The following is a 72,089-nucleotide window of genomic DNA, read 5'->3' as shown; positions in this document are numbered from 1 at the left end:
TATTCTGTACCTGATAATTCCAGGATTGTATCTTCATTTGGGAAAGATTTTGATTCTTTTGTTTGGGGGGTTGGAGAAGCTGTCACGGTCTGTTTCTTTATGTGGTTTGATATGGACTGCTCTCTCCGAGCCATCACTGGGAAACTAGTTTTTCCAGGTAATCAGCTAAAAAAAAATGCAGTGAGATCCCTATCTGAATTCTCCCTCTGGCTCAGGGTATTCGGATGTTAATGTAGCCGCCTGGGGAGGGTAGGGGAGGGATCAGAGAGCTAGGAGTGTAGCACCTCAGAATATAGAGCTGATTCCCACATTCACGCTCCGCCCGCGCCTGCCAAAATCCCGGCGGGATGGCTCTCCGGCTGGGACGCTGCTCTCCCCGCTCCAAGACCAGTCACTTCCTCTCGGGGACTTCTCCCTCCGGCGGCCGCTCAGCTCGCGTGAGCTGGGTGGGCGTCCCCGCACTAACGGCTGGGCCCGCCCCCGGGGTCAATTCAGGGAAATATAACTGGTCCCCGCGCTCACACCCCGCCCGCGCCCACCACAATCCCAGCTGGACGGCTCCCCGGCTGGGACGCTGCTCTCCCCACTCCGAGACCTGTCACTTCCTCCCGGGGACTTCTCCCTCCCGTGCGCCGCACCGCTCACGCGAACTGGGTGGGCGTTGCCCTCACGAACAGCTGGGCCCGCCCCCGCGGTCTATTCAGGGGAACGCGCTCACGCCCCGCCCGCTCCTGCCAAAATCCCAGCCGGACGGCTCCCCGGCTGGGACGCTGCTCTCCCTGCTCTGAGACCAGTCACTTCCTCCCAGGGACTTCTCCCTCCGGTGCACCGCACTGCTTGCGCGGACTGGGTGGGCGTCGCCCGCAGGAACGGCTGGGCCCGCCCCAGGGTCGCTTTAGGGAAATATAGCTGATCCCCACGCTTGCGCCACGCCCGCTTCCCGCCAAACTCCCAGCGGGACTGCTCCCCAGCTGGAACGCTGCTCTCCCGGCTCCAAGATCAGTCACTGCCTCCCGGGTGCTTCTCCCACCAGCTGCGCCGCTACGCCACCCGCGCCAACCAGCTAGGCTCCCTCCCGGGATGAGTTCGGGGGGTAGGGCTGGGCCCCTTGTCTGTGCCATCTGCCCCCCTGGGCTCTGCCCCAGATGGGGCTCCGAAGGTCACCTGCCTGGTACGCTGGCTCCTGGTTCTGAAAATGATCGCTGTCTGCCCGTATTTGTTCGTTCTCCGTCTCTAAGTCTGTGTTTGTTGTTCAGAGTTTGTAGATTGTTATGTATGTGATCAATTCACTTGTTTTTCCGAGTCTTTGTTGCAAGAGGGATCTGCGGTAGCGTCCACCTAGTCCGCCATCTTGGCCCCGCCTCGGCCTAAATGCATATTTTTTAATGTCACACATGAAGCAACAAGGGGACCAATGACTTGCAAAAAAGGTGGTACTTTTTCCAGTTAGTATTTGTGGCAGGTGGAATCCATTCTGTTTTCATAAAAACAAGCAAACAACTAGATTATCATTAAAATGGGCTGCACAATTTAGAAACAGGACTAAGATACCTACGGTGAATATGAGAAGGCACTCAAAACTGAGAGACAAAGTTGCAACAGCTATTGCATAGAATGTGTGGGGTGGGGGCAAAATACCAACTAAAGAACCCATAGTTAAGATCCTGGGTGGCACTTGGCTACTAACCAAAAGATTAGCAGTTTGAACCCACTGAGAGACACCTCAAAAGAAAGGCCTGGCGATCTGCTTCTGTAAGGTCATAGCCATGAAAACCCTATGAAATGCAGTTCTACTCTGCAACACATGGGGTCGCTATAAGGCTGAATTGGCTTTATGACAACAGCTTTTTTTGGGGGGGCTAGTTAAGATCAGATGGGGGCATTGGTGGTTATGTGGCAGAATTCTTACCTTTCATGTGGGAGACCCAAATTCATTTCCCAACCCATTCATCTCCTGTGCAGCTACTGTTCATCTGAGTGACGGCTCACATGTTGCTATGTCGCTAAACAGGTTTCAGGGGTGCTTCCAGACCAAGACAGACTAGGAAGAAAAACTTGGCAATCTACTTCCAAAAATCAGCTGGTGAAAACTCTGTGGATCTCAATGGTCCCATCTGCAAGGGATCATGGAGATGGTACGGGACTGGGCAGCATTTTATTCCAGTGTGCATGGGGTTGCCATGAGTCAGGGGCCGACTCGAGAGCAGCTAACAACAAGAAGTTAAGATCAGAGGTAAATAACCAAAACCAAACCAAACTCAATGCTGTCAAGTTGATTCCAGCTCATAGCGACCCTATGGGACAGGGAAGAACTGCTCCATAGGGTTTCAGAGGAACAGCTGGTGGATTTGAACTGCCGACATTTTGGTTAGCAGCCAATCTCTTAACCACTGTGCCACGAGGGCTCCTCAGAGGTAAATAAAACCCAGAAACCCAGAGGTAAATAGAGCCAGAGAATTAATTGGTGAAGACTCACTGTTTGAAGCCTGATGCTTAAACAATTATAGAGACCAAAACCATCTCTTTAATTGGTAGTAAAAATCATGATATAAAGAAATATTTATTTCATCTCAGAGCCTATGAATAACAATAGAAGTCAGCAGAGTCTACACAGCAGTGGAAGGTGACAGAGATATTTTCCTTAGCTTTTTATTATTATTATTTTTTTATTATGGGCTAATGTTTCATCATTTTTCCTTGAGGAAATTTGGAAATCAGTGACAAAACTATATTAGCATTGTAATTTTTTAAACACACACACGCACAATATTACATATTTATGCTGAGGTTAAATGATTAGAAATTTATATATCTTATGATTTTTTAAACCTTTTTTTTTTTTTTTTTCCCTGACAGAGTTCTGAGTGAAAAGACAACTTTGGCATTGTTAAACTAATGGATCTGCATAAGAATAGAACTCAAATGAAAACTTCAGACAAAAGTAATGTATTTTTCCTGGCAGATTTTTTTAAGCAGCGTATCTGATGTTTAAATAGTTCTCTCTTAAAGTCTAAATCTATACATCCAGTGCCACTTGGATGCTAATAGAAATGTCAGATCTCCTTTCCCATCAAACCTACTTTATCCACATTCTCACCTCTTTCAGTGTATTGTAACTTCATCTTTTCTGTGGCTCAGACCAAAACCTTGCTGTCTTACTAAAACTTTTCTTTCTTTTACACCTCATACCTAAACTGTCACACAATCCTATTGATGGTATACCCAAAACATTGCCGTTATCTGTTGACTTATCGTGTTCAGTGCTACCACCCCTGTCAAAGCCATCACTGTCTTTGACCTGGATTATTAAAATAACCTTTCAACTGCCCTCCTTCATTTCCAAACCAAACCTGTTGCCATTAAGTCGATTCTGATTCACAGATGCCCTGTAGGACAGAGTAGAACTGCCTTCTGGGGTTCCCAAGGAACAGCTGGTGGATTCAGACTGCTGACATTTTGGTTATCAGACGAGCTCTTAACCACTGCCACCAGATCTCCTTCATTACATCCTGTTTTATTAAGTTTCACAAACACAACAATGGCACATGGCAGGTGCTCATTAATATTTGTAGATTGAATGAATGAATAAATAAAACATTCTTATTTGCAGTTTTTTTTATGGTAACATACTCATAGCGACCTTATAGGACAGAGTAGAACTGCCTCATAGAGTTTCCAAGGAGCGTCTGGTGGATTCGAACTACCAACCTTTTGGTTAGCTGCCTAGCACTTAACCACTAGGCCACCTCTATAGGGTCGCTACAAGTCGGAATCGACTCGACGGCAGTGGGTTTGGTTTTGGGTATGGTAACATAGATACTCATGGTAAAATCGCCACCGAGGCTTCCCGGGTGGAGCAGTCCCCCCCCCCCCCCAACACACCTTGCAGCCCACAAAGCCAAGGTTTCTAACTGTGGTTTAGCCCTGACCTCATCGCGGGCTCTAACCGCGGTTTGAATTTGGCACCGAAATCCCAGGCATGCGCAAACCAAAATCTTGGCCCATGCGTAGGACCTAAAGAGCCGTGTCCTCGAACTTGACCCAGGACCTGAACTTGACCCGGGACCTGAACTTCACCGAGAGGAAGATGTTCTTTGGCACATAGCTGCATCGAGCCCATTTGAGAAGCAAAGGGTCCCTTCCTTTGCTACATGACTCAGCACCTGGATCTCCAAATATGGACGTGGGAGGGATCCGGGTGTCGGATTTTGGGCACCAATCCCGCCCTTTGGGGAGTGGAAGACATAAAAGCTCCACACTCCCCTGGGGCTGGGAGTGAGTGGTCTTTCAGCTACTAGGACCCACCTTGCTCCTTGTTTTCACAAACAATAAATTTCTACTTTCTGTTTCCCTTGCAGCTGGTATTGTGGAGTCCATCTTATTTCTACTGGCTAATAGGACAGGACAAGAACCCTCATTTGGTTACAATGGTGTTACTAGGTGTGCCAGTTAACTTAAAAAAATTATTTATTAATTTTTTTTTACACATTATTTCATATACACAAGTGTAAAGAACTAGTTTACAGAAAATAGTAAAATAAATCCTTAGGGAACAAAACATTGATCAATATCTTTGAATCTTCCTATTTAGGCTTTCATAACTGGATTCCTGTTGTTGTTAGGTGCCGTCGAGTCAATTCCAACTCATAGCGACCCTAGGTACAACAGAACAAAACACTTCCTGGTCCTGGACCAGCCTCACAATGGTTGCTATGTTTGAGCCCCTTGTTACAGCCACTGTGTCAAACCATCTCTTTGAGGGTCTTCCTCTTTTGCTGACTTTCTGCTTTACCAAGCATGATGTCCTTCTTCAGGGACTGGTTCCTCCCGATAATGTGTCCAAAAGTATGTGAAACAAAGTCACTGTGGTGACTTTCATATAAAACTGCAAAGAATAGGAATGTAATTGAATGCTGAACCATGTCCCGTCCTAGCATGATACATAAAATTATTAAAAACAGTCTACTTAAGAAATTAATTTCTAAAACATTGATGCATTTAATAATTATTAGCAAAATGTGTTTTATATTTATGTTGTTTGATCTGCTCTGTATTAGTAATTGTACTGCTAACCCAATAAGAAAGGTAAAAAAAAAAAAAAACTTTTTTTTTTTTTTTTTTTACCTTTCTTGGATGAGAAAATTTTTTACTGTTGTCTCAGCTCATTTGTGACTTCTCAGAAGACTTCCCGAAATAAATCTTCTCTCGCCTTTACTCACACAACCCCACCTCCCCTACACACAGGAAACATACATTCTATCATTGTAATTGTGATGGTTAATTTTATGTGTCAACTTTGGCTAGGCTCTGATTCTCAGTGGTTTGACCAGGTAGTGAACAGTTTGCTGCCTGTGATGCTGTGCATAGCAACGCACTCACTATCCATATGATCTGATGTGATCAACCAGCCAGTAGAAAGGGCTGCTTCCCTGGCGGTGTGGTCTGATTTCAGAATATAAGTGGACATTCTAGCAGAACTCTCTCTCTCTTTCTCTCCACTCTGCACTCTTCTCATCACCTGACCTTCAGTTTTTAGGACATTAGTCTACAGAAGTCTACAGCTTGTTGCCTGACCTGCAGATTTTGGATTCTCCAGCCAGCAGAGGTCTCCAGCTTGCCTCCTGACCTATAGACTTGGGACTTACCAGTCCCCAAAATTGTGTAAGCCATTTCCTTGAAGTAGATTTCTCTCTCTCTCTCTCTATGTCTCATTGGTTTTGCTCCTCTAGAGAACCCAACTAATAAAGTAGTTGTTCCACTACATGTTCTTTATTAACTTTTCTACTCTTCTACTTTCTTTGAGCTCAGGAATTAGGTCTTTTATTTTGGCATCTTCAGGATCTAGCACAGTGCCTAGAAGAGAGTATACATACCATAAATATTTTGTTAAACAGATATGTGCAGAAAGAAGGAAAATCACAGTGGGCTGAAGGATTCTGGAAGTTATGCAGGAGTCATGGAAGAAGTGAAACATACTGGACTTACATCTGAATTTATAATTGGATTAGTAGGATTATAAGATGTGTGAGTGTACATGTCATGTATTGAGTTGTGTCCCCTCAAAAATATGTGTCAGCTTGGTTAGGGCATGATTCCCAGTATTGTGTAGTTGTCTTCCATTTTGTTATTGTGATTTTATGTTGAGAGGATAAGGGTGGGATTGTAACACCACTTTACTCAGGTCACCTCCCTGATCCAAGGTAAAGGAAGTTTCCCTGGGGTGTGGTCTGCACCACCTTTTATCTCTCAAGAGATAAAAGGAAAGGGAAGAAAGCAGAGAGTTGGGGACCTCATACCATCAGGAAAGCAGCACCGGGAGCAGCGTGAGTCCTTTGGAGCCAGGGTCCCTGTGCCTGGGAAGCTCCTTGACCATGGGAAGACTGAGGACAAGGACCTTCTTCCAGAGCCGACAGACAGAGAAAGCCTTCCCTTGGAGCTGATACCTTGAATTTGGACTTTTAGCCTACATTACTGTGAGGAAATAGATTTCTCTTTGTTAAAGCCATTCACTTGTGGTAAATACCACAAGTTTTGGCAACACTAAATGTCTAAGACAGTACATTTTAGAGAGGGGCAAAAGTAATTCAAGCTTTTTTCATGAAAAATAGCTGTAGATGTGTAAGGGAGAAAAATTATACATTTGTATTACACCCCCATTTTCCATTCAACACATTTGTGCTTGACTACTAATCTAATGATTGGCAGTTCGAAGCACCCAGTGGTACTGTGGAAGAAACACCCGGTGATGTGCTTCCATAAAGGTTACAGGCAAGAGTATCCGATAGAGTAATTCCACCCTGCAACACATGAAATCTCCATGAGTCAGAATTGACTTGGCAGCAAACTTTTTTTTTTTTTTGGTATTGTAGGGGAGAAGGAACTGTGGTAGTGTCAGATAAGCCACAATATACTCTATTTGTCACCCATCTCCGAAGTCAGCATTCGGTCAAATTTTGTTCTTTCATTCCTCTAGTCTTCAACAAAATGCATTATGGGTCATCTATATCAGAATGATCCTTAGAAGCAAGGATGGCGAGACGGCGTCTTACATACTTTGAACAGGTTGTCAGGAGGAATCAGCCTCTGGAAAAGGACATCATGCTTGGTAAAGGACAGGGTCACAGCGGCTACAACAATGGGTTCAGGCATAACAACAATTGTGAGCATGGCTCAGGACTGGGCAGTGTTTTGTTCTGTTGTACATAGGGTCACTATGAGTTGGAACTGACTTGATGGCACCTAACAACTACCACAACATATTAGCCTTTAGGAGAAGCGCACTTGGAGGTGGATTGTCCTTTAAGTATAAATTGAACTTTATTCAAATCATGAGTTCAGTCATAGGTATTTAATAATGAACCAAAGAGCTCAAAAGGCTTAATAATGGCCTGAAAACCACTAGCAGAACCAGCAAGTTATTATAATAGCATCATGATCGTGTCTCCAAGTAGTAGTTTATCTACATGTGTGATCAATTAAGCTAGATTTTCAAATTAAATCCCTATCCTGTTTGTTTATTTCTCTTTAAGGGGTGGTCTGTAAAGTCCAACTTGCAAGACATGTAATTTTTTTCCCAAGGAACTTCAACAATCATTTAAATTAGAACAAAGTTTAGTTATTTTAATAATAATGATTAAAAAGGCCTCATAAATTTCTGTGTTTTTACGATTCTTTAAGCTCTATTCAGTGGAGATGGATTGACACTTGGCTGCAACAATGGGCTCAAGCATGACAATGATTGTGAAGATGGTGCAGAACTGGGCGGTATTTTGTTCTGTTGTACATAGAGTCGGTTTGAGTCAGAACTGACTCAACAGCACCTAACAGGAAATAGCCCACATGAGCAGAGTGGCTTTTGTATATACGGCTTTTGATATCAGGACCATATTATTTTATTTCCCTGAGAAATGGTCCCATAGGATGATCTGCTGTGACATTATCACTGTAGAAGAGAAATGGACATACTAGCAATAATGTCAAGAGATGTTGTTGTTGTTGTTAGGTGCCAACTAGTTGGTTCCGAATCATTGTGACCCTATGAACATCAGAACAAAACACTGCCTGGTTCTGTGTCATCTTCACAATTGTCGCTATGTTTGAGCCCATTGTTACAGCTACTGTGTCATTTCATCTCGTTGAGGGTCTTCCTCTTTTTCACTGACCCTCTACTTTATCACGAATGATGTCCTTCTGCAAGGACTAGTCTGCCTTGTTAACATGTCCAAAGTTTGGGAGACGAAGTCTCACCACATTCACTTCTAAGGAATATTCTGTCTGTACTCTTCCAAGACAGATTTGTTTGTCCTTCTGGCAGTCCATGGTATATTCAGTATTCTTCAACAACACCAAAATTCAAAGACATCAATTCTTCTTTGGTCTTCCTTATCATTGTCCAGTTTTTGCATGCGTGTGAGGCGATTGAAATTACCATGGCTGATGTCAGGTGCAACTTAATCCTTAAAGTGACATCTTTACCTTGGAACTCTTTAAAAGTGACCTTTTGCAGCAGATTTGCCCAATGCAATGTGTTGTTTGAATTCTTGACTGCTGCTTCCACGGGCATTGATTGAGGATCCAAGTGAAATGAAACCTGACAGTTTCATTTATCATGATGTTGTTTATTGGCTTAGTTGTGAGGATTTATGTTTTATACTGGGGTGTAACCCATACTGAAGGCTGTAGTCCTTGATCTTCATCAGTTAGTGCTTCAAGTCCTCTTTGTTTCCAGCAAGCAAGGTTGTGTCTTCTGCATATTACATGTTGTTAATGAGTCTTCCTCCAATACTGATGTCATGTTGTTCCTCATACAATCCAGCTTCTTGGATGATTTGCTAAGCATACAGGTTGAATAAGTATGGTGAAAAGATGCAACCCTGACACACCCTTTCCTGATTTTAAACCATGGAGTATCCTCCAGTTCTGTTGGAATGACTGCCTTGGTTTACATACAAGTTCCGCATGAGCACAATTGAGTGTTCTGGAATTCCCATTATTAGCAATGTTATCTATAATTTGTTATGATTCACACAGTCGAATGCCTTCATATAGTCAACAAAACACAGGTAAACATATTTCTGGTATTCTCTGCTTTCAGCCAAGATCCATCTGACGTCAATAATGATGATTCCTTGTTCCACATCCTTTTCTGAATTCAGCTTGAATACAAACTGATGGAAAGAAAACGTCTGTACCAGTATTAAAGAGTCTTTACCAACCAGCTGAATTATTTTTTTTTCTTTTTTGTGAGATTACTACTTATGTTAGCATGAATTTAAGGAAAACAGTAATGATTATTAACATTGTTAGAATATTCTAACACTATTTAAAATGTTAAATAATCATATTGTTGTCATTGTTGTTAGTTGTCCTCAAGTATGCTCTGACTCATAGCAACCCCATGTACGACAGAAGGAAACATTACCAGGTCCGGCACCATCCTCACATCGTTAGTATGCTTGAGTCCATCTTTACAACCACCATGTCAATTTATCTCATGGACAGTTTCCCCCCTATTTACTGACCATCCACTTTACCAAATATGATGTCCTTTTCTAGTGATTTCTGAAATCCTTTGGAATAATCCTGCAGAAGAGTAAATATTTTCAAAAGCAAATGTTCTAAGTAGGAAAACTTTTGCAACTCATGCATTTATTATTTATAATTAGCATCTACTTAATATATATTCTATTCAGTTCCATTCATTCAATAAACATGGAACACTCATTATGTGCCTGGCCATTTTACATCTTCTATGTGTAGGACACTTGTTGGGCCCTTTGAGGTAAGTGTGCAAGTATGACACAAAGTTCCATCAAGGGAACTTCTGATACAAGGCATATATAAGAAAAGCATGCAAGAACTAAATTATAAAGCAGAGTTAATTTGTGTCATAACACATATACTGATGAAGTGTTTGTTATAGGGAATCCATATGGAGAATATTCATCTGGTTAGGGTAACCAGAGAAGATTTGCGGTAGCCATACCACTGAGCTATAGCCTCATTTGACTTGAAAATTTACACGAATGTGCCAGAGGCACTTCAAACTCGAAAAATCCAGTCTTTGGCCTACAACCACTCACTTTAAATTAGCTCCTCCTGCAATGTTCTTTGGTGGCATTATAATTCACCCAGTTAGTTCTTTGAGTCAAAAATGCCAGGATTATCCTTAACACTTACCTCCTGCATTCAGCCAATTGATTTATCTTCTAAATATTTCTTGAATACCTTCCCTTCTCACAAATCCTTCAACCAATGCCTTGTTGGATTATAATATAATAGGCTTCCTGTTTTGAAGACAGCTGGGTTGAAACAACCTAACTGACATCAATGGTTAGAGATTCTAGTTGATAACCAGAATCAAAATGATGGACTTAATTCTCCTTTGAATCAAGGGATTCTAGCTCTTAATTTCTATACCACATTGATGATTAGAGATGCTACTTTCTGCTCCATGACTCAACATCTCTCACACCATTGTGTGAGCCAAAGCTATATTCCTTGTCTCCATTTTCTATAAGTACGTAAAGTAACTAAAAATGTGCTACTGTCCTATGGAATTCTTGAAGTTATGTCAGCTGGTTTAATCACTGCACAGTCCACTTCCACTAAACTGATACAAGAAATATCTGAAACTTAAAAGAAATCTGCATCTGAACATATTCACTGGTACCAATGAACACTAAGTATTTTAAAATAAATTTTATTTTTTAGAACAGTTTTAGAGTTACAGAAAATTTGAGGAGATGGTACAAGAGTTCCCACATATCCCATACCACATTTCCATGATTATTAACATCTTGCATTAGTATGGTAAAAAAAAAAAGTATGGTACATTTGTTAAAATTAATGAACCAATATTGGCATATTATTATTAACTGAAGTCCATATTTTTTTCAAACTTCCTTAGTTTCCACCTAATGTCCTTTTTTCCTGTTCCAGAACCCCATCCAGTATACCTTGTTACATTTAGTTGTCAGGTCTCCTAAGGTACATCTTAGCTGTGACAGTTTCTCAGACATATCTTGTTTTTGATGATTTTTACTTTTTTTTTTAGGAGTTCTGGTCAGGTATTTTGTAGGATGCCTTTCTATTAGAATTTTTCTGGTGTCTTTTCTCACCGTGAGACTGGGCTTGTGGGTTTTGGAGAGTAAAACTACGGATGAAAAGTTCCAGTCTTATCACATCACATCAAGAGTGCATACTATCACCATGATTTATCATTGCTGATGTCCTTGATTACCTGAATGAGTTAGTGTGGATCAGTTTTCTCCACTGTAAAGTTACACACACCCCCTTTCCATACTGTACATTTTGGAAGGAAGTCACTATGCACAGCCCTTATTTAGGGAGGGGGAAGTCATGTTCCTCTCCTTGTGGGTGGGGTATCTACATAAATTCTTTGGAACTCTTCTGCGCAGGATTGTCTCTTGTTCCTTACTTATTTATTCAATCATTTATATCAGATGGACTCATGGGTATTTATTTAATATTTTGGATAATAATCCAATACTAGATTATTTATTTATTTTTGCTCAATTTTGTTTCAGCTTTGGCCATTGGGAGCTTTTTCATTTGACTCTTGTGACCCTTTAACATACCCCCATCAATATGAGGTTTTATTCTTTTATTTTTCTTTCTTTCTTTATCAATATGAGGTTTTCTTCTTTTCTCTTTTCTTTCTTTTGCTCTCTCTCCCTTCCTCCATCCCATCTTTCCTTCATTTCTATCATTTCTCTTTCTTTTTTTTAGCACTTCCTTACTTTCTGGTGTTATATGATGCTCCAGGCTAATGTGTATTTCCTGTCCTGGTCCTTATATAAGCCACTTCTCTAAGGAATGTCTTCTTAGAATAAAATTGGAACCCAAGGTCAGAATTCTAGGTGTGCTTTTTGTTTCTAGGGTGGCATTTCTTTTAGGTTCTCTCAGCTGACAGAGAAAATAAATACATGTGTGTATATTAATCCATGCATATACGCATGCCTATAAATATTTCTATATGTAACCATCTGTATCTAAAGCATGCTAGACATGAAATCTTACTAATGCTACTAACTCCAATACATCATCGCATGGATTATTCTAACCTCTATCCCTTATTTATCTCTATAAACTCCCACTCCAGTAGTAAAAACCTGGATCTCACCACCCACCATTCGTTTACTTAATTGTTCAACTCCAGTATACATGTATAACAATGTCAGTACAATTATTATATGCAGTTCCTTTTGTCTTGCATCTTTCAGATTCCACTCATTTCCAGCTATTCTCTTCAGTGAGATTTTTTTTGTATGTTTTTTGCACAATTAAATTCTCTTGTCACAGTTAGCATCCCTTCCTGGAATCCATTGACCTTCTAAATGATTTTTTTTTTTTTTTGTATACTTTAAGATTCACTTTTTGTGCTGTGAAGATCTGTTGAATTTGACAAATGCGTAACATTATGTATCTACCATTACAGTTATCATACAGAATGGTCTCACTTCCAACAGTGAGCGCATTTTAATAAAATTCTCTTTTTGTTTTTTGGTCATACAAAATCATCCCATGGATATAATTATGTACTTCATATAATGTTATATAAGTCTGGAAGAAAGAAATCTTGGTAAGGTTAAAAAAATCAAGTAGAAAGAACTCTTAGACACATCCAGAGTAAACTGATTTAGCATTACTCGTCTCAATCTACAAAATAAATACTTTCCGCTTCCAAAACTGTGTTCCCAAGGCTTTATGTAAAACTTCCCTTTTTCCTGGTATATTTGAAACTCCAGGGACTATTTTTTTTGACCACCCCCAATTTCAACATGCCCACAAGGCCAACAAACCGGAATGGAAACAAACGTACATCCTGTACAGGTTCCAGTTGTTTCTCAACCTTGTAAAGCCTCGCCCAGATTGGTGCAATAAAAACGCTCCACAGTCTTTAGCAATCTTTCTAATTTTAGAAGATAATGGTCCAAATATATCTACTGCAACTTTTTTCTTAATAATAGATTTCAAAAAATGAAGAAGGTGGAGATCTTAATCTGAGATTCGGTATAAAATCTATGCTTTACATATATCAACTGATGTTACAGTTATAACGAATTTAATATTTCCAACAACCATATGTTGTGGGTATGATGTCTATCCTCAGTTTAAAGATAAGGAAACTAAGTCAGATAGAGGTTAAGTAACTTGATAAATGTTACACCGATATTTATTTACTCAAGTAAGCAGAGGGTATGATTACTGGAAATTTCAATGAATCTCTTCTTTTTTAACCAAAGAAATAAAAACCAGAAAAACCAAACCCATTCCAAGTCATAGTGACCGTACAGGACAGAGTAGAACTGCCCCATAAGGTTTCCAAGGAGTGGTTGATGGATTTGAACTGCAGACCTTTTGGTTAGCAGCTGAATCCTTAAGCACTGTGCCACCAGGGCTCCAGCCAGAGAAATAATACCTTGGAAACAATTTCTGGACTAAGAAATGTCTGAACTTTGTCTCAAGAAGTACTATAAGAAAGTATTTGGGGCAAACATAATGGTTTCCTTGGAATATTGACAATGACCTTCTTTGTGTGCCAGATGTGGTTATACTCTGGAGAAGTTGCATAACATCTGTCAGACTAAAAGACTATTTGAGAGAATGGAACAAGAGCATGGATATATACTAATAACCAGATATCCGGCTTCCCAAAGAATTATACTTCGTTGCACAGGAAAGACAAGCAGCTCGGTTTGCATTGTGCAATATGCTTATATTGCACTCCAAAAACAACCACAAAGACCACAGTATTAGATTGTGACAGCTCTTGAAAATTAACTGTCTCCAGTAATAAACATCAATTTATCACAACCAATTAGATTCATTTTTTTAAAGTTGCTACAACCAAGCAAATGTGGACATTAACGTATGTACTGTATATCAGTATAAAAACCCACTGCTGTCAAGCTGATTCCGACTCATAGCGACCCTACAAGACAGAGTACAACTGCCCCATAGAGTTTCCAAGGAAAGCCTGGTGGATTTGAACTGCCGACCTCTTGGGTAGCAGCCGTAGCACTTAACCACTATACCACCAGGGTTTCCAGATCAGTATAAGCTTAATAAAACAAAACAAAACAAAACAAAAAACCCCATTGCCATCGAGTTGATTCCTACTCATAGTGAATCTATAGGACAGAGTAGTACTGCCCCACAGAGTTTCCAAAGAGCTCCTGGTGGATTTGAATGCCAACTTTTAGGTTAGCAGTTGTAGCTGTTAACCACTATGCCACCAGGGTTTCCATAAACTTAATAGTGTGTGTATGTATGTATATATATGTATATATATATATATATAACCCAACCACCAAACAAGGGGTGTTTTTGAGATCCAGTCTACACAGCGAGTGAAGATTAAAAGAGTGAGGAGGGTTATTATCAAGAAAGAAAGTTGCAACAGGTGTGGAAATAGACTTAAAAATAAAAGTTCCTTGTATGGTGCATCAGATAATGATGTTTAGAGAAAACTAGAAATGAGAAGATACTTATAGTAATAGTCCTAAAACATTTCTTTCTTGAACTTGGCCCTCAGATTGGCACCATGGATTTTATCAGGTATGAATTACCTCAACATCCTCTCCTAGTTCCTTAATTCTATTTTTCATTTTTATTCATCATTTTCTTCTGCCTTCCCATATCAAAGGGACGGAATATATAGAATAGTACTGTCACCTCAGAAAATTCCCTCATACCCCTTCCCTAGTCAATTTCCAAACAATGTCTATCGAGTGCTTGCACTGCTGGGTCTTCCCCTTCGGGCCTGCCTGAGACATCTCCATCTGCCTTTTTAACTCTTAAACATCTTTGGGGGTCTAGCTGAAATATTATCTCTTCTGTAAAGAATATTTCACCTCTCCTGACTTTACTGAGGAACTCTTTTGTCTTCTCCACGTCCTGTAAATATTTTGTTAAAATCATTAACAACTCACCTGGGGATTTGCTAGAAATGCAAATTTTCAGACCCCACCCAAGAACTACGGAATCAGAAACAATGGGAATGGGACCCAACAATCTGCTTTAACAAGGAGATTGTGATGACACTCAATTTTGGAAATCACCTTAGAGTGGTTTAATTTCTCCAAGCCTCAATTACATTATCTGTAAGGTGGAAATATCACCGTCTTGTAGCTATAGAGATAAGAGATAATGTGCTGGGTAAACAGTGAATGGTAAAACTATTCTTATGTTGTTCGTTACTGATATGTCACTGAGGATTTTAGACAGTTTCCTAAAACACACAGCTCAAGGGTCCATGATAATGGGGAATGTTTTGTAATCTTTTTAGAGCAAAACACAAAATATAACACCAAAGGAAAAGATTGAAAAATCAGTTTCTACATAGCAGAAACTTCATAAATAAATTCAGAAGATCAAAAAAAAAAAAAAAAGAATTATATTAATCACATTACATTAAAGCAAATTGTGTGTTCCTCAGAAAGTTAGTGTGTCTCCTAGAGTAAAGCCTATGGCCCCTAATAGGCAACTGATTAGCATAGTGCCTAGAGTATGGTAAATAATCTATAAATACCTATTCAAGTAACAAATAGATCGAAAAGAAAAAAAAAAAGAACATGAGTTATTCAGTGTCTTTTGGAGATTCATGGAAAATCATCATTGCTTTGGAAGTTGCTACCATCTCCACTTTAAATGCTTACTTACAGAAGTTCAAAAACAAGCACCCACATCCTATCTTTTTTCTTTTCTAAACCTTTTTGACATCTTGGGATTTCCTAAAGGGATTGATAGAGGTTCTTTTATTCTAGGTTGACTTCTTTTAAGGTGGCTTGGACAAAGCAGTATCCAGGATGAAGGCGATAATTGGAGTTGAGATGTAGATATTACTGATATTTTTCTTCTCCCTGTCTTAACCTTATAAATGAGAGATAACCCATAGAGTCCTGGAAATATAATTAATTCACCATTATAAAGTCCTAACTGGTATTGGAGTTAATAAGAGAAGGTACTTATTACTGCTTGTTGTGGCTAAAGTAGCACTCCTAGTTTCCAGTAAAATGGTAATAAACGTTTAAAGCTTTATGTGGAGAGCACATGTTTCCTGATTTCTTGAACAAGAAGGGGTGTCAAGGGGCCTCAGTTTAGGGTGCAAGTCTGCGAATGGGGACCTTTCCCTGAGTTTTAGAGTCCTCTTTGCACAGAAACTTTCTTCATATCATATTTTTTTCTGGCTTTCCCTTGGAGACTGACCACCAGTATAAAGACGTAGATTTTAATACGGGGGGATAGAGAAGGGAGGATTAACCCTGACGAAGGAGATTTGGATAAACTTTCTGGGGAGATAGTGTTTTGGTGGACTCCTAAGTATGGATAGTACTTCAATGGACAGGGATGACAGGAAATTGTGACTGAATGGAAGAAACAGCGTGAGGAAAGTCAGAGACAGGAGAGAGCTAGAGCAACTAGGTTGGTAAGTAGGCTGGGGCCAGATTGAAGAAGGGCTTAAAATTTTACAAACATGAACTCCAGATGCAATGCTATAAATCTTTACAGAAGCCGAGTGCCACACCTTTCTCTCTCAGACCACCTGTTGGTTTTGAACCACCTCTCTTTTGGTTAACAGCCAAGTGCTTTAAACACTGTGCCACCAGGCCTCCTTCCAGATCCGATGAGGAGCCACCAAAGGACAGACCATGTGGTTTTTGAGAACCAAAGAAAGGAGATTTTGTTCCTGTAGTTTCTCAACTTCAGTTCAGGCTAGCCCTCTGTTCTTGTGTGTGTGAGATAGCCTGCTTTAGTTCTAAATGAACTCTTTTTACATGAGATAGCTTGGGTGGGTTTCTGTTCCTTGCTTAAAACACACACACACACATACACATGCTCACATACACAAATAAACAAAAATGCTTTGTTTAGGATACCATGCAGATGAAATTATTCATTTTTCTGGAATGCAAGTTTCTCTGATTGCCTTTAAATATATACCACTGTAAATTGGGTGGAGTCCCTGGGTGGTGCAAACAATGTGCTCGGCTGCTAACCAAAAGATTGGTGGTTGAGTCTCCCTTGCAACATTTTGGAAGAAAAGCCTGGCAATCTACTTCTGAAAAATCAGCCCAGCCATTGAAAAGCCTGTGGAACATAATTCTACTGCAACATCCACGAGGTGGCCATGAGTCTGAATTGACTTAGCTGGCACATTGGGTGGGGATCCTAGTTATCCATACACATGTTGATATTAGGTTTACAGTTCATAGGCATAGAAAGGAAAAGAAAGTGACAGTGACCTCGAAATGGGTGTTGTTGTTAAACACATATTTGCTGACTTTGGAGCATCAGTGTTCATTCCCTGTCTCTACAACTTGGGTAAATTACTTAACCTGGGGTTATTTTAATCATTAAACAAATCACTCTATGTTAAATGCTTAGAAAAATGCCTGGTACAAAGAAGCTTTCATTGAATATTATTTATTATTATTCGAAGCTACGAGGATCCTGGTGGTACAGTGGTTAAGCACTTGGCTACCAACCCAAAGGTTGGCTGTTTGCCCCCACCAGCCACTCCTCGGGAGAAAGACGTGGCAGTCTGCCTCCTTAAAGATTTACAGCCTTGGAAACCCTATCGGGGCAGTCCTATTCTGTTCTACAGAAACGCTGGGAGTTACAATCAACTCGATGCCAAAGAATTTGGTTTAGTAGCAACAATATTTGGAGAAAACTGTTTTCGGAAAAATATTTCTCTTTTCCTTATGAAGTACAATGACCCAGAGGACTACTACTATATTTTGGACTAAAACATTTTGGATGAAGTCATTCCCACTGCAAGGTGTGCCAGGAATAAGAAGCAGAGAAGTGGAGAGGAGGGAGCAGGAAAGGAAGAAAGAGAATTTCAGAGACTTTTTTTTTTCTCAAAGGGGTAAGCAACCCAAATACGTATTGGTTTGAAATGAAGATATTTAGCTTTTATTATTATTATTATTGTGTAATCACACTGTATTGAAACTAGAATAAACTGCTCGCTTGTTTGTAAAAGAATCACAAAATATCACCCCTGAAATGCCTTCAAAAATGCCCCAAAAACATCATTCTGTGAAGGCTCTAAGAATGTGTCTTTGTTATGTCATAAGTGGCAAAAGGGGAGGGACCCTCAGGATCCACCGCTGGCCTCCCCAAAATACCTCTTGACCACCGTGTATTTTAAAACTGAAGACTACTTTCTTGGCATAATTCTATGTCAAAAGTATGAGAATCTTATGCCTTTCGATGATCAATATTTCCCTCTAATTCTAAAAGAAGGACCAATTGATTTAAATGCCTTGCAGACAAAAGATAATTTAATTGCTATGGTTCAGCTCAGTTTTCATACAGAAATATTTATTGCATGGATTCTTTAGTTCTAGCTTTTCAAGTTTTTCATGTATTTGCCAAATCACCTTGGAAACTCACCCTCTCCCCTTACCCCTCCAGTGCAACCACAACTTCAGATATTTATTATTATAGCGGTGATTTTTTTTAAATAATTTATTTTATTTTTGTTGTTGAGAATATCCACAGCAGAACATAACACTAATTTAATAATTTCTACACGTACAATTCAGTGACTTCAATTACATTCTTCCAGTCATGCAACCATTCTCACCTTCCTTTTCCAAGTTGTTCCTCCCTCATTAAGTAAACTCACTGTCCTTTAAGGTTCCTATCTAGTCTTTTGAGTTGGTGTTTATAGCAATGATTATTGACAACCATTGGTCATGGGGTTCTGAGACATCCTGAATCAATTATTAAGGTCTGAATTTGATTTTAGACATCTTTGTATGTGAACGGAGACTAATTTTTCTGCCTTCAGGACAAATGTTTTCCTTGGCTGATAAAGTGGACTGTTGCTTTATTATTGCTACTGTTTTTCTTTATTTTTTATTAAAAGATAGGTCATTCATAGGTGGTTAAGACAAAGCTTTGAGGTATTTATGCCAATAAGGAAGCAAAGATTTCATTCCTATGATGTATTCCCACTCATGGTAGGTAGAAATGGACATATTGTAACATTCCAAAATCTTACTTAGCCAAGTAAGCTAAGTATTGAACAAAACCTTTAAAACAGGATCCCCATACTCATGGATGAGTTGCATCAAAAAGATAATTTGAGAATAAAATAAATCTTTCTGCTTCTCATTTATCTTGATGTAGTACATACCATTTCCATGGATAATAAGTATTAATTAGGAATTAAATCACAGAGGATTGAGTCTATACTTTAGTTACTATAATCTTTTTTAATTTGTTTATTGCCATTATTAAAAAATCTGTACGTAGCCTTTCAAAGAGCAAAGACAGAGTCTACTCCCTTTAAATATTTGTCTCCTTTGAGCTCCTTGAGATTAGGAATCCTACCTTATTCTTTGTACCACTAGCGATATGTATGGTGCCTGCCACGTTGTATACTCTCAGTAAATGTAAAATTAAAATATATATATCAATGAATTTAACTTGAGGATAAAACGTGAATAAGAGTATAGGCAGTTTTTGAAATTTCACACTGAGCTGCTGATTCTCCCTTTAAACTGTAGATCTGGATTTAAGACAGGATATGAATTCATCAGTTGGAAAAATGTGTATCTTTGGTGTGTCTTTGCATTTTATTTGCTAAAGTAAAAGCAACAAAAAATTAAAATATTAAAAATAAATCGATAAGATATCTGAAGTTTACGTAGATGAGATATGATGCAGATTGGAATTTTTTTTTTTTTGGAGACTATTACATGTAACATTTTATAAGTTGAGTGTGTCAGCCAAGTAGCCTCAGAAAAAGCCTATTATTTGATGTGATAATTGGATCTTTAAAACAAAGTATCAGCTCACAATTCATCTTTTTAAACTTATTTAACTATTTGCATATTAATTACATGCTCAATAAACTCCATTCTATCTGGAATATAAATTGCAAGCTCTCATATATACACTTATACAAACAAAATATTTTATTACATAGCTATATTATAGATTTACTTTAATCTACAGTTACTTTCAGAATTAATTCAACCCAATATATTGTTTCATTTCTATAATGCAACATTAATAACCCCTCATCATAAAAATGGCCCTAAGGCACTGCGATACTCCAAAAGGGCTTTTGAAATACTGAAAAACTTCCAGTTAACACAACTACAGTGTGAAGTTTACTGTATTGCATACTAATTCAATGAATATGAAGGAATAAGGATAGTATGAATGACAACCCCAGTTAACTATTTTACCCCTATTCCTCAGATGTTCTGGATAAGTGTTCATTCAGATAAGTAATCTAGTCTCTTAAGATTTAAGGGATATTGCCATATCTGCTAGAGAGCACAGGTGGTATGCATTCAGGAAGGCCTGATGACCACTGTTTCAAAAGAGCTTCACATGACAGCACCATCTAGATGAAGTCACACCAATTCCTGGCAAGGTCACCAGTTTTGTAGATCCAGAAATCTTACTCAACTAACATATCAGACTCAAGTAACCAAATCACACCTACCCAAACTTTTAGGAGCCTGATGTCTCTAGCACAATGCCGTTGTATTACTTTACTATGAGAAATACAAGTGCCAATTTTATCATAATATTTATTTCGTATGATCAATTCTTGTCCTCTGTGTAAGAAAAAACTACCAAGGTGTAGTAAATTATACTGTGATAAATAAGAAAGAAATTAAAGTTGTCAATGATTATATTCTACTTGGATCAACAATCAACAACAATGGAAGCAACAATCAAGATACCAAACGATGTATTGCATTGGACAAATCTGCTACAAAAGACATCTTTAAAGTTGGTGAAGAATATCACATACACCATGGACTGCCAGAAGAACAAATAAACTTTAGAGGAAATACAACCAGAATGTTTCTTAGTGAGAATGATGTGACTTCAGCTCACTTACTTTGGACATATCATAAGGAAAAACCAATTGCTAGAAAAAGATATCATGTTTGATAAAGCACAGGGTCAGCAAAAACAAGGGAAACTCTCAATAAGATGAACTGGCCCAATAGTCAAGGCAGTGGACTCAAACACACTAAAAATCATAAAGGACTCTGCAATATTTTGTTCTGTTATTCATAAGATCACTATGAGCCCACTCTATGACACCTAACAACATACATCCGATTCTTTGTTATGTTGTCATGTGCCATCGTTCTTCTGGCAATATTTTTTGCCAACATCATAATTCAAATGCACCAATTCTTCTTCGGTTTCCCTTTTTCATTGTCCAGCTTATGCACGCATATGAGGTGACTGAAAATACCACCGCTTGGGTCAGGCACATCATCCTCAAAGTGATATCTTTGCTTTTTAACACTTTGAAGTCTCTTGCTGTAGATCTATGAGTTGGAATCGACTTGATGGCAACAGGTTTTTTTTGGGTTTTGCTTAATGCAATACATTGTTTGATTTCTTGACAGCTGCTTCCAATTTCTTCATATATATACCTAGCTGATCGGAAAGGATGTGATGACTTCTCTCGGTATTGTGACCACGGGGGCTCAGGAGCAATACTGATCTTGTGATATCTTTGTCTGGCTTTGGTATTAGGCTAATAGGGACTTCCTTCAATCATTTTTAAAGCATTTGTGTAGAGTTGCTATTATTTTTTTTCCTTACATATTAGATAGAATTAAACAGTGAAGGAATATGATCCTGCATTTCTTTTCAGGAAAATTTTCAATTTCAATTTTTTTTCTTTTTTTCACTGGACATAGGACTATCTGGGATATCTACTACTTCTTGAGTTAGTTTTAGTAATTTGCGTCTTTTGGAAAATTTGTTCATTTCACGTAGACTTTTTTTGTTAAATTATTGGCATAAAGTTGTATATAATAATATTTTATTATAACTTTTAATGTCTATGGAATATGTATTCATATACTAGCACTCGTACTATTAGTAATTTGCATCTTCTCCCTGTAGTACTTTGTCTGCCTACCTAGAAGTTTATCAGTTTTATTAATACAGTGAAACCTGTGAGAGCCGGGACTTGATGAGACTGCCATGTTTTCCCAGATCTCTCAAGTTTTCCACCTTTGATGGGGTGCAGATTTACTACTTTTTTTTTTTTTTAATCACTTATTTTAGTGGAAAGTATTTGAGTTTTCCTTCTCCTACACGTTACCACCTTATGCAGGTTCTGGCTTTCCCAGGTTTTACTGTATTTGAAAAAACAAAGGTAGTTTCTGGGTTTGTTGATCTTCTCTACTGGTTTTCTGTTTTCTTTTTAATTAATTTCCCCTCTTAACTTTATTATTTCTTTCTGTTCTACAAATTTTGAGTTTAATTTGTTCTTTTTTTTTTTAAGGGGAAGCTTAGATCATTTGTTTTATCTCTTTCTTTGCTGATATAACTATTTAAAATATAAATTTCCATCTAAGAACCACCATTATTAAAAAAAATCTCACCAATTTCATTATGTAGTGTTTTCTTCTTCATTCCACTCAAAATATGCTCTAATTTCCCTTCCAATTTCCTTTTGATCCATGGGTTACTTAGAAGTTTGTTGTTTAACTTTCAAATATTTGAGGATTTTCCAAATATTTTTCTGTTATTGATTTCTGTTTAATTTCCCCTTTTAAATTTATGGAGTCTTGTTTTGTGGCTCATATGGCCTATCCTGGTGACTGTCCATGTGTACCCACAAAGAATGTGTATTCTACTGTTGCTGGGTGGAGTGTTCTAAAAATGTTAATTATCTACAGTTGTTTGATAGTGTTGTTAATTTTTTTTATTCTTAGTGATTTTCTTTATATTTCTATAATCTACAACTGTATTTGTGAATGTGTGTATTTCCTTTTCAGCTCTGTCAGTTTTTGCTACATGTATTTTGAAGTTCTTTAAATAGGGGCCTGATATCTTTTTGATGAATTGGCATTTGAATCATTATATAAAATATTCTTCTTAATCCCTGGTACTATTTCTTTTCTTAAGGTCTCCTTTGTCTGATATTTTATATGTATAGACACTACAGCTTGTTATGATAGTGTTTGCATGGTATTTTAATTCCATCTTTTTACTTTTAACCTGTCTATTTGCATGTACACTGAATTTATTCTGTAGTGCATATACTTAAATGTTGCTTTTTTTTATGCAGTTTGAAAATTTCTCCCTTTCATTTAGAATATAGACCATTTTTATGTAATGTAATTATGGATCTAGGACAGGGCTTAACTTGCCATTTTGCTGTGTGTTTTCTGTTTACCTGATCTGCTCCTGCCATCTTTCAAAATTATTGAGTATTTTCTTTTTAATTAATATTCAAATTAATCCTTTGTTTCATTTTTTAGAAATTTCTCTAGGATTTGCAACATGTATCTTAAGAAAATTGCATATAATATTATACCATTGATTTATAATACAAGAATCTTGCAACACTTTATTTCCATTTCTCCCCCCCATTTTACATGCTTTTGGTTTTATACATTTTACTTCTACATATTTTAGAAATTCTGTAGTATCTTATTATTATTTTTGCTTTAAATAGTTCATTACCTTTTACAAGTTCAAAAGTAGTAAAATTCTTGTATCACTGGACACATGCATACCATTTCCAGTATTTTTCCTATCTTTATGTACATCCATGTTTCCATCTGATATCACTTCCTTTAATATGTCTAATAGTGCAGGTCTGCTGGCAACAAATTATCTCAGCTGTTGTTTACTGGAAAAATCCTTATTTCATCTTCTTTTTTTATGGTTATTTTTGCTAACTATACTCTCCTAGGTTGATAGCCATTATTTTTAGGTATTTTATAGATACAGTTTCACTGTCTTCTGTCTTTTAGAGTTTCTAAAAAGTTTTTGGTCATTGCTATCTTTGTACGTAATATGACTTTTTCTTTTCTAACTGCTTTTAATATTTTTTTTTCTTTGTAACTGGCTTCAGATAATTTGATTATGATGTACCTAGTTATGTTCGGGGGCGGATTTCTGAGTTTCTTGTATCTCTGGATTTGTAGTTCTCATAAAACTGAAAAAAATTGACTACATTTCTTCAATTATTTTTCTAATTACTATTTCTCCTTTTTTATCCTGAGACTCCTATTACATACATACTAGGCTTCCTGATATTGTCCCATAGGTAACTGTGTCTCTGTTTAATTATTTTTAATTTCCCCCCCAAGCCTCTGTTTTGACAGTTTCTATTGATACATCTTCAAGTTCACTGAACTTTTCTTCTGCAGCATCTAATCTGCTTTTAAACTCATCCAATGAAGTTGTCATTTCAGATTGTATTTTTAAGCTATTGAAGTTCCATTTTGTTCTTTTTTGTGTCATCATCTTCTCTCATCATTTTGTTTTTCTTTAAATCTTTGAGCATGCAGATCATATTTATAATAGCTTTTTAAAAGTTCTGATCTAATTTTGCAATTTCTGTATTTTCTAAGTCTTCCTGTTGACTTAATTTTCTCCTGCTTTAACGGTCCCATTTTTCTCCTTCTTAGTGTGTCTAGAATTTTTGATTTGATCATGGACATTATGGATGTTACATCATTGAGTGTCCAGATCTTTTTGTCTTCTTTAATGAGTGCTGGGCTTTGTTATATCATGCAATTAAGTTACTTAAAAATAAGCTTGATTTTTCCAACACCTATTCTTAAACTTTGTTAAGGAAGGCCTTGAGTAGCTTTTAATCTAGAGATTGTTTAGCTGTACTGCTAATGCTTAGCCCTCCTTGAGTTTCTACTGATGGCCCTGTGTGATCAACAAAGACTCTTCACTCTGGCAGGTTGTAGCTAAAATACATCCCCACCCTATCTGAGCTTTGGGAGTCATTCAGCTCACAATTTTTCGTTGATAATTTTCTCAGTCTTGTGGGGTTTCACCATAGTTTTACATAGGTTAGTATTCAGCAAAGCCTCAAAGGGACTCATGGAGATGTATGGAGCTCTTTCTCTGGAACTCTTTTCTGCAAATTTCAGTTCTTTCTGCCTTCCTCCATGAACTGCAATCTCTGCTTTCTTGATTCAGTGAGTCTTTTTTCCTCTGCTTCAGTTTCCTCTTCCAGTACTGTGCTCTAGAATATGTCTCCAGGCTAATGATTGCACGGCTCGCATTGTTTCTTTTCATTTAGGAATTATGATCCTAGCTGTTCTCTAAAGTTTGATGACAGATTTTATTTGTGTGTGTGCATGTGTTTAAGTGTGCACATTTTGTCTAGTTTTCTAGTTGTTTACAGATAAAGAGTAAGTCAGGTTCCTATTTCTCCATCATAACCAGATGCAGCATACCCTGCTTATTAGATTTTACTGGAAAAACAATAGACATATTGTGGTTTTTTTTTATAGACTCCATGCTGGCTATCCTCCTAGTGTAAAATAGTTTTGTTTTCTTAAGAATTAAGATTATGTATTAGACTTTTTTTTTTAATGGAGTAATTTTTGTTTTTGTTTTTGTTTTTTTTAGTAATAATTTTGATTTTACCTTTCTCTGTTACAATTACATTTCAATTTTGCAATCTCCATATCACTTGAATGGAATTTTTTGTGTTCTATTTTCCTCAATTACACATTTTTTGGTTACTTCTTTAGATAGCAAGTTTTGTCCTTTTTAAAAACTGTATCAGTTTAGCTCTCGGAGAGTGATAATGTTACTTCCCACCCCCCCCCCCCCCGCCCCACTCCCCTCACCAAGTTATTTCTAAGCAAGGGAAGTGGTGGCTCCTTACTGCTTTCAAGGACAGTTTGTCTAAATATCTTGACTACAAAATTCCTTAAGCCATTGTAAAACCCTCCTGTGTGTGAGAAAAGTCTTCAAATATTTGAGTGCTGACCTAGAAACTATTTTCAATACTTAAAAGAAGATACTTTTGCATAAATGTCTATGGCTTTGCACTCTTTTATTTTAGCATTCCTGGAAGCAAAAATTTTTAGGTCAAAATTTTCAGCAAGTTCTTATTTGTCCCTCACTGTGTGTAACATAAACATCATCTGAGGGTGTGTTGCATTTTCTCCTTCAATGATTTGTCACGTCTTTTTCCAGAAAAGCATCTGGTGTTCATTGATGAGTGATTTAGACTAGGAACAAGGACCCTGTTTTCTCTGCCAGGAGTACATATAACTCTGGTGAGTCTCAGAAGATCAGGAAGAAGGGCCATATGTGTTGATGCACCTTATCACCAAAGAAGTGAATCTTGGAGAATAATGACCTCATTGCTGCCAGAGGTGCCCTAACGGACTATGACAAATCACTAGGAATTTAGTGATATCTTGACTGTCACCGGAGAGGCTCACCCTTACAGTACACTCAATATTTGCTGGTACTGGAAACGAAGATACATTTCTAGAAATTTTCTATATAAAATTTACCAGCTTCTGAATTAGTTTAATTCCAACTCCTTGGACCTTCTCAAACTCCATTATATGTATGTTTTTACATCCCTATGGTCACTTCAGCATACAGAAAACAAAAATCCTCACAACTGGACCAGTGAGCAACATCATGATAAACGGAGAAAAGATTGAAGTTGTCAAGGATTTCATTTTACTTGGATTCACAATCAACAGCCATGGAAGCAGCAGTCAAGAGATCAAAAGATGCATTGCATTGGGCAAATCTGCTGCAAAGGACCTCTTCAAAGTGTTGAAGAGCAAAGATGTCACCCTTAAGACTAAGGTGCACCTGACCCAAGCCATGGTATTTTCAATCACATCATATGCATGTGAAGGCTGGACAATGAATAAGGAAGACCAAAGAAGAGTTGACACTTTCGAATTGTGGTGTTGGCAAAGAATATTTAATATACCATGAACTGCCAAAAGAACGAACAAATCCTTCTTGGAAGAAGTGCGGCCAGAATGCTCCTTAGAGGCAAGGATGGTGAAACTGCATCTTACATACTTTGGACATGTTATCAGGAGGGATCAGTCCCTGGAGAAGGACATCATGCTTGGCAGAGTACAGGGCCAGCGGAAAAGAGGAAGACCTTCAACGAAGTGGATTGACACAGTGGCTGCAACAATGAGCTCAAGCATAACAATTGTAAGGATGGCGCAGGACCAAGCAGTGTTTCATTCTGTTGTGCATAGGGTCGCTATGAATTGGAACTGACTCGATGGCACCTAACAACAACAACAACAACAACAATGGTCAGAACTGAAATCCAATAGTCTAGCTTTATATTCATCATGATTTTGCATGAGGGTAAAATAATGCTTTTTGTTTGGTCTACATTATCTGGACTGAAGATATCCAATCATTAGTGAGTTATTTTGGCTACAAAATCCATGCTGTAGATTGTTCTAGAGAAACAAATGAAATGACTCACAAGGTTTTCACAGAGATCGTAGCTAAGAAGTTATATCCCATCATCATTTTAACTAAAATTTAGCAATTTTCCCCAAATGTACCACCTTACCTTGCCCACTTTCAATGTCATTCTTGACTGTTTGACACATTCATGCACCAACATGAGCTCCTTCCTGGCTACTCACTATCTGAAAGAGTTAGAAATTACCAGTATACTCTTCTCTCTCTCTTGATATCTTGTTTAGTATTATTCTTAATTTCACCAAAGAATTGATGGAAAAAAATAACTACATCTGTCCAAAGAATTGCCTATTTTATCCAGCTCTTGTTTTCTTTTCAGCTAGTTCTCTGGGGAAAATAATTATGTTTACCATTTCTATAGAGATAGAAATTTTTCCCTATGGTTTTGGAAGGACCTCATATGAATCTAGAAAAAAATCATTTCTAGTGACATCGTATTGTCCCACTATCTTTTTACTTTTGTAAATAATTCCAGAATATTTCCTACATACTTGCAGATTAGTCAGAAATAGTTTCTGCAGAATGACAATTGCTTTATCCCTACAAGGTTTTGTTTGCTTAAATGTTCAATAGAAATGAAATTCTTTCCTTTCTATCTTACTGTGTTCTATAGCATGGAAATGGGGCTTTCTGTAGTTTTCAGGGTCACATCCTGAGTCTGTTTTGTAAATTAGAGATCACAAAGACTGTCTGCTAATAGATATACTTAGACATCAGTTTGACAGTTTTACAGTTGAGTCCTTTAAAAATTGGACATCTTTATAATCTTGGTATTTGTCTATACCTGATTTTGTTAGTTACGTCTACAGCATTTTGTATACTTACCCCTATTAAATTCAGTATCTTTTACCTTTGCTTGCTTGATGTAAGAGTCACATATTTTGTGGAAGGAATGTTTGCATAGGATAGAAGTTTGGGCCAGAATGGATACCTTCAACTTTTTTACTATAACATACAGTGAGAAACACATTTTGCATCCCAACTCAGTATGTAAACAAATGCATACACACACAACCGACACTTGGTTTAGTAAGCAATATTTATCCTTACTACCTGTGAAGCACTCAAATATTTTTCTCTTTATTTTATTAAAAGACATTGGTCTTTTATAAATTGATTTTATGACCCACAAAATGGTTGCTGCTAGCAGTTTAAAAAACACTTGCCTAAAACAATCCAATGAAAACATGAACAAAAGACTCAACCAGACATTTCTCCAAAGATGATATAGGAAAAACCAATAAACAAAATATGCTCACCATCATTAGTAGTTAGGGAAATGCAAATCAAAACCACAATGAAATATTACTTCATTCCTGCTAGGATGTCTATCATCAGAAAAATGGAAAGTAACAAGTGTTGAAGAGAATATGAAGAAATTGGCGGTGGGAATGTAAAATAGCATAGCTACTCTGGAAAATAGTTTGGCAGTTCCTCACAAAATTAAACATAGGGTTACCATATGACCTAACAATTCTACTTCTAGGTATAAACCAAAAAACCAAACCCATTGCCATTGAACTGATTTCAACTCATAGCAACCTTACAGGACAGAGTGGAACTGCCGCATAGGGTTTCCAAGGAGCAGTTGGTGGATTTGAACTGCCAACCTTTCGGTTAACAGCCTGAGCTCTTAACCACTGTCCCACCAGGACTCCATCCCTAACCTAGGTATTAAAAAAAATGGTATACAGCCCCCCAAATTGGAAGCATGAATGCAAATGTTCACCAATGCTTACGGCATCACTATGCACAATAGCCAAAAGGTGAAAACAACCCGAATGTCCATTAACAAATAAATGGATAAACGAAATGTGGTATATACATGTAATGGAATATTACTCAGTCATGAAGACAAGTGAAGTCTGATACATGCTATGATATGGATGAAACATGAAAACATCACCAAGTAAAAGTAAGTCAGACACAAAAGGACAAATACTGTATAATTACAGTTATATGAAATATCTAAAACAGACAAATACTTAGAGACCAAAGGTTATCAGAGGTTACCAGGGAATAAGAGAGAATGGGGAGTTATTGCGTTTCTGCTCTGGGTGATGAAAAACTTTTAGAAATGAATAGTGATGATGGCTGCACAGCATGGTAAATGGCATTAATGTCACTGAATACTTTAAAGTGGTTGAAACAGCACTCTTTTGTGATACGTATTTTACCACAATAAAAACAAACAAACAGAAACTTGCATTTAAAACCAGTTGCCATCAAGCCAGTTCTGACTTTATGACTTATGGTAACTCCATGTATATAAGAGCAGGACTGTGTTCCACAGAATTTTCAGTAGCTGATTTTTCAGAAGCGTATTGCCAAGCCTTTTTTCTGAAACGTCTCTGGGTAGACTCAAACTGTCAGTCTTTTGGTTACCAGCTCAGACAATATTTAAAGTTTTTTATAATTCTGAAATACTATGAACCTGTGGTAAAGAAATTTTTTGCTGTTAATTTAGGCTAATTTTTTTTCTTGTAAAATACGTATAACATAAACTGTACCATTAAATTGCACAGTTCAGTGGCATTTAGTGGATTCAAAATGTTGTACACCCTTCACCATTGGCAAGGAATCTCTGTTCAACTTTTTAAAGCAACTCTTCCTAAAAATCTTCTAATTTTCTCTCATGATTTCTTCATTCAGTTTTCTCCAAACATTTTTGTTAAATTTAACTGCCCCTATCATGGCTTGAACAACTCTAAATAGGTCTGTAAGTACATCCACTTCTAACTTAACAACACAGTTAGCTTCCAAAGACCAGGTTGTTATGTGAAAATTGGCATTATACGAAAATGAAGGATGACCACAAGCGATCCCAAAATGGAAGGTCAATCACATCATTGCAAAACTGCCAAATTATATCATTACGTAACTGTCAAACTGCTAAGACTCATGACCCAGCCAAGTTGACACACAACCTTAGCTATCACAGCCAACATTATTCTCGCCTTGTACCTTGGTGTTTGTTACTGGCAGATGTGTGTCATCAATGTGCCCAGTAGTTGGATAATAGTTTTTTTATCATTGTTGTAAATGTGAAATGTTGGATAACAAGATCATCAATAAGTGAGGAGTAGGTGTACATCTTGGAAAGAGAATAAAGTAGCAGATAAGCCTCTGAATAAATTTGCGACTGAACAAACAAGCAGGGCAGAAAATGTGTGTCTGGACATGGTGTGTCTACAGAGATTTCTGTGAAGAGAACTGTACTAGACTCACAATGCAACTTGAGAAGCATGAAGAAATGTGTCTGAGGAATGGAATGCTCCCTTAACTTTAATTCATTCCCCACAAATAAAAAGAATCAAGACATTTTCTATCTTACCCTCTGACCAGTATTGACCATGGGTCTCTTCTTACAGGAAAAAAAAAAAAAAAGAACCAAGCTTTCTTTGCTAGTTTTAAGCAACCATGTCTGATATTTGAATAAAATCTTCCTAGGGATTGAGGACACTTGCTAGGAACGTGTTGATTGTCAAAACAAAACCATGTCCTGGTTTATTACGTGATGGCAAATGCTGGTGGATTAAGCCATCTGATGAGGGATTGGAAATGAATTGCTTTACATAATCCTCAGCAGTGCACCAAATTATGTTTTTACTTATTCTATTGTTACGTGTAAATAGTGTATTAAATGCTAGACGTGGTATATAAGCACCTGGCCTTTTTTTCTTTTCTTTTTGGCAAATATAGGCAAAAAGTTTATTATTTTTCTTCCATTTGTAGGCTGCTTACTCTGTTGTGTGCCGTAAGTTCAGTATTTGGTTTCCATGGCTTTCTTTTAATGAAGTGTCATACTTCATTTTAACTTAAAAACTGATGCTATGCTGTGCTGTGTCTCAAAAAAAAAAAAAAAAAAAAAAGCTTGAATAACAGGGCAATGATTTTTATTCTAACAATTCTGAGAAAACTCATGGAAAGAGCAACCGTTTTTGTTTAGCTTTGCAATACTGGTAAGACATGACAGACCAGTCCAAATAACTCTTATCAAGCCATTCCATTTCCATAATGTAATGTGACTGCATGTGTTTGAAAACAAAAATATTTTCTCCATTGAAAGGGCATTGGTATTGCCCCTCAGTGTTCTCTAGATATGAAAGTGGTCCTTAGCTTGTCTCTTCTAGATAGATTCAAAATTCTTGGTTTATGAAACTGATGTAATGTCATAAATTTAACTTGTATTCCAGAAAATTACTTCTGCAGAGGAGAAACTTATTTTTGCTGCCTGCAGAAAACATTAGATGAATAGTTCCTGTTTTGAAGGTCATGTATGTTACAAGCTCTTCTGGGAGGTCTAGGCCATTTTTCATAAGACAAAAACAGGACCTTGAGAGCGCTTGAGAGTTGATGACGTTCCCTGCTTTAGCCTTCTTCATTCATCCAGTACTTCTGAGCTGCGTATATCCACTGTGATTTTCATGAAACCCCCTTTGAATTGAGTGTGCCAGAGTTCAGCTCATCTGGACATTTTTTCCAGCCTGACTTCGTTTAAAAATTATTTTTTTCTGATTATTAAAACAATGAATGCTCATTATGACTATTTTGAGAAATATGGAAGAATATAAAAAACTGGAGAAAAATATCACTCATTAATTCTCTACCCAGAAAGAATAGTATTAAACCCTTGACCTAGCTCCTTCTCAGTTTGACTTTCTGCTGTTTGGTCCAGTCATAAACCACTATTGGCAATTTGGGATGTGATGAGAAGAGCCTTCAAAAGTACCAGGAGAAGATCTTCTCATATCAGGAGTCAATTGATTTAGGCAATTTACCTTTAGTAAATGCAAATATTTACTTGTCAAAGCACATGGTATATAATATTGGATTGATATTTCTACAGGCAGTCCCCAGGTTAGGAATGTCTGACTTACATACAACCGTAGTCATGAACCAACCCCTGTAAGCCCTATTATATAAAAATTTTGAGGTCCATACAATGGTTGGTAATAAAAAATGGGTATTACTTTACAACATTTTTTATGCATAGAAAGGTACACAATATACTATATGCTAAGACAAACATTTGACTGACATTAGATACAAACTGTACCTAAGTGTTCTGACTTATGTACAAATTCGACTTAAAGACTGATTTAGGAATGGAACTTGTTTGTAATCTGGAGGTTGTATTCATTAATGAGGGAAAATATGAGAGAAAAATAAATAATGCACAGTATTGGGACAAAAAGTGGTCTGAAAAAGACCACTTCATTTTTGGCAACCATGTAGATTGCATTTATGAATGTGAGTACTATGGACAGAGTGAAGTGTTTCCAGATTGCCCTCTCTGTCATAACATTCTTATTATGCAAAACAGTAGTAGCCAAGGAAGAAGGGAAGGAGGAATATCTCCTGCATTGCTCTCATTCATTCTCATTGCTCTATGTTGGTATAATTCAGCAATTAACAGCTCCACTCATTTCCCTTGTGTTTTATAATTTTATATCCACCTATATATACCAAAGCAAGTACGTTATCTCTCCATTTCCACCCCCTCCAAAGGGAAAACAAATAAATAAATAAACATCTACTCATTTTGTTCTCCCTGTATCAGTGAATAGTATTAACATGTACCTTGTCACTCAAGCCAGAAAGTTAGAAATTATCTTAGACTCTTTCTTCTCCTTCATATCCCAATCCAAGTTTTACACAATATTTCTTTCTAATTGTTTCTTCATTACTTTGTCTCCCCTACATTCCTTCCCTTGTGTTTTTAGCTTATTCATTGATGTGCGCCTGGTGCCTAGCACAATGTCTGCTGCATTAGTTACCCAGGAAATGTTTTTGTACATTGCACTTGGTTGAATATTGTCCCCTAAAAATTCATGTCCACCGAGAATGGCAAAATGTGACCTTACTTAGAAATAGTATCTTTACAGGTTTAATTAGTAAAGATGGGGTCATGCTGGAGTTGTTGTTGTTGGATGCCATTGAGTCAATTCTAACTTATAGAGACCCCATGTGACAGAGTAGAATTGCTCTGCATGGTTTTCCCTAAATCCAGTGACTGATGGCCTTATAAGAAGAGGAAAGGACATAGAGAGGCTGATTGCATATGGACATGTAAAGATTAAAGTAGACATTGGAGTTATGCTGCCACAAGCCAAGGAATGCTTGGTGTCACCAGAAGCTGGAAGACACGAGGAAGGAATCTTCCCAAGAGCTGTTATAGAGAACGTGGCCCTGCTGAACCTGAATGGAGACTTATAGCCTCCAGAACTGTGGGAAAATAGATTTCTGTTGTTTTAAGCCACCAAGTTTGTGGTAATTCTTTTTGGCAACCCTAGGAAATTAATACAGACACAATTCTTTGTTTTCTTGAAGATCATGATTTAGGATGTGAACACTGAAAGAGCTGTCATCCATTTTTATTCCACTTAAATGGCCCAGAGAATTATGATGCTTCCCTGAATCTGAGACTGTCATTCTGGGTGCAGGATGGTGGTGTCACAGGGGTGGTTGGAAATTGAAACAAAGCAGTCAACTGGTGGAAGTAAGAATAAAAGGGTGGAGAGTTATGTGGTTTCTGGCAGAGGTCATCCAATGACGTTTTGGAAATTCTGATCTCTGTTGAAAAAACAGCCTCTCCTGCCTCTAATAGGGCAGTCCAGGTTGTTTTATATAAAACTTCAGTGCTAACCTTGGGTTATTACTCTGCTTCTATGCGCTGGGACCACCCCCCCTCTGTCAGTTTGTCGTACTGTAGTGGCTTGTATGTTGCTGTGATGCTAGAAGCTATGCCACTGGTAAATCAAATACCAGTAGGGTTACTACTAGACTACGACAGTGAATAAGGGCTTGGTCATCTACTTCCAAAAATTAGCTTATGAAAACCCTATGGATCACAGCAGAAATTGTCTGATATAGTGCTGGAGTGAGAGCTCCCTAGGTTGAAAGGCACTCAAAAGTGGCTGGAGCAATGGCTTGAGCACATCAATAGTTGTGAAGATGGCCCAGGACTAGGCAACATTTTGTTCTGTTGTGCATGGGATCACTATAAGTTGGAGCCTACTCAACAGCAACTAACAACAACATGTACTGGGAGACTTTGTATCACCTAGAATAGCTTGGTGCTTAAAAGATTCTTATCCCAAAAGAAAATGGCTCTCTATTCCTCTCTGCTCAGTGGAACATATTTCTCCGACAAGAAAGAGTTATATCAGATACATGTCTGTAGTTGGTCCTGTGTCATTCTCATTACACTATATCAAAGGTACATAATATCAACATGGATTATCACTGTTGATGTTAACCTTGATCACCTGGCTGAGGTAGCATGTCAGAATTTTACACTGTAAAGTTATTCCCTAAACCATTCATACCATACTGTTTGGAAGGAAGTCACTATGTACAGGTCACATTTAAGGAGTGGGGAGTTACATTCCACTTCCTTGAGGGCAGAATATCTACATAAATTATTATAAATTATTTTGCATGGGAGATGTGCCTACTCTGATGCACTTGTTTACTTATTTATCAATACATCATTTATTTTATCAGATGTATGCATGGATATTTATCTTATACTTTGTGTAATAATCTACTATTACTTTATTAATTTTGCTGCTCATATTGTCCCAGCTTTGGGCATTGGGCTGCCTTTAAGTCATTGGCTCCAATGTCCCTTTGATATACCACCATCACTGTGAGTTTTTTGATTTGTTTGTTTGCTTTGAGCACTTTCTTTCTGGCATGTTAAAGTGTCCCGGGTTCATCTTGCATACGTCCTACCTGAATCCTAGAATCATCCATTTCTCAAGAAGTTTTATTCCTTTTATTAGAGAAAGGTATTAGAAACCAAGATCTGGATACTAGTTGGCTTAATGTCCTTTACTACCTTTTTCCTCATCTTCTTGATGAAATGTCCCAGGTTCATCCAGATATTCAACAGTCTCCCTTACATCTCCATTGTTGTTGTTGTTAGTTGCCATTGAATTGACTCCAACTCACAGTGGCCCCATGTGTGCAGAGAAGAACTACTCAGCAAGGTTTTTATGGTGTGACTTTTCAGAAGAAGATCACCAGACCTGTCTTCCAAGGTACTTCTGGATGGGTTCGAACAGGCAACCTTTTGGTCCAGTAGTCAAGGGCTTAATTGTGCCAGTCGGGAATCCTTTACATCTCCATTTGTATCTCCAATTTAGCATGCCCGAAACTGTGCTCTCTACGGCCACCGCTATCTCTCCTTTATTTCCTTCCCCTTCCCCCGACACACATACACTGACCAAACCTACTTCTCTTATAGTCTTCTCCATCTCAATGACTGAATGGAAACTCCGTTTCTCCAGTTGCTTAGGCCAAAAGTATTGAAGGCATCCTTATTCCTCTCTTTCTCTCAGGCCCTATATCTGATGTATAAGTGCTAGTTTTACCTACAAAATACATAAATTTTGGTCCAAGACACCATCGTCTCTCACCTGGTTGTTGCATAACTTCTAACTGGTCTCTTTCCTTCTTCCCTTTATTCCTTCAGTCTACAGTCAATTCCACAACCAAAGTGATTCTGCTAAAACATAAGTGAGTTTAAGTCATTCCTCTTCTTCAAACCTCTCAGTGATTTCTCTTCTCACTCAGAATACAAGCCAAAGTCTTTCCAATGCCCTCTATGACCATTTATAATCTTTCTTCCATTAACTCTCTGATTTCATCTCCTGCTACTCTCTTCTTTTCAGATTCTACTGAAGCATCACTGGCCTTCGTACTATTTTAGCAAACATGCCAGACATAATTCCATATAAGGGACTTTGCACTTGCTGTGCTCTCTATCTGGAGTGATCTTCCCTTAGACTTCTGCATAGCTTACTACCTCACTTTTCTTGAGTCTCTACTCAAAAGACATCTTCTTAGTGTTTCATATGACACTACTCTCACCTTCCCACCTGCAAAAACAAAACACTTTATATCTCTTTTTGCTGCGTTATTTTTTCTCCTTAACAGTTATCACAACCTAACATATATGTTACTGATTTATCCTGTTTATTGTCTGCCTCATCATCTACCATGTAAGTTTTGTGAGTGCAAGAATTTTGTTCACTTTGTATTTCCAGAGTCTAGAATAATGTGCAGTATGTACTGAGTAAAAAAAAAAAAATTTTTTTTTTATGTACTGAGTGCACAGTAAATGTTGAATAAATAAGTGAATTAGAAAGAATAATTGAGTTATAGGATGTTTTCTCTCTAATTTTGTTAAATAATCTCCACATGCCCTTCCATAAGAATATAGCTAATTTCCCTAAAATATTCAACTTAATAATCATAATAATGCTAACATTTTCTTTGTCCAGATGATACCATAATCTAATAATTTTGTCATTTACACTAAGTCAGTGGCACACACACACAGGTTGAACAATAAATATGGTCTTATAAGGTTCTCAAAAGTCAATTATAATAATTAATTTATTCAAATTCAGTAAGGGTTACAGGATGAGAGATCAACACACAAAAACCAGTTGGGTCTTTATATACCAGCAAGAAGAAATGAAAAAAATAAAGTCAAGAAAACAATTCTATTTAAAATAGCACCTAAAAAGAATAAAATACCTAGGAATAAATCTAACTAGAGACATAAACCTTAAAAGAAAAAAGAAAAAATCTTCACAACTAGACCAATAAGTAACACCAGAGACCTATGATCCATATTTACGCTTATTGCAAAGAAAGGTGACCTAATCAATTGTGGAATTTATTTATCAATATCATTAATATCACATACAAGGAAAATATTGCTGAAGATCATTCAGTATATCCACAGGGAACTGCCAGAAATTCAAGCCAGATTCAAAGAGAATGTAACCCTGTAAAACCCATTGCCGTTGAGTAGATTTCGATTCATAGCTACAGGAGTAGAACTACCTCACAGGGTTTCCAAGGAGCAGCTGGTGGATTCGAAATGCTGACCTTTTGGTTAGCAGCCAAGCTCTCAACCCCTGCACCAGCAGGGCTTTGGTCTTGGGATAGGTGGCACCAAATGGGGGTGAAAATTGCACTACTTGATTAAGTGACATTACTAAACTGTACATAAGAAAAAGGACTAATTGGCAAATGGTATATCATGTATAATTTTGGAACAATAACAAGAGAAAAAAAAAGAGGGTCAGAGACAGAGAAGCTAAAGCTGCTAATACTACTTACCTACAACCAAACACCTCATGGGATTAGTTTTGCTGGTTCAAAGGTGTAGGGCTATGATTTCTAAAGACCATCCAGTCAATTGGCATAATACTATTTTTGGAGTTTCTGTTCTATCTCACAATTTGGTGAGTAGTGCCTGGGGTCTTTAAAGCTTGCAAGAGGCTATCCAATATGCAACAATTATTCTCTATTCACCAAAAGCCGAAACAGAAAGAGACAAAGGAATTAGAGAAAGAGATGGACTACAGGACTAATTGCATCCATGAACTACAGCCTCCTCTGTTACAAGACCAGAAGAACTGCATGGTGCCCAGCTAGCAGTACCAAACATTTTGACCACAGTCATGATAGATCCTGATCAAAAGGGAGAAAAATATGGATTGGAACTTCAAGTTCTTAAATATTCTAGGCTTACTGAACCCACAGAGACTGGAGGAACCCATGAAGCTATTGCCCTGAGCTATTCTTTAAACCTTTAACCAAAACTATCCCCTGAAGTCATCTTTAGACTAAACAACAGTTGAGGTCAATAAGTAAGGAAAGTATGCCTTGAGTATTGCTCTCTCATAATAGATTTTATATATGACACCAAATTGACAACAGTAAATCTACAGTATAGATAAGACTAGGAGAACAGTTAGTCTAAGTTAAAAGTGATAAAACAATTTACTTAAAAATAGGGAGGTTCTTGACATAAAGTGAAGAATGTAACTGATGTCACTGAACTGAGTGTGCAGAAATTGTTTAACGGGTACATTTCTTGCTCTGCATATTTTAATTGTTTAATGGGTACATTTCTTGCTCTGCATATTAATATTATTAATTAAAAAAATTTCTTCATTTTTCTTAATGCTTTTGTTGAGGCCCTGTATTATTAAGACTCTCAATTGCAACTCGAAATAGCTTGACTAAAAAGGGAAATTTATTGACTCACGTAACTGGACATTTCAAGCAATACACTAGTTTCAGGTATGGCTGAATGCAGATGTTTAAGGTGTTACACGAGGCTGTTTCTTTTTCTGTATCTCTCGGCTTTACTTTCCTCTCTATCACCTAAACTTTCAGTCAGGTGTTTCCATATTGTGGTAGAGATGGACTCCAGAAGTTCTAAGCTGACATGGTTCTTCATGCTCAATGTCACTGAAGATAATAGAGAAATTTTTTTTCTATGCTGTCTACATAAACACTTCAAAAGGACTTTGATTGACTTTATTGGGCCTTACTCTCACAACTGGACAAATTACTGTCTCAGATGACATGGAATATTCTGGGTGGCCAACCTGAATGTCATACCCACCTTGCTGGTGAGGAAATTAGGACCATGTGATTGGTACCTGTATCAGGTAAGAGGGAGGAGTTTCTTGCTTGGGAAATTCTAGACAGAAAAAAAAAAATTTTCAGATACCACTCAATCCTAACATAACTCAGACTGACAAAGCAGTCAGTTCTTACAGCCGATTCTTAGATTTTTACCAGCAACTGAAAAAATCAAGGCATACTGGGAAGCAAAAATATCTTAGGAAGGCTTACAAATGTGGCTATAAGGCACATGAGAGGACAAGGAAGAAAATATGGCACAGTATGAAAAATTTAGCTCATAGTCTGCGATACTTTTAAGAATTCTTTTAAATAATACTTAAAAAATAAAATAAGTAATAAAAATAACAAAAATAATAATGTTCTTGTTAGTGCCAGTGCCATGAGCCGCAATGAAAATTTAAGAATCAAAAAGCCAAAAATAATAGGTTTGAACTGTTGGTTGCATCTTTATTTTAAAGTTTTGCTGTAATTTTAGTTGCATTTAGCGTACTTTTGATAAGGTACTGGCTTCTGGTTTCTTTGATAATTTTCATGGCTTTGCTGACCATGAGTGTTGTTAGGTGCCCTCTGGTTGGTTTCAGCTCATAGCGACCCTGTGTACAACAGAACAAAACACTGCCTGCTCCTGCACCATCCTCACAATCATTGTTATGCTTGACCCCTTTGTTGAAGCCACTGTGTCAATCCATCTTTTTGAGGGTCTTCATCTTTTTCACTGACCCTCTACTTTATCAAGCATAATGCCCTTCTCCAGGAACTGGTTCCTCCTTGTAACATGTCCAAAGTAGGTGAGACAAAGTCTCACCATCCTCACTTCTAAGGAATATTTTAGCTGTACTTTTTCCTAGACGGATTTGTTCATTCTTCCAGCAGTCCATGGTATATTCAATATTGTTTGTCAAAACCATAATTTAAAGGCGTCATTTCTTAATTGGTCTTCCTTATTCATTGCCCAATTTTCTCAGCCATATGAGGTGATTGAAAATACCATGGCTTGGGTCAGGCTCACTTTGCCCTCAAAGTCACGTCTTTGCTTTTTAACACTTTAAAGAGGTCTTTTGCAGTATATTTGCCCAATGCCATACGTTGTTTGATTTCTTTGCTGCTGCTTCCCTGGATATCGATTGTGGATCCAAGTAAAATGAAATCCTTGATAGCTTCAATCTTTTTTCTGTTTATCATGATGTTGCTTATTGGTCCAGTTGTAAGGATTTTTTTTTCTTTATGTTGAGAGGCAGTCCATACTGAAGGCTGTAGTCTGATTTTCAGCAGTAAGTGCTTCAAGCCCTCTTTGCTTTCAGCAAGTTGTGTCATCCGCATATTGCAAGTTGTTAATGAGTCTTCCTCTAGTCCTGATGCCATGCTCTTCTTCATATAGTCCAGCCTCTTGAAGTATTTGCTCAGCATACAGATAGAAAAAGTATGGCAAAAGGACATAACCCTGACACACACCTTTCCTAAATTTAAAATTCACATTATCCACTTTTTCTGTCCAAATGACTGCCTCTTCATTCATGTACAGGTTCTTAATGAGCACAGTTAAATGTTCTGAAATTCCCATCCTTTGCAGTGTTATCCGTAATTTGTTATGATCCACACAGTTGAATGCCTTTGCATAGTGAATAAAACCCAGAGAAACACCTTTCTGGTATTCTCTGCTTTCAGCCATGATCCATCTGACATCAGCAATGATATCCCTTGTTCCACATCCTCTCCTGAATCTCTCTTGAACTTCTGGCATATCCCTGTTGACGTACTGCTGCAACTGCTTTTGAATGATCTTCAGCAAAATTTTACTTGTGTATGATATTGATGATATTATTTGTAAATTTCCACATCCTGCAGGATCACCTTTCTTTGGAATGGGCTCAAGTATGGATCTCTTCCAGTCGGTTGGTCTCTAAATTTCTTTGCATAGAAGAGTACGCACTTTCATTGTTGCATCTATTTGTTGAAACATGTCAACTGATATTCTGTCAGTTCCTGGAGCCTTATTTTTCTCCATTTTCTTCAGTGCAGCTTGGACTTCTTCCTTCAGTACCATCGATTCTTGGTCATCTGCTGCCTCCTGAAATGGTTGAATCATGATTAATATAGTCTTTTTTTGGAAACCCTGGTGGAGCAGTGGTTAAGTGTTACGGCTGCTAATCAAAAGGCTGGCAGTTCATATCCACCATATAAAACAAAATATTGAAAAATACATTTCCCCATTAACCAAAATTCGGGGTGTTGAATCTACCCAGTGGCACCATGGAAGAAAGAGCTGGCAATATACTTAAGCAGGATTACAGCCATTGAAAACCCTGTGGAGCACAGTTCTACTCTGACACATGTGGGGTCGCCATGAGCTGGAATTGACTCGATAGCAACAAGTTTATAGGATCTACTTTACACAAGTCTCTCAGCGCTGGCACTGAAGTTTGCATGGATTCTACTCTTCCTGAGTCTCTCTTATATTTTGTGTGCAGTGCAACCTGAGTATGAGAAATTATGGTCTAAAAAGACAACTCCTTATAGAGGCCCATCTGCACTGCTTCCAATAAGTTTTACTCAGTTGCAGCTGCACTTGTGTGCATAACCTCACTGAGGGGCTCAGAGAGGCTGTTGAACTAGAAAGAGTTCATTTCTATCGCCCATGGTGAATTCTTTGATGTATTTTGCTGCTTTCCATTGAAGGAGACAACCCCTGAAGTATTAGCAGTTAGCCTTAAAGATATGCAAATATCCTCCATGTAACTATCTCTGCTTGATATCAGAGCATAATATTAGTTCAGGTATGACACTTTCCTTTTATGTTAGTATATAATTTTTCCTTTTTTAAGAGACCAGAATAATGCTGTAGTTGCTAAACATTTAATAACTATAATTAATTTGAATAAATTAAATTGAAATGATTATTATGCCCCTATGGATCACAGATTGTTTTCCAAGAATTCAACTTGCTTAATTTAGATGTGTCATCATGTTTGGTAAAGTGGAAGGTCAGGGAAGGTAAGAGAAATCTTTAACGAGGTGAATTGGTACCAGGGCCTCAATGGACTCAAATATACCAATGATGATGAAGATGGTGCAGGACCAGGGAAAGTTTTAGTCTATTATACGTAAGATCTCCATGAGTCATAGCCAACTCAGTGGCAACTAAAACAATAATTACTGTGTAGCTAAGGAAAGACAACATATTTTCTATAACTACCCCGTCATTCCCCTATTTCATCATTGTCATCTAAGATGGTAGCTGCTACTCTTCTGCCTTGAGTTAGAGCCTCAACTCTGCATAAGGCAGAAACTCCTCATCCTTAGGCCAAAAACATCGTTTGACTCAGCTGAGCTGGATAGAGAGAGAGGCAAAGCAGGGAAGGACTGGTCCACAGGTATACATAGGACTTATCTTCTGTTATCATTACTTTAAGTGGAAGAAAGAAGTCAACACTTCACTCTGAGGGGCCTGAGAAACCTTGCTTTGGTTCTCTCCTTGGGCTGTGTAGCCCTGGGCAAGACCCTTAATTTCACTGGCCTTCAGTTTTTTGTTTGGTAAAATGAGGCAGGATGTTTATTTATGAAGTTCTTCCTGGCTTTAAAGTGCTATGCTTTCAGGGTACTGCACTTGCCTTCATTAAGTTACTGCATAAGTTCTCCACATATTTTTGCACTTTACATTGATCCAATTTGGGGTATATTCAAGAAGCGTGTCAGAAATTTCATTCTGGCACCTCCTCGTTCCTTTTTATGTTTTCAATCAGAAGTTTAATTTTCATTGCCAAATAGAATAATTGTTTTCACAAATATTAAGTGTATTTTTCTTGAGATCTTGCTTCCCATATCTTTTACAAAATTTCTGCATGACGTAATTTCTTTTAGTGAGTTTGTTCATTTGGGAAACAAACATTGAGAGCCATAGTCTACAGCATTTTGTTTTATTTTTTGGTTAGCTTAGACTATTTAGATGCTCTCAAATGGCTTTCCCAAATCTCATTGTTCTTTACAGATTAAGTTCCTATTCAAGAGGAGGCCATAGAAATATTTTCAGGATAATTTCAGGCTCAATATGAAGAGGTATAAAATTGGTAGCTTCTATAAGAGTAGCCAAATGCATAGGCCTACTTCATTTGAAGGAGGAATCTGTGGCTAGAAACCCAACACTTGGGAATTCTGTGATGACAACAGTAGATGAAAAGGCAGACTGAACTAAAACAAATATCTGGGCTGATTCGTTTTACCAGAAAATATGTGCCTCTGCTTCAACAGAGGTTGCTGTTGTTACAACGGCCTCTATAACCATTTTCTGTCCCACGTTATGATAAGATCATCATGGCACACATTGTCTTGGTCTGGAATATGACTGCCAAAGAATATTTTAATAATTCATTTATTCAAAAGGTTATGTATATGAAAATGAAACTTCTGTTAATATTAAAGAAGAGATTTCTATGTATAAAGATTAGGAACGCAGCAGTAGTTGTTCCAAGGAAGCTGAAATGCTTCTTTCATTAGATAATTTTCATAATAGATGAAACAACTGTATCTGAGGGGAGTAGGTCTTCTTGCTTTGGAAACTATGAACTTGATAATCTACCGAGAATGTTTGCATTTCTCATTTAATGCTCTCCTTTCATTTTGTCTAGAGTACTTTATGCTCAACGAGACATTGGTGCTTCAGTGGTAGAACTTTCACCACACATATAGCATACCCGGGTTTGAATCCCAGCCAACGCACCTACACACAGCCACTGCCCATCTGTCAGTGGTGGATTATGGGTTGTTACTATGCTCCACTTGTTTCAGCAGAGCTTCCCAACTAAGACTAGGAAGAAAGGTCTGGTGATCTACTTCAGAAACCAGCTAATGAAAATCCTAAGGATCACAATGGTCTGATCTGTAGCCCATCATGGGGATAGTTGAGGACCTGGAAGCATTTCTTTCATTGTGCATGGGATTGCCACGGGTAGAGGGCTGACCAGATGGCAACTAACAACAACAACAGCAGCAGCATTATGTTCAATTAAGTAGTTCCATGTTTAAAACTTTGAAGTTTACCCAGTCATCTGTTTTATACTGGTTGAAATCAGCAAAAGAGGCAAATTCTCAGCTTTTCTCCAAATTCCTGACAAGATAAAAATAGAGTTATGGGAAGATCTGCCTTGGATGGATGACATTATTGTCCTTTACAAATCTGAAACATTCTCAAGAGCTTTTAAGGCCACTCTACATTTGTAGGGAATAGGGATTGGAATTGCTGGATGAAGGGGTAGGCCAGCAGAATTACTTCTCTAGGTGCTAAACTAGAAAAAAGGTAAAGACATAATTAAGTTGCCAAAATATTACACAATATATAAAGAGGTATATAAAATTATATTTCCACAGCATTTATTAGTAAAAACATGGTTCACACCAATACTTTCATAAAATGTTTGGAGTATGAAATATGTTCCCTCATATGTCACCTAAAGAAGGATGGCTGGTTAACTGTAAGGTTACTGTTTTCCTAGTAGAATGTACAGTTTGGGACTTGAACTGAACTACTTGAAATATTAGAGGACAAGCTGGGGCAGTTACAAAGGTGATCCCTTTGTGTTCTTTACCTCACACAATACTCTGCATCTTCTGTAAATAAGTGTTAAATATTTATTTAAAGTATATCAGTGAAGGCTAAGGACCACAGTCTTGGGAGTCATCTAGGTCAATTGGCATAACAATACATAAAGATTATGTTCTGTGTCCTAGTCTGGTGAGTAGTGTCCAGGGTCTTAAAAGCTCATGAGCAGCCATCTATGATGCAACTATTGGTCTTTTCCCATCTGCAGCAAAAGAGAATGAAGAAAACCGAAGACTCAAGGAAAAAATTAGTCCAAGGGACTAATGGCCCACATGAACCACAGCCTTCTCTCAACTGAGGCCAGAAGAACTAGATGATGCCCAGCTACCACTGCTGACCATTCTGACCAGGATCGTGATAGAAAATCTCAATTAGAAAGGGTGAAAATGTGGAACAAAACTCAAATTCATTAAAAAAAGACCAGACTTACTGGTCTGCTAGAGACTGTTGCCCTAAGACAAGCTTCTAACTAGAAACAGAAGACACTCCCAGAGGCCACCTCTCAGCCCTGTAATAGTCTGGCCTATAAAATAAACAATAACACCAATGAGGAATGTGAATAATCAAATTAGATTATTAGAATAATCAACTGTACCAGATCAAGAGGACAGAGTTTGCCCAAAAGCAAAGATGAAAAGGCAGGGAAGGGCATGGAAACCAGGCTAATGGAAACAGGGAGCTGGGGGAGGAAATGGGAAGAGTGCTGACACATTGTGGGTATTGCAACCAATGCCACGGAACAATTTATGTTTGAAATATTGATGAGAAAACTAACTTACTATGCAAACTTTCACTTAAAGCACAATAAAATGTTTAAAAAAAAAAATGTGTCAGTCCAAAGAGAACAAAACCTGATTGAGATGTTCATAGGAATATTTATTCAAAATTCTGTCTTTAACCAACTGATCATGGTTCCCACTATTTACATACCTTTCTATCCATCCAATTTGTTAGGAAAGCAAAGCCATCACAATGTGTTTGTACATTTTGGCATTTGCTTTGCCTTTACCACCCTTTTCCTCATCCTTTGACTTAGCAAACACAAACTTATTTTTCTTGTGGTGATTACCTTGTGTTCTTCTTGGTTCTATTTAGAACATCATTAATTCCTCTTAAGCTAAGATTGTGATCCAAGCTTGCTGCTTTTTTGCATTGTCTGGCACACACTGATGTTTAGTGACTGCCTTAGGCTGGGTTTTCTAGAGAAGCAAAACTAATGAAGTGTATATATAGGGAGAGAGATTTATCTCAAGGAAATGGCTCAAGCAGTTGTGGAGGCTGGCAAGTCCTAAAGTTTGTGGATAAGGTGCTGGCTGGTGGCCTCTCCTGACTCATGTAGTTGCAAGGGCTGATGAACCCAGAATCAGCCAGTCAGACAGCAGGGCTGCCAAAAAAAAAAAAACCCAAACCAAACCTAGTGCTGTCGAGTCGAGCTGCAGAAGCTGGCAAATTGCAAATTTGGCAGGTTGGGCGACAGGCTGCTGGCTCACATGCTGTGGAGGTTGATGAATCCCCAGATCAGTAGGCATTATGGCAGGCAGCTGGCTCAAGACCCAAGAACTGGAGGTCTGATGATGATGAGTCAGATGCAGGATCCAGAGCAAGCAAGCAAGCTTTGCCAAAATGCCAAAATGCCTGTATATATATACATATATGTATATGTATATATATATATAGGATGCAGGCCATATCCCCTTAAAATTGATCAGCTGATCACATCAGATCACATCACAGAGGATAACTACATCATTACATTACTGCGAAATTATGTCATTACATAACTGCCAAACTACATCGTTACATAACTACCAAACTACATCATTACATAACTGCCCAACCACTGAGAATCATGGCACAGTCATTGGTTAAGATTTACATACAACCTTATCTATCATCTATGTGTCTATGTATGTATGTATGTATGCATGTATGTATCTATCATGTATCTATCTATCTATCTATCTATCTATCTATCTATCTATCTATCTATCTATCTATCTATCTATCATCTATCTATCTATCTAATTGTTTGTAATCTTTAAAGAGCTAAAATGAAGCAGTTTATCAGGATCAAAAAAGGACTTCTTCCCTGAACTTCATCATCATTCAAATAATAGCACTATTTTTGTGTTGCCATCCCTTAAATGCAAAATGGTTTCTTAGTTGATCATAAACTGCTTCATTCATATTCTATGTCCTATTTTTCTCTGTTTCTTCTTCTGTGATGTCTCTGGAATAAGGACACTCATAGAGAAGATGATAATGCTTGTAAAATAACCTCCATTGCTATAGTCTCATCTAAGAAGTAACATCATTGTAGGTTATGTGATTTTGGCAATACTGGAAATTTCTATTATTAATTGTTGATTGTAATTAATCCTTAATTTGTGTGTATAGGAGAGGAATGGTATAGATAGTCTAAAATAACAGATATAGACAAAGATATGGAATTACACTTAAGGCTGGATTAGGTGATAACATGAGTGCTGAAGTTGAAAATTGCCCATTGCCAAAATTACCCTTGAAAATCTTTGGAATTTTCATTTTATTTAACAAACATGGTTTTATTAATGCATACTTGTTCAGATATATCATTTCTCATTAAGTCCAACAAAGGCATATTTTCCTCCAGTGTTGGAGCAGACAGCTTTGTCTCCATTTGAGCACCAGATGCAGTGGTTGGCTGGCGTTCTGGACCATGTTGCAGCATGGCAAGATTTTTGCACTAGAAGTACGAGGATATCGTGTTTACTACAGGACATGTGTTCACTGATTATTGAGTGGAATAGATGATAGAGTAGCCTTGACTATGTAAATTATTTTTTTCTTTCTTACCAAATGTAGTTAGTAAATTAATACAAATGGGTATATGTGTTTATACTATATATTGATATCCCTGGATCTATCTATTCACACAAATATTTATAAAAACACTTAAGATTGAAAGATACTTTAAAATGCAGATTTGAGTTTGTCTATTGTTGTTCTACAAACCCACATTTTTCAATGAAATCACATTACTCTTCCTGCGGAACATTTGTTCCATTTTGCTTCTCAGTTCAACTCCTTGCTCACCAATTATAACAGCACTAAATCATGGTTTAATATATTACATCTATCAATTCAAGAGGTTTTATTTCAGGTCACTAATCGCCTCGTGCACATGAAAGCTGAACAATGTAAACGGAAGATTGAAGGAGAATTGATGTTTTTGAGTTGTGGTGTTGGCAAAGAATATCGAAAACACCAAAGAACAAACAGAATACTCCTTAGAAGTGATGATGGCAGGATTTTGTTTTGCTTTTTTTTTTTTAATTCTGCTTATCAGGAGAAACTAATGACTAGAAAAGCACATCATGATTGGTAAAGTAGTTGTTGCTCCTGTTGCCGTCGAGTAGATTCCGACTCATTCTGACCCTATAGGACAGAAGAGTAGAACTGCCTCATCGGATTTCCAAGGAGTGGCTGGTGGATTCAAACTGTCAACCTTTTGGTTAGCAGCTGGGACCTTAACCACTGCACCACCAGGGCTCCAATTGTTATTAGGTGCTAACAATTAGGTTCCAAATTATACTGACTTTAAGTAGAACAGAAGAAATGTTGCCCATTCTTGCATCATCCTATAATCATTGCTATGTTTGAGCCCATTGTTGCAGCCACTGTGTAAATCCATCTTGCTGAGGGTCTTCCTCTTTTTCACTGACCCTCGACTTTATCAAGCATGATGTCCTTCTGCAGGGACTGATCCCTCCTGATAATGTGTCCAAAGTAAGTGAGATGAAGTCTCACAATCCTCAATTCCAAGGAGCATTCTGGCTATACTTCTCCCAAGACAAATTTGTTCCTTCTGGCACTCCATCATGGTATATTCAATATTCTTCACCAACACCATAATTCAAATGCATCAATTCTTCAGTCTTCCTTATTCATCATCCAGCTTTCACATGCATATGAGGTAACTGAAAATACCATGGCTTGGGTCAGACTCACCTTAGTCCTCAAGTGACATTTTTACTTTTTAACACTGTAAAGGGGTCTTTTGCAGCAGAAAAGTGGAGAGTCAGTGGAAATAAAATATGTAATGGATTGACACAATGGCTGAGGATGGTCCAGGACCAGGCAATGTTGTGTTCTGTTATATATAAAGTCATCATGAGTTGGAGCTGACTTGATGGCAACTAACAACAACAAAAACATATTACCAGTGGGTGTGTGTGTATATGTGTGTGTGTTTGCATACATGTGCATGTGTGCATGTGCACATTTTTAAGTTGTTTTCTCCAGTGGCTCTTAGGAAATGGAGGTACTGCTCTAAGATGTAAACCTCAAATTTCCTTCCCGTCTGTGGGCTGCAGATGGAATAAATTGACAATGGAGAAAGAAAGTAAACAGGAATTGAAAGTCAGTCCCACAGGCAGTTGACACAGCTGACAAAAGGTTGACTATACCCTCATTGTCAATTAACAGCATTTACATGTGTTTTATATATTTTCTATGACTTGGCCTGGACCTTTCCATGCAAAGTTCAAGACATTTACAACAACTTTTGCTCTTAGCTCTTGCTGCATAGAACTACCAATTTAAGGCAGCTGGGGATTACTTGGAGAGATGGTTTAGTTGCATGTGAATTCTTTTCTTTTTCTTTTGTCTTCTTTCCTTTCCTTGAACTTCTAAGCACTGTTTTCTTTGGCTAATATGGTAGATTCTTGGAAAGTTTATGGGACTTGTGGGAATGCTCTGCCCTGAGGCAAATTTAGCCCAGTGTCCTTGTTAAGGCACATTGGTCCTAGTCTCTTGTGGACTAAATTTGTTTTGGCCCCTGAAGAAGGGAGTATCCTGTCTTTCTTAATAATGAAGCAAGCGCTGACTCCAAAAGAGAATTGGCAGCCAAGTAAGGGAATGCAGTCTAGTTCTCCAATACATACACCTCAGCTTGTGTGATGCCTTGTCAATCTTTGATACAATTAATCACATGTTTTGCTTTATTCTGTTTTGTTTTATAACAACATTGTGAACAGTTAACCGAAGTTAAATGGTTTGTGTAACTTCTGTTAATCCTACAAAGTCGGTGTGCATTTACCAACACAATTAAAGTGTCATTCAGATCATCATTGTGTCCCATCTTATCAACAGCGTCATAAACAAAACATTCTATCACCAGCAAATATACAGAGTCCTCTAGAAAATTAAACCAAATGAACTAGGAGGGCAGGGTGAATATACTAAAAATAATTTATGGTCTACTGAAGCCTGCTTTTTCTAGAAACCACAACAACGCATTTTTTTCAGTGCTAGACATGGTGAGCGTGTTTACATCAAAGCTTCCTTCACTGCCTGCTGTGAAAGTACTGAAGAAAGTTATTATGAGGTAGTCATTCTCATGTACCTCATATTTTTTATTGACAGATGAAGAAGCATTTTATGTTACAGTACCGTTGATTTTTTATTGATTCCTTCCTTCCACAAACACTAATTTTATGCTTGCTTTGTGCTCTGTGCTAGGTGTAGGCATACAAAGATAAATAAGATTACTCTTTCTGCTCATTTTCTCAGTTGACAGAGAAGGCAGTTGGCAGAGTCAATGTAAATATGCGTCTTTGGAGAATATGATGACAGCATCAAGAACGGAGCAATCGGTTCAGTGGGGATGGACTTGGGGCTGGGCAGAGTCACAGAAGGCTTCACAGAAAAAGGATTGTGTAGAGAAATGAGCATATATTTTGTAGTCACACCTGAGTTTGATGTTCCGCACTTATTGATATAGGTGTGTGGTCAGGGATGAGTTCTTAACCTCTTCAAGCCCAAGTTTCCTATTTATAAAGTAAGTACAATGAGGCTAATCATGGAGTGTTTCAAGATTAAATATGATAACAACTGTGAAAAGCATTTGCCAATATGCTATACCTGTGTAAAAATTGGTCTCCTTGTCATCCTTTGGAGATCGTGTAGTTTAAGATCTAGTGCTATGGGGACAAGACAGAGGTGCCTGAGCTGTTGTTGTTAGGTGCCATTGAGTAGGGTCCCAGCTCATAACAACCCTATGTACAACAGAACAAAACACTTCCCAGGCCTGCACCAGCCTCGCAATTGTTGCTATGTTTGAGCCCATTGTTGCACCCACTGTGTCAATCCATCTTGCTGAGGGTCTTCCTCTTTTTGATTGACCCTCTACTTTACCAGGCATGACGTCCTTTTCCAGGGACTGGTCCTTCCTGATAACAGGTCCAAAGTATGTGAGATGATGTCTCACCATTCTTGCTTCTAAGGAGCGTTCTGACTGTACTTCTTCCAAGACAGATTTGTTTGTTCTTGTGGCAGTCCATGGTATATTAAATATTCTTCGCTAACACCTTAATTCTAATGCATCAATTCCTCTTTGGTTTTCTTTACTCATCTTCCAGCTTTCATATGCACATGAGGTGACTGAAAATACCATGGCTTGGGTCAGGCACACCTTAGTTTTTGAAGTGGTATCTTTGCATTTTGACAGTTTAAAGAGGTCTTTTGCAGCAGATTTGCCCAATGTGATATGTTGTTTGATTTCTTGACTGCTACTCCCATGGGCATTGATTTTGAATCCAAGTACAACAAAATCCTTGACAACTTCAATATTTTCTCCATTTATCGTGATGTTACTTAGTGGTCCATTTGTGAAGATTTTTGTTCTCAGAATATCAACCTGTGCGGTGTTCTGAAAAGGAGGGGTAATAGGGACAGTCTTCAGAGAATGGCACATAACAAAGTGTAGTGGTTAGGTGGACTCTGGAGCCAGGCTGTGTGGATTCCAATCCCAGGTCCCCCCTTGGCAAGTTACCTAACTTCATTATGTCTCAGTTTCTACATCAGTAAAACAGCGATAATAATATTTATCACATTCTGTTGTTATAATGATTAAATGAGTTAATTTTATATAGCACTCGGAATAGTTTCTGGGACATTATAAGCAGGATTTAAAGGTTTGATAAATTCAAATTAAAAATATGTATTATCTGGGTTTATCTTGTCTGTGCGAATTGAATAACATAATGTGTCATTAATATCTTTAACATCTCCGGCCCTTTCAATTTCTCTATTTGATTTAAGAGAAAATGTGGGGCCGTATCACCTCTGAAAAAATCCTTTCTTGTCCTGGAGACCATAAAATCCAGTGGCAGTTGCACTTGTCTTCATAACTTTAGACATCACCATACTATTCACCAAGGCCAGTGCCCTCTTTTTAAGCAACATGCATATTTCACCCCACTAGCCCCTGCCCCTTCTTATTTGGCTGGCCCACTAGCCTTGTGGCTCTTCTGTCTTTCAGTTTTTATCTCTCACAATTGTAATTTTTCATTTTGATCAGTTGTCATCTTTTGAATTCAGCATATTCAACACTAAAGTTCATATCAGTTTAATATAGTAGTTACGGTGACTTAGGAATTTGTCAGACCTGGGTTTGAGTTCCAGCCCGGCCATTTACTGGTGATGATGTTTTGGACAAGTTACTTTACTCCTCCGAAATTCAGTTTTCTTATCTATGAAAATAGATATAATATTGTTTACATGGGGCCCTGGTGGCACAACGATTAAGCATTTGGCTGCTAACCAAAAGGTTGGTAGTTAGAATTCACCAGTCTTTCCTTGGAAACCCTTCGGGGCAGTTCTACTCTGTCCTGTAGGATTGCTGTTAGTTGGAATTGACTCAAAGGCCATGGGTTTGAGTTTAATGTTTGGGTTTAAAAATATTTACACAAGATAATGCCTGGTCCACAGTAGGTCCACAATAGATGTTTGTGGATGAGTAAGGACATGAATAAATAAGATTGTTGAGTGGATTAAATGAGATAATGAATGCAAAGTGCCTAGTCCATGGGAAATAATAAATGGCAGCTCTTCTCAATCCAAGTCTCCCTTAATTACCAACATCCATCAGTGGTTGAGCTATACTGTTCTAGGTTTGAAATGCTAGAGTCATCTTTAATTTATTCCTCTATTGATCTAGCTAACCACCATGTTTTATCAATTTTCCATTTGAAATCTTTCCTATGGTCAATCTTTCCATAGTAGTTATGATGACTTTGGAATCAATGCCCTCATTCCCTCTCTTGTAACAATACATCTAAGAAGACTACAGGAGCCTCCTGGGTGCCCTCCCTGTCTCAAGTCTCTTTCTTTTATGATCCATCTTACTATCCTTCCTTAAACACTTTTTCTCGTAATTGAGTTGCACCAGTGCTAATTATGAAGGGATTTTTTTGAAGGATTTAGTCTTATTAATGAGGCCTCTGTGAGAATACTAGCCACTTTTCTACCTATTCTCTGTAAACTGGAAGACAAAAGAATCATCTATTTCATATTTTGATTCATTTAAGCCCTTTACGGCATGGCTTGATGTGGTTATGGTGGCAGTGTTCAAAAGACTGACATATCCTTGGGATTTTGACAATGCTTGTTTAACTCAGAATATGCCCGGGTTTTAACATTTTTCTTGGCCTCATTTTTAGCCATGCTTACTGCCTGAGTGCTTTAAGTTTTAAAACTGTACATTGTCTTGGTATGACAAAAAGTAAACAGATTCCTGTTCCTTGGGAATTTGTCCAAATTTAGTTTTGATCAATTTTTCATGTGGCTGGAATTCAGGCTATAGGAGGAAGCAAGTTTGGGATAGACAAGTATCCTATCTATAAGGAGAAGGATGCCATCTTTGAATAACATGTAGCTCCTGTTAGTGAAGGCCAGCCCAATTAGAATATGCTTCTGTATGGAAACTAGATCTGCCTTAGATGATATAGCTTTTGAAGAACCAGAAGGTTTTATTCGGATGCTTGGCTATATGAATAACTTAAAGTGGTCGTGATAAAGGCCTTGGTCTATAAAAGCTACTCATGATAATAGCTCTCTAAGGAGGACTCTTAGCCCTGCTGGAGATTTTTCTGTTTAGCCAAGGTGCTTTTTCCAGACTTATGGTTATGTCTACTTCACCTAGTCTATAGTTAAATTGGTCCTTTCTATGCCATACTAACCTAGTCCTCAGTTCCTAGTTTTCCTAAAAGTGATAATATATTATGTGGAACATGGAAAAAGCTAAATGGTACCACTCTCAGTGGGATAACTAATAATGAATGAAGATTAGGCTATGACTACACTAAATTACTTAGCCGATCGAGTAGAAACCCAAGTTGTGATTTCAAAAACACCAAATCCATTGCTGCTGAGTCGATTCTGGCTCATAGCAACCCTATAGAAGAAAGTAGAACTGTCCCATAGGGTTTTCAAGGAGTGTCTGGCGAATTTGAACTGCTGACCTTATGGTTAGCAGCCAAATTGTTTAACCACTTCACCACCAGGGCTCATTATCCCTCAGCCTATGGGGCTTTTCTAAAATAAATCGGTACATTTCCTAATTTAGAATCCACAATTTCCACTTGCAGTCTACTCTAGGTTGAAACACTTTGGCTCAACCACCAACTATTGGCATGTCCTTGAGAAACTCGTTCACCATCACTGGACTTTAATCTCCTCACAGTAAAATAAATTTTGTTTTTTAGCTAATTTTGATTGACTCCAAAGATTTCTAAAATTCAAATAATTTTTAGCTGGATATTGTAACAACCAGTGGAATGTCTAACAGTCTTCTTGAAAGATACTGTTATAAAACATAAGTTATGTCATGTTACTACTTTGTTTAAAATCCTTCAATGGTTTTCCATCACAATTAGTGTAAAAAAGAAAAGTTCTGTTAACATAAGAAAAAAGCAAAACCAAACCAGTTGCCAAAACCAAACTAGTGGACTCCAACTCATGGCAACCCTACATGTGTCAGAGCAGAACTGTGCTTCATAGGATTTTCAACCACTGATTTTTCAGAGTTAGATCCCCAGGAATTTCTTCTGAGACAACTCCAGACGAACTGGAACTTCCATCCTTTCAGTTAGCAGCCAGGCGCATTAACCGTTTGCACTACTCAGGGACTCCAAGTAAAGAGCAAAGACACTTCCTAATTTGGTTCTCAGAGAGCTCTCTGATTCCCTTTTCTATGACCCTACTCCTTCTCACTCTAGTCCAGCTACACTGCCCTCTTGGTAATATTCAATATAACCACCTGCTCCCCTTTCAGGGCCTTTGGATCTTGGTATTCTTTTTTCTGGAATTCTATTTTCCAAGGTTTACACCTAGATCACTTCCTTACCTCTTTAAAACTTGATTCTAATGTCACTTTCTCAACAAGATATCACCTGCCCTCCCAATGTAAAACTGTAGCCTTCTCCACTTTTTCTAATCCTGGTCCCTGGTTTATTGTTGTCCTTAGCATTTATTAACGTCTAACACACTGTTTATTTTCTTGATTTTTTAAAATTTTATTTATTTTGCTGTTGTTGAGAATATACACATAAAAACATACACCAATTCAACAGTTTCTATATGTATAATTCAGTGACATGGATTTCATTCTTCAAATTGTCCAACCATTCTTGCCCTCCTATTTCGAATTGTTCCTTCCCCATTAACTCCCCATAAACTTGACCATAAATTCACCACCCCCTAAGGTTCCTATCTAATCTTTCGAGTTGCTGTTGTCAATTTGATCCCATCTAGACAGTTCTCAAAAAAGCATAATGCTAAAGGTACACAATTTTTACTAATTAATCTAAACTATTGTTTGGCTTTAGGAAGACTTCAGGGGGTTATTTTTGGTTTAAGGTTTAAAGATTATCCCAGGGCAACAGTTTCAGGGGTTCATCCAGCCTCCCTGGCTCCAGAAAGTCTAGAGTCCATGATAATTTGAAATTTTGTTCTGCATTTCCCCCTTTTGATCAGGATTTCATCATAGAATCCTTGATTGAAATGTTTGGTAATGGTATGCAGGCACCATCTAGTTCTTCTGGTCTCATGGCAAAGGCAACAGTTGTTTACTAGCCATGCATTCCATATTTTTCTCCTATTCCTGACTTTCCTTCTTCTTCTGTTGCTCCAGGGGAATAGAGACCAATTGTTGTGCCTTGGATGGCCACTTGAAAGCTTTTGTTCTATTTTACTGATTTTTTTGTCTTCTGTTCCATTTTATTGATTTTTTGTCTCTCATCACCAGATATAATGAAAGCGATTTTTGTCTGTTTTGTTCACTACTCAATAACAATTTGTAGAAAGAATGAAGAAAAGAATGAATGAGCAGTAGAATATGGCCTGCTCTAAGTCAGGCTACAGTCTATTGGAACTCTTGATTCTGATTCAATCTGGTAGCCACTTGTGGACACAATCTGTCTTTTCTTGACCACTGAGTAATTATTCACATGAGAAGATATAACATCCCATGTGGGTTTTGACACTGAGGACTGAAAATCTTTTTTTATCATTGAGGAAAGAAAAGCCAATCATCTGTTATGCAATAATAGCTAATGTGTTGTATTTAGACGCCTATCATTTTCAATTAATTGAAGTTAGCACTTTTTCCCTCAAAATCCATCCTACTCCCTCTCTTTGGCTATCATATTTCAGGTATATTTCTGCCACAGTGTTTTGGAAATAATCTTAAATTACATTATCTGAAGCAAAAATCCTCAAGAACTTAATCTCTTCAGTTTAAACAAGCTTAATTGGTTAAGGTCCATAGGGCATTTGCAGCCAACCTTAGGATACAATGGTGAGATTGTTTACTTCTGAACTCACGTGTTTCACAGATATCCTCTATCACTCACCATGTGTAACTACATGAAACACAACTCAAAAAGCAAATTGTCACTTTGTTGGTATTTCAGTTTCTAGAACTGAAAATATAGACCTCTTATGAAAAGCCCATGGAGTGAGAAGACTTGAGTGCTGTTATTTATTTATATGAGACACTCTCAGTCTCATTGTTATCTTTTTAAAATGCAAATCTGCTATTTTAAATGGATGGTAAGTCTAGGTTGCTATTCACTGGACTTGCCTCTTTCAAAAATTTTCTTTGAGCAGTTGATGTCCAGTCTTTAGGATGTGATCTAGCAAAGGCACGACAGCTGTGCTTTATCAGTGGTGGGTGATTTGTGGCCTCCTTAAAGAGGCTTCAGAGAGATTGCTGGTTTTAGTCACTTGTTGCTTAGCTTGATGAAGTAAATTTCAAAATATTTATTCCTTTCATTCATCATAATTTTTTATGGCTTATGTCTTCTTGGTATTCTTTTTCTACCTGGGTGATGTTCTGTTAAAAAATGATGGAGACCCCAGGGCATTTATTGGTGTGCAGACTGACTCATTTTGTTCTCAGCCACAGATAGTGTTTGACAAATAAATTGGGTTTTTAAGGCAAACTTGGAGATGTCTAGGTTTGGTTAGATCCTATTAACAGGTGGTAAGCACATTGCTGAGGAGTGTCCTTTGCTGCACTCAATTAATTCCCATCAAAAGCTGACTAATCCCTGACTACAGATCCAGTCATCAACCTGCTTGGTTTTGAGCCAACATATTAATCCAAGTGAACCACAACACTCTCCTTAGTTACCCTCACCACCAACCATTTCCCTGTGCAAATAGCGAGAAGTGGGAGATGATCTGGTACTTCAACATGGAAAATCAAGGGTCACGATTTTGTTTCTTTCCACATCTGTTCCTCTTATTTTCCATGGATTATTTCTCAGTTGCCACCCAAAGAGATGAAGGCAGGCTCCAAGTGTTTGGACACCAGCACAAAGCTGACTTGGTCTGTGGTGAGGCCTGTGTGGTTTAGGAAACTATACTGCTTGTTTGAGATTTTCCAACAGTGTAGTGTAAAAGAAAAAAATAGACAAATATTTCTATTTTCCATAGCCAAAGTCATTTTATTTTCTGATTCATTCATCTGGAAAGTGCTTTAAAAGGAATTTTTCACCTCATATGGTCTGCTGCGACTTAGAGCCATTTGAGAAGATGGTCTATGTTTGAAGTTCATAGATTTAGAGTTACTTATTTCTCTTCAGTAAAAAGCAAAGATGTCACTTTGATTACCAAAGTACACCTGACCTGAGCCATGGCTTTTTTCAATCACTTTATAGACATGTGAAAGCTGGACAATGAAAAAAGAAGACAGAAGAAGAATCAATGCATTCAAATTGTGGTGTTGGCAAAAAATATTGAATATATCCTGGACTGCCAGAAGAATGAACAAATCAGTCTTTAATACAACCATAATGTTTCTTAGAAGCAGGAACGGCAAGACTTTGCCTCTCTTACTTTGGCCCTATCATCAGGAAAGACCAGTTGCTAGAAAAGGACATCGTGGTTGGTAAAGTTGAGGGTTGACAAAGGCAAGGAAAACCCTCAATGTGATGGACTGACACAAAAACTGTACTAATGGACTCAAACACACTAACAGTCATGAAGATGGTACAGGTTTGGGCAACATTTTGTTCTGCTCTACATGAGGTCACTATAAGTCAGAGCCAACTCGACAGCACCTAATAACATCTCTCTTTAGAGTCTTATTGATGTGCATCCAGACGTCAGCGGGAGACAGTTACTAGATAATGACCATCATCATTTTCTTATCACATTAGATAGTCCTTTCCTCACCAGCAAGAGTTTATTTATATTGGATTTTCATGCCTCTCCTCATTCCTCTACACTCCTGGCAAACACCTACCCATTTTTCAAGACTTAAACCAAATGTTGTTTTACTCTGAAGCCTTTCCTTACCAACCTGTTCTCAGACTTTAAGCTCCAGAATAGACTGTAAGACTTCTGTCTTAGCACTTAGTCTAATTTGATGACTTGTCTGGCTTTCCTGATTAGTCTCTGAGGTTCCTGAGACTTCAGGACAGCAGCATTTTTACTATTTATCTTTGAAATACCACTACTTAGCACATACATAGTAGGCCCTCAACAAATGTTGGTTAAATAAAAATAAGTATTTGAATGAGCAGACTTAATTTGTGTATAATGTTCATGGAACATACCATGTTGCTCCAGAATTCGAATTTGTTTTGGGGGCTAAGCTCTTTGATCACAATGTTCTTTCCTCTTCTCTGCTTGGCGAGACTCTTCTTTTTCTTACATTTCTGCTGTACGGTCAATTAGTTTGTGAAATATCCTCTGTTTTCCCCAAGCACTGTTAGTCAATTCATTGCCTTTGTTCTTTTCCTCTTCATGGTAACCTCCCGATGGGCACGGACTGTGCCTAATTTAGGTTTTACCCTAAGTGCTCAGTGCAGGCTGTGATTCCAAGATGCCACTCAGTGAGAGTGTCTATCAGACATCCTTTCTAGGCTGTGATATTAATCAGCTGTAGAGCTTCGAACAAGATACTTGGCCTCAACACCTGCTCTGTAAACTGAGAGGCTGAAATAAAATTCTAAATTTTCTTCCTGCTTCAGGCCTTCATTCAACACAGGATCCTGAGTTTTCACTGCCTTGCATTTTTCTCCTATCTTATTTGAGGTTTTCTCATAGCAACCCTGTAGGACAGAGTAAAACTTCCCCATACAGTTTCCAAGGCCATAAATCTTTACAGAAGATTTCTCCCTTGGAGTGGCTGCTGGGTTCAAACCACAGGCCTTTGAGTTAGCTGCCAAGCATTTAACCACTCCAACACACTTCACCATGATATATGTGTTGTAAATACTAACCCCTATACTTGTGGATGTAATCCTGTTTGGGACTAGGGTTTTCTTTTTATGTTAATGAGGTTATATATGTGTGGAGTGTATCTTAAGCCAATCACTTTGGGATACAAAAAGAGTAGATCAGGCGCAGAAGCAAGGAAGTGCAGATGGCAGAAGATAGATTCCCTGCCACATGAAGATCACCAAAGAACCAATGAAGAGAAACTGAAAGAAGACAAGCACCTTCCTCCAGAGCCAACAAAAGAAGAAAGCCTTTCCCTATAGCCGGTGCCCAGAATTTGGATTTCTAGCCTCCTAAACTGTGACAAAATAAATTTCTGTTCATTAAATCTACCCTCTTATGGTATTTCTGTTACAGCAGCACTAAGACACTAAACACAAATAATAATATTACATGCGGAGTTGTGAGAGGAACTTATTAGGTGTATGATCTGGGAAAGTTGCTTCATCTCACTACACTTCTGTTTTCTCATCTGGAAGATGAAGATAATAATAGCATACACCTCATAGGCTTGCCGTGAGGATTTGGTTATTTAATATTTTAAAGCCCTTTGAATATTTCATGGCATATAATTAGGTGCAACTGGCTATTTAGTAAGTCAGTAACTGACACATCCCTGTCCTCCATAGGTCTGATCAATCAGGAGTTGATCCTATTTGCTGCTTCTTAGATTATATGACCTTGAATTTGATGGCTGCAGGTATTAGTAAAACTTTCAGAGAATTACACTGATCTTTTATTTAAACATAATCTAAATTGAAGTCCTGTTAAATCATTACTCAAAATGCTTACATTTTCATAAATAACCATTTAGAATTTATTTATGGTAGAAAATCATTCAGTTAATTCCCTAGTGATCTGAAAAGTAGAACATAACTATAATACTCCTCACTTACGGACTGTCCCCTTAATACTACACTTCACGTTTAGGACAATAGTAAAAAAATCTACTATCCTACTATTTGGTGCATTAATGAGGAGCCAAGCAAGAGGGGAGGAGGAGAAAAAGGGCAAGGTTTGTGAAAGGGAGCCAGGCTAAGCAGCCAGCCAGTGTATCATGTTACCTGGGTAGGGCAGAGGATCCAGGCCAGGCCTGCGGAGAGCGCAGGGTGGGAATGCAGCATGCAGGTAGGGGGCAAATGGGCCAAGAGGAGGCAGCAGGAGAGCAGGAGCCAGGGCCAGAGGACTTGGGCAGGGGGCTCAGAAGTCTTTTCTTCCAAAGCTACCTCTCTGCCACTTTTGCAGCTTCCACCAGGCCCAGGTGGCTGGGCCTCACCTGCTTGCAAGTCCAGGAGCCATCTGCTGCCCAGGCCTCTATCCAAGGCTGGCAGAAAGGGGAGGTGGAGATGTACGGGAGTCTGCAGAGAGGTCTGGAGCTCAGCTAGGTGATGGTGGACCATGCTGCTTCAGAGGGGGCAGGAAACCCCTGGCCACCACCACCACCCCCCAACCTCTGCCAGCTCAGTGGTGGTGGGGAAGGCATGGTGGGTAAGGGGGCCTGCCATCCCACATGCCTCCCGAGATCTGCCGGGGCCGCCACTGTTGCCAAAGACAGGGGCGGCCTTGACTCTTGCATAACACCAACTTTCACATAACAACCTAGTCTTTGGAACCTAACCATGTGGATAAGTGAGGAGTGGCTGTTAATTATTATTTATATCAATTGTAATGATCTATTAATGGATAATTGTCTAACGCAAGGCTTTTGTGTTGCCAGCTCCCTCATCCTTTAAAATTAACACTGAAGGATTTTGAGGGTCAGTGTGAAATCTATTAGCCTCCAGAAGACGAGGGGAATGGAAGATTTGTGGAACCTGGGTTTGACCAGATTTACAAAGGATTTTAAAACACTTGCTCCAAATAAGATACAGATTGGCTAAGTAATCCTATTGCAACAGCATCCAAGAGACATAAGAAATGTTGGTGCAAGGCTACTTGGTTTCAAAGAATTTTTCAATTTGTGATAAATTTAGCTCCCTTATGCATGAGGTAGAAATAATCTGTTTAAAAGACCGACCACATTATTCATGTACAATATGTCTCGTTTTGGGGAAACTATTTTTTTTTTTTTATAAATGAGAAGCTATGTATATATGTTTGGCTATGGGGTGTACAGCAGCAGGGATTAAATTCCCTTACAAAGGAGTTCAAGGAGCATCTAACTTTTGTAAACAAATTTAGCAGGAAATGATGCTTTCCATTCTCAGAAATGACAGAACACTTTAAACACAAGGCAGACCATGGAGAGCACTGGGAAGAGATAGCGAGGTCAGCGTTCCTGTTCCAGGTCCGACAGCTGTATCAGTGGGTAAGCTATTTGCGGTCTTTGGGCTGCACTCTCCACATTTGTAAAACACCATGGCTGTTGTTGCATGTGAACAACATCACTGTGTGGAGAAAAGATTGTAACAGAATGAGGAATTGAGCAAGGAGCACAACTGGGAGGCTATTTCAATTATCCAAGTGAGGTTTCACACATCAAACACAATTCACAGCTTAATAACTTCCTTCTACTTGCCTGTGTGGAAGGGATAGGTGGCTTTATCAATAAGCAGAAGAGGGTTCAAAAATGCTTTTTAGTTCCAGAATTCATTTGTCCACTTATCACTGAACTACCTAAAATTCTTCATTTAAAGTTTATTTCTATAGTCTTATGTGTATTTTATAGTAAAGGAGAAATTGTGACATTATACTCATATTCTTCCTAATAAATATCATTTCCTTGCTAGCAGAAGGGAGTATCAAAAAGTGAATCAAGACAAAAAAGAAAGGGTATTGTAGGACTCATGGTGAGCGAAAGAATGTGTGCCTGTCTTACTTCTCCTGAAGCAGAGTATTTATATAAACCATAAGATCTCTAGACTTTTATAACCAAAAAGGAAAAATCCAGATTTTTCTGTGAAATTTTCCAAATTTTAAAACATTGTGTGGGATAGAACAGAACATTTATAGGGCACATCTGGATAATGGATGCTCTCTTGGTCGCCATTGACAACACTTGCGGAATATTGGGGAGAATCTTGCCTTCTGCAAATCGGGAACAGCAGTACATGAGCCATATGACTCAAAAACAGCAATTTCTCTAGGGTGGAAAATATTTCTGCTTGACAGGCAGACAAGCCTGCTATGGCACGTTAGTTTTACAGAGTAACATGTTATATAAAAATGTAAAAACCACATGAGTTGCTGTTGACTCAATTCTGACTCATGGCAACCCCATGTGCTTCACAGTGTAACTGTACTCCACAGGGCATTTATGGCTGTAACCTTTCAGGCCTGTCTTCCCAGGGAGCTCGCAGGTTTGAACCATGTTATATAGACTTGGCCAACTTTCATTATGTTTAAGTACCCACAGTAGGATAATCATATTAATGTTTGCTGTGGTCACTCTCAGCTGGGCCACCAGCCACTCTGAGCAACCTTTTTACTTGTGTCTGTATAGGTTCTCATTCCATTGCCCAAAGCAACTGTTTAAAACTTCACCACTCTTTCAAACCCTTTAGCCTCTCATGTCCTCATCTTTCTTATAACATGAATTTATTCTTCCTCCTGAAGAAAACTGAGGCAATCAATGATGACCTTTGTTTTAGTCCCTCACACCTATGAATAAAGTGATATTGGCCTTTGCTGTCACTTCCTTTTCTACAGTCTCAGAAGACTGGATTTTATTTTTCTGCTCAAAACCAGTCCCACAACTCCTTTTGTGCTGATCCCTTGTCATGTCTTCTAGAACCAGCATTAGTTCTTCTCTGTTTTCAACCTCTCTCTCTCTACTGGCTCCTTCCAATGGTCCATAAACAAGCTCTTGTATTTCCTATATTAAAATTTTTAAAAAGAGCAAAACAAATCCCAGTCTCCCATCGCTTTGACTTGGTGCCATCCCCTTGCTTCTGCCTTCTCTCTCCTGCCCTGCGCTGCACTTTTCCTCATAAGAAGAGTCTGCTTAAGGCATTTGGGTCCTTGGCTCCCACTCCCTCTGTAACTGCTGCAGTCAGTATGCCTCATACACAACCTCTGCCTGTCCTCTTGCCAAGTGCATGTCTGGTTGGTAACGTATTTTAAAATATCTGATGTTGATATGCTATCTGGGATTTGTTTCTCAATAATACAGGAAGAAGAGATGGGTGGAGGTAAAAGTGAAATAAGGTTGACTATGTGTTGATAATTGTGAAACTGAGTGGTGAGTCCCCGAGTATAACCTCAGACCCTGTAATTCCAAAACAAGGTGAATCTTTTTCATCTCTCAACTTATCTGATTTCTTTGCAGCATCTAACCTTTACTACTACTTTTTGATGAATCCTCCTCACTCGGCACTCATGACTATCTCCTGGGTCATCTTTTTCCTTGTTGATTAACCCATCTCTGTCTCCTTGGGGTGTCCTTTTCTTATGTCCATCCTGTAAATGTTGGTCTTCCCAGCATTATGCATTAGGCTCTTTCCTTTTCTTACATGTTCAAAGCAGCTGAGTGAATTATCTCTTTTGACTTCAACTACAACCCAAAATATATTGACCACTTAATCTATACCTCGTATAGCTTGAGTTTCTGATCTCCATTTTCATGTTTCCAATTGTGCTTGCTTCCAGCAACATTTTCACAACTGAACTCATCACCACTTCTCCCCCTAACCAGCTGGGAATTACAATCCTTCAAGATTCATATTTTCTAATAAGTGCCTTTCTTGTTAATTGTGCCTTCCTCAATACACCGTGAGAACACTTCTTCTGTCTGGACATTATAGATCACTGTTACACTTATTTTCTGAACTGTTTTCTCTTTCTGTACAATGACCCTCAAAGGTAGGTAAGGCTTCTGATTTATCTTTATATTTCTACCTATAGTTCAAAGTTTGGCACATCATTGAGCACATATTTTTTGAATTACCTAATAATATAATCTTAGAATTTTAGTGCTAAAATTTTAAGTGCTATTTTTAATGCCAAAAGGGACCATCTAGTTCAGAGGTTCTCAAAGACAGTGTAATGGTCAAGAGCACGTACTCTGGAGTTTGGCCTGGGTTTGAATACCTGCTCAGCCACTCGCTAGCTTTAAATCACAGGAAAAATCACTAAATCATAATAAAAATAATTTAATGTTCTTATTTTTGAGTGTAACAAAATAAATATCCAAATTCTAAATGAACAGAGGCCAATTTAGAAATTTAATTCCTTAATTGTTTTTAGTATTAGGTTCTCAAGATCAACATTTATATAGCAATCATTTTTTTTCTAGAAATAAAGTTGTTCTAACTTTATGTAATGGAATTAAGTATAATATATATTTTTTTATAGTTTATGATATATGTGTCTATTTATTTATCTATCTATATTCCTGATATTATGCAACAATACTACAACTTCCAAATGCCCTGCCATTTAATGTTAGTGGAAACTGAGGTTCAGAAAGGTTAAGTGACTTGTTCAAGGTCGTACAATTTGTAGCTGAACTGGGATTCAAATATGGGTTGTCTAAATCTCTCTATATATACTCCTTGCCACCTTGGCACATTAAACAAAGAAAAAAAATCACTATTACGTGGTTAGTCTGCTGGATCTTGGAATTTTTTTCTTTTTAATGGCATCATTTTGAACAGGAAAAGGACTGTGCGCACAGATGGATGCAAAAAGTTGTGAATTTCTCACTAACTCTGAGGAAGATATTAATGACAGATAAGGGAAGTTATGAAAACCATTATTTGAAAAGTATTCCCTTGATAGGAAGAATAAAAAGAAAATTTTTCAAACCTCAAAAATGCATGGCCTCGATTTGTCACAAAATCTGACATTCTCATTCTTCCTCAATTCAGCCATCTTCTGCCACCAGATTGCAAAGTTCACTGTATTGCCCTAACATTCTTTTTTAAAACATCTTCTCAAATCTGTAGTCCATATACTATCTCTGATTTGTGTCTTGAAACTGTACTTAATAAAGTATATTTCTTAGTGCCAACCCATTGCTGTTAAGTCGATTCTGACTCATGGCAACCGTATAAGACAGAGTAGAACTGCTCTGTAAGTTTTCCAAAGGGTGGCTGTTGGATTTGAACTGCAGACCTTTTGATTAGCAGCTGAGCTCTTAACCACTACACTACCATGGCACCTAGCTTAGTGAGGATGGCCCAAAATAACAAGAAATGCAATTATGTATTTCGAAAAATTTTTTCCATAGTTGTGAAGGAAATCTGTGTATTTCATTACTCTGAGTCTTTGTGCTGCTTTCTTTGTTGTAGATATAATACTTCAGCAAATCTGAGGCTTGAAGTTCTCAAGCTAATTGCATTTGACCAGCTCCTGAGCCTGAGTTCTTACATACTAGCCTGACCGGTATAAGTCATCGCTATTAGGAGAGCCTCTATAGTGCATTTTGCAGAACAAAGAAATGAAAATGAGGAAAGATGAATGGTTTTAAAAATAATGTTCTTTTTAAATAACGATATTTTAATATCCAGGATAAAGACACATTTAAGTAAATGTGCTGTAATCCAAAAGGAAGTCAATTGTCCATCCATTCATAGAAGAGGCCATATAGATGTTTATTCTATAGAGAAGACAGCTGTTGTGTATGGGTTTTTCTTGAGAAATGAGAAATATTTGATATAGCTTTGTCTACCACCATGTTGACATTTCAAACTGTGATTTACTCTTAGCTTTGTGCAGCCTTCCTACTTGGTTCCAGTAATAGCTACTGAAAAACCCATAGTACTTTATTATATATCTGATTGCTAATACATTTTAAAAATATTGCTGATGTTGATATGATAGCTGGGATTCATTTCTAAACGATATAGGAGGAAAGAGATGGATAAGAGTAAAGATGGATCTAGGCTGGCTATGCATTGATTATTGCTGAATCTGGGTTATGCATCAATGAGATTCATTATGCTATTTTATTAGTATATGCTTGAAATTTTCCATAATAAAAAATAATTTCTGAGGCAAATGCTTTTAGATTTGAGTTTGTCTAGAGATTATGTGTTCATCTTTTGCTTTTAATTGGAAACTCCTGAACCATAGGAGCAGTAACTGTATTTTCAACTAAATCAGTGGCTGGTAGGAGCATTGCTAGAGGAAATACAGAAAGTATAAGCCCCTGACTCCAAATTTCTTGCAATCTAGCCAGAAGAATCACCACAAAAAATAAATAATCATGGAAGTCAAATACTAAGATAAGATTTAAATAGCATTTTCAGAGGATATTAGGAGAATTAGGACACCACGAAAAATTCCTAAACACATTATACAGCCATTGTTATATTTCAACTGAGGGAAACATCATTATAATTTAGGGAAATTTTGATTGAGGTAAGTGGATTTAAGCTGATTCTTAAAAGGTGGATTTATCTACGCAGAGAGAAAAAGGAAAAAAGCTTTTTAAGGTAATGAAGATGAAAGAGCCAAAAACTTAGGCAGCTGGGTTTACAAGGGCTAATTTTTGAAGTGAGCAAACACATTATTGGAAAAGAGGAAACTTTAGAGATATTTAATTTCAGAGGATTGAAGAGTAGATTAGAGAATTTAAATTTTATTGTAGGGAGTCAGTGAGCCAATAAAAGTGTTTTTCAAGGAAGTAACAACATCGGCAAAAAACATTTAATAAAATTACTGTTGTAGCAGAGACAAAAAATGAACTGAATGAGGTAAAAAATGGTGGGAGGAAAGATAAAAGAAAAAAGAGAAGATTCCACAAGAGTCTTCGCTAGGATAATAGCAGAATAAATGGAACTCAGGACACAATGTGGAGGACATATTTGTCTGGCATTTGAAATAGATCAGATATGAGGGTCCAGGGAAAGTTGCAATGGCTTTTCTCTACAACTTCTGCTATTTCTAGTGTATCTTATTTAACAAAATGGGTACACTTTCTAAAAGTTTCAACAGAGATATTTAAAAAAAAAAAAATTTTTTTTTTTGAGATATTTAGCAACATCCAAAATAAGTGGAGAAGAGTGGCAATGAATGTCAGGGATGCCATGTGTCAAAGCTAGTCGGTAGATGTTGCTTTTGGTTCTTTTGGTGACTATAACATTATTAATAGTATTTGTGAATGAGGAAAAAATTTGAAGTTGTGCATAGTGCTGGCACCTCTATTAGTCTGAAACATTTAAATTCCACAGTGGCTGTTTTATCAGTTCTATCGAGACAGTGTATTTGGTATAAGAATAGGAATTTGAGTAACCACAAACCAAATTTATGTGCTTGTTCTGACATATTATTTCCAGGGAAAGGCCTTTTGGGCTAATATACTTTGTAGATTTTTCCACAGGTCTTAATGAGCCAACACAAATTCTGGCACTTATATCTCTATAGCATACAAAATGTGTTATGGGAAACAATTTTTCTAGGTCTGCCAGATTGGTGGGTAAACCACACTACACATCCGTTGGGCCTAATGCTTTCCAGGTTTGGGTTGGGATGTCGGTTTGACTCTAGATGAATAAACTTGCAAAGTAATAAACTGCAGTGTGGCAGGTGTCTGGATTTGGATTTTGACCTCTAGATAAATAGATTAAAAGATAACTTATCCCCTTGTTCTCAATTCAAGGAGTCTGACAACTCAAACACCATTTTCTTTAGAATCAGTTTGAATTCATCCAGTATTGAAGTTCAGCTTAAACTTGAAAAGAAGGAAAACCGTCCTTACATGAGTATAAGGACTTTCAAAGTGATCAATAGATGTATATTAAACAAACAAATGTACAGTTTTCCGCAAGCATAGAGTATGTTTTTTACAAGAAAAAAAAAATACCACATAAAATTTGCTTTACCCATCTACGAGATACCAGGTAAAACAAGTGTAATTTTCAAATTAAGTATATAATCTTATAAAAAATTCTATATATTTTTTTCCAGGTATTTATATTTTACCTAAAACCTGGTATATGGCCTGTGGATTCTGTCAGAATCACTGAATCGACCTCATTGGTTCTCAAATCATTTAGTTAGCCATTTATTTTAATGTAAGGGATTATTTGATACTTGTTTTTGCCTTTGATTTTCTACAGGAAGAGTGTAGGCTTGGTAGGCTGTGTAATACCGTATCAGCAGATCAGCCAGGATTTGGTTTGAAAGGTTCAAGGCAAAGGTAATGGTAAATGATTTGCTTAAAGCATTCAATACGGTCTTAGTAGCTTCTAAGCTGAAAAAAAAAACATTACCATTGAGTTGATTCTGACTAATAGCGACCCTATAGGACAGAGTAGAACTGCCCCATAGGGTTTCAAAGGATCAGCTGGTGGATTTAAACAGCCAATCTTTTGGTTGGCAGCCGAGCTCTTAACCACTAATGTGAGGGAAGTGGTGGTTCAGTGGTAGAATTCTCACCTTCCACATGGGATGCTCACTTTTAACTCCTGGCCAATGCAAATCAAGCACAGCCACCACCCTTTTGTCAGTGGAAGCTTGTGTGTTCTGATGCTGAACAGGTTTCAGCGGAGCTTGCAGACTAAGATGGAGAAGAAAAAGTCCTAGTAATCTACTTTTGAAAAATCAGCCAGTGAAAACCCTGTTGATCACGATGGTCCTATCCCATGGTACATGAGGCTGATTCTACAACTGCTAACAACACCAAAAACAGTTTCGAGTGTAGTTGTAGCCAGGGCTCTGAAGAATTATTTAGTTTCGTCCTTAAAAATTCTTTCCAACTAACCAAGCAAACGTTCCTATTAGTTGAATACTTCTTTATGTTTACTTAGTCTCTGATAAAGTGCTTTTATCAGAAGATGTCAGGTGGCGTTACCCAGTTTGGGATTAAGCAAATCATAATTTTCCTCCTAAAATAAATTATTACTTCTGTCGCTTTTCATTTCTTAGTCTTCTATGAATCTAGGAAAATTGGAAATCATCAAAAATGAAATGAAATGCATTGATATCCTAGGCATTAGTGAGCTGAAATGGACTGGCATCAGCCATTTTGAATTGGACAATCATATGGTCTACTATGCCAGGAATGATAACTTGAAAAGGAATGGAATTCCATTCATCGTCAAAAAGAACATTTCAAAATCTATCCTGAAGTACAACCCTGCCAATGATAGGATAACATCCATATGCCTACAAGAAAGACCAGTTAATATGACTATTATTCAAATTTACACACTACCCACTAAGGCCAAAAATGAAGAAATTGAAGATTTTAACCAGCTTCTGCAGTCTGAAATTGATTGAACATGAAATCAAGATGCATCGATAATTACTAGTGATTGGAATGTCAAAGTTGGAAAAGAAGAAGGATTGGTAGTTGGAAAATATGACTTTGGTGATAGAAATGATGCTGGAGATTGCATGATAGAATTTTGCAAGACAACAACTTCTTTGTCGCAAATACCTTTCTCACCAACATAAATGGCAACTATACACGTGGACTTTGCCAGATGGAATACAGAGGAATTAAATCGACTGCATCTGTGGAAAGAGAGGAAGGTAAAGCTCAATATCATCAGTCACAACAAGGCCAGAGGCCGATTGTGGAACAGATCATCAATCGCTCATATGCAAGTTCAAGTTGAAACTGAAGAGAGTTAGCACAAGTTGATCAGAGCCAAAGTATGACCTTGAGTATATCCCACCTGAATTTAGAGACCATCTTAAGAGTAGATTTGACACATTGAACACTAATGGTAGAAGACCAGACGAGTTGTAGAATGACATTAAGGGCATCATACACGAAGAATGCAAGAGGTCATTAAAAAGATAGGAAAGAAAGAAAAGATCAAAATGTATGTCAGAAGAGACTCTGAAACTTGCTCTTCAATGCTGAGCAGCTAAAGAAAAAGAAAGAAATGATGAAGGAAAAGAACTGAACAGAATAGTTCAAAGGGCAGCTTGAGAAGACAAAGTATTATAATGACATGCGCAAAGACCTGGAGATAGAAAACCGAAAGGAAAGAACAGACTCAGCATTTCTCAAGCTGATTGAACTGAAGAAAAAATTCAAGCCTCGAGTAGCAATAGCAAAGGATTCTGTGGGGAAAATATTAAACGAGGCAGAAAGCATCAAAAGAAGATGGAAAGAATACACAGTAATTATACCAAAAAGAGTTGGTCAACGTTCAGCCATTTCAAGAGGTAACCTATGATCAGGAACTGACGATACTGAAAGAAAAAGTCCAAACTGCACTGAAGGCATTGGCAAAAAGCAGGGCTCCAGGAACTGACAGAATATCAGTTGAGATGTTTCAACAAACGAAAGCAGTGCTGGAAGTGCGCACTCTTCTATGCCAAGAAATTTGGAAGATAGGTACCAGACCAACTGACTGGAATAGATCTATATTAATGCCTATTCCCAAGGAAGGTGATCCAACGGAATGTGGAGATTATTGAACAATATCATTAATATCACACGCAAGCAAAATTTTGCTGAAGATCATTCAAAAGTGGCTACAGCAGTATATTGATGGGGAACTGCCAGAAATTCAGGGCGAATTCAGAGGAGGACATGGAACCAGGGATATCATTGCTGATTTTGAATGGATCCTGGCTGAAAACAGAAAATACCAGAAGAATATTTACCTGTGTTTTATTGACTATGCAAAGGCATTTGATTATGTGGATCCTAACAAATCTATGGGCGACCTTGCAAAAAAATGGGAATTCTAGAATACTTAATTGTGCTCATGAGGAACCTGTACATAGATCATGAGGCAGTTATTCGAACAGAACAAGAGGATACTACATGGTTTAAAGTCAGGAAAGGTGTGTGTCAGGGTTGTATCCTTTCACCATACCTGTTCAATCTGTATGCCGAGCAAATAATCTAAGAAGCTGGACTATATGAAGAAGAATGGGGCATCGGGATTGAACGAAGACTCATTACCAACCTGTGTTATGCAGGTGACACAACCTTGCTTGCTGAAAATAAAGAGAATTTGAAGCACTTACTGATGAAGATCAAAGGTCACAGCCTTCAGTATGGATTACAACTCAACATAAAAAAAACAAAAATCCTCACAACTGGACCAATAAGCAACATCATGATAAATTGAGAAAAGATTGAAGTTGTCAAGGATTTCATTTTACTTGGATCCATAATCAACACCCATGGAAGCAGCAGTCAAGAAATCAAAAGACATAGCGCATTGGGCAAATCTGCTGCAAAGGCCCTCTTTAAAGTGTTGAAAAGTAAAGATGTCACCTTGAAGACTAAGGTGCGCCTGACCCAAGCCATGGTATTTTCAATCACATCATATGCATGCAAAAGCTGGACAGTGAATAAGGAAGACCAAAGAAAAATTGACACTTTTGAATTGTGGTGTTGGCAACGAATATTGAATGTACCACAGACTGCCAAAAGAACAGACAAATCTGTCTTGGAAGAAGTACAATCAGAATGTTCCTTAGAAGCAAGGACGGCAAAACGGTGTCTTACATAGTTTGGATGTGTTGTCAGGAGGACAAGTCCCTGGAGAAGGACATGATGCTTGATAAAGTGCAGGCTCACAGGAAAAGAGGAAGCCCCTTAATGAGATGGGTTGACACAGTGGTTGCAACAATAGGCTCAAGCATAACAATGATTGTGAGGATGGTGCAGGACTGGGCAGTGTTTCATTCTGTGGTACATAGGGTTGCTATGGGTCGGAATCGACTTGACGGAACCTAAGAACAACAACGACTCTTCTTTCTAGTGTAACATTAAAAAAAAAAAAAAAAGGATTAACATGCATGCTGTTAAATTTGATAAGACTTTGTTGTTATCGTTAGGTGCCCTCGAGTCAATCCCCACTCATAATGACTCTGTGTACAACTGAAGGAAACACTGCATGGTCTTGCGCCATTCTCACAGTGGTTGCTATATTTAATCCTATTGTCGCAGCCACTGTGTCAATCCGTTTCATTGAGGGCCTTCCTCTTTTTCGCTGACCATCTCCTTTACAAAGCATGATGTTCTTCTCCAGGGATGGGTCTCTCCCGATAACATGTCCAAAGTATGTGAGACCAAGTCTTGCCATTCTCAATTTTGAGGAGTATTCAGGCTGTATTTCTTCCACGACAGATTTGTTCATTCTGAGGGCAGTCCCTGATGTATTCCATATTCTTTGCCAACACCATAACTTAAATGCGTCAACTCTTCTTTGGGTCTTTCTTATACATTGTCCAGATTTAGTACGCACATGAGGCAACTGAAAATACCATGGCTTGGGTCAGGTGTGCCTTAGTTCTCAAAGTGATATCTTTGGTTTTTAACACTTTTAAAGAGGTCTTT

The sequence above is a fragment of the Elephas maximus genome, chromosome 5 (genome assembly GCF_024166365.1).
Source record: "Elephas maximus indicus isolate mEleMax1 chromosome 5, mEleMax1 primary haplotype, whole genome shotgun sequence".
In the NCBI taxonomy this organism is placed as follows: domain Eukaryota; kingdom Metazoa; phylum Chordata; class Mammalia; order Proboscidea; family Elephantidae; genus Elephas; species Elephas maximus.
The sequence above is the reverse complement of the archived record's forward strand: the minus strand, read 5'-3'. Positions refer to the sequence as shown.